Source organism: Eupeodes corollae, chromosome 2, assembly GCF_945859685.1.
Source record: "Eupeodes corollae chromosome 2, idEupCoro1.1, whole genome shotgun sequence".
Classification (NCBI taxonomy): Eukaryota; Metazoa; Arthropoda; class Insecta; order Diptera; family Syrphidae; genus Eupeodes; species Eupeodes corollae.
The window spans coordinates 154,563,850-154,635,938 of record NC_079148.1 but is presented as its reverse complement, the minus strand read 5'-3'; the positions used below and the strand labels follow the sequence as shown (position 1 = coordinate 154,635,938).

The 72,089-nt window shown below is 33.4% G+C and overlaps 3 protein-coding genes across 7 annotated transcripts in view; all 3 read right to left on the bottom strand.

The window, feature by feature from the left end:
- LOC129944538 (uncharacterized) overlaps positions 1–589 on the bottom strand; it is an 18,269-nt gene extending 17,680 nt beyond the window's left edge. The window contains exon 1 of one of the 3 annotated variants that reach the window (XM_056054037.1): positions 365–589. The gene's annotated coding sequence lies outside the window, so the exon portion shown is untranslated. The remainder of the gene's footprint in view (positions 1–364) is intronic. The other 2 variants (XM_056054039.1, XM_056054041.1) reach the window with 2 other exon arrangements.
- Positions 590–8,201: 7,612 nt separating this feature from the next.
- LOC129947481 (uncharacterized) lies at positions 8,202–17,193 on the bottom strand. 3 transcript variants are annotated; one of them, XM_056058057.1, is made up of 6 exons: positions 17,077–17,177; positions 12,854–13,042; positions 12,233–12,405; positions 11,800–12,160; positions 11,419–11,728; positions 8,203–9,886 (listed from the first exon to the last, which is right to left on the bottom strand). In XM_056058057.1, exons 3-6 carry the CDS (start codon positions 12,357–12,359, stop codon positions 8,633–8,635), a joined length of 2,052 nt encoding a protein of 683 aa, XP_055914032.1. In that variant the 5' UTR covers positions 12,360–12,405; positions 12,854–13,042; positions 17,077–17,177; the 3' UTR covers positions 8,203–8,632. The 3 variants fall into 3 exon arrangements, with proteins under 3 accessions (XP_055914033.1, XP_055914032.1, XP_055914031.1); XM_056058056.1 differs by lacking the exon at positions 12,854–13,042 and having other exon boundaries at positions 17,077–17,193; XM_056058058.1 differs by lacking the exons at positions 12,854–13,042; positions 17,077–17,177 and having other exon boundaries at positions 8,202–9,886; positions 12,233–12,361.
- An 8,510-nt stretch (positions 17,194–25,703) lies between these two features.
- LOC129948080 (titin) lies at positions 25,704–66,180 on the bottom strand. Its single transcript, XM_056058901.1, has 7 exons — positions 65,737–66,180; positions 48,452–48,629; positions 47,519–47,650; positions 27,398–32,083; positions 27,127–27,311; positions 26,498–27,062; positions 25,704–26,424 (listed from the first exon to the last, which is right to left on the bottom strand). The coding sequence occupies exons 1-7, from the start codon at positions 65,788–65,790 to the stop codon at positions 26,348–26,350; spliced, it is 5,877 nt and encodes a 1,958-aa protein (XP_055914876.1). The 5' UTR covers positions 65,791–66,180; the 3' UTR covers positions 25,704–26,347.
- Between the last annotated feature and the right edge of the window lie 5,909 nt (positions 66,181–72,089).

Below are 72,089 nucleotides of genomic sequence, written 5' to 3'. Positions count from 1 at the left end.
AACTTTTGACACCCCACTAAAGCACATTAATCTTAAAGGAAAAGGTATTTCGAAAAACGTATCTGGATAAATATAGATATGTCATGAAGGGAGGTTTATCAATTTCCGCGAAAACTACTTGAAGAGTTATTTACACTTTTTCCAAACACCTTGAAAGATACACAAAACCGTAATTTGACCAATGAAGGCTATAACACCTTATCTACTGGTTATTTCAACAAAATATCTTATCACCTTAATCAAACTTAAAAGTATGTGCTCTCATCAAAATACTATTTTTATATACAAATTTACATATACAGTGTGCGAAATAATATAGGTACAGTAAATACATCATCCATTATATAAAATCATTTTTGCGTACACTTTATTTTTTTTTGCAATAAGTCTCCTTACTCATTCACTTTATATCATTTTTGAATCAGCCATATTGTTCTGCTTTCATCCTTTTTATCACACTATTGATAAGTTATTAATTTTTCTTTAAAATATTTATGGGAAGTGTTTTTTTATTATTTGAAAAATATTAATACAAACAATTATTTTCGTTTTTTTCTTTTTTGTTTTTTGGTTTATCAAATCGCACTTCCTTTCCTATCCGAATGTGTTTATAATCTGAAATTCTGTCTGCTCCTTAAAGGACACTCAAATTTGAGTAGTTCAGTGAGTGAAGAGTATGATAAAACTTTGCAAATAAGAGATGTCCTTTGCCCTTCATGTTTACAGTTATACTTCATACGGGTATAGCACAAGCAAAAGGAAGAGAAAGGACGAAGGACTCTCTGAGTCATATTTTGTCAGTACTTCGATTACAAACCAGGGATGTCTTATAGTGCATTATCTAAAGATGAGCAAAGGACTTGCATTTTATAACGCATAAACTAGTGTCAAGCTCAAATTGATAGTTGATAAATAATATTAAAATCGGTCTTTTAATTCTTCAATAATAAAAATATAAAACAACTTTTTATTTTATTTTAAATTATTTATCACTTTTAGCTGTCAAGACTTTCATCAGTTGGTTTGTAGAATATTAAACTTTGACATTTATAAATTCAAATATTTATATAAGACTTGCAATGGGGTTATATTTTATTTATCACTGTTCGACAAAATTACGCAAATTTGTCTGTCACGGAAAAAAAATAACAATAATTTTATTAAGAAATAATTTGTCCTTAATTTAAATTCTATTAAAAATTTGTCTATCACATTTGGTTCTTGAAACATTGCCTTTTAAAAATAAAAATACGTTTTGGAGTTAATTTTTAGTCGCAATTGCGAATCCAAAAATGGATTTTAACTAATATTACCAGTTTTCAACATTATTTTTATATTTTCTAACATATTTTAAAAACTTTATGTGTATAAAATTCTTAAGACGACGAATTCGTTAAAAGAACTAAACTGTTTTCCCATTTCTGTTGAAAACCGTTTTAGCAGAAGGTTTAGCGTTATATTGAGATTTTTGTAAGATTACTGAAATCTAACAACTTACAAAAATTTTCTCGAAAATATTGTTAAATACTTTGACTATTTAATATCGAAAAATGGAATTATAGATTTGGAAAACTATCATACAATTTATTGACAAAAACTTTATTTACATATGTTTTTTCGTCTTTCATTAACTTAGCAAAAAAAGCTAACTAAAACCAATAAAATGGACTATTTTGAAGAAAAAGTGGTAAAAAAACATTTGGAAATTGAGTTTCTAGAAAAAAGTTCATTTAACAATTGCAGCTTTGACATAAAATAAAAACTTCAAGAAGGGGGTTTGTTCGTAGACTACTACATTAACATGTGCTATTGAAACGAGATTGAAGCTCGTCTCGATTCTTTATATAAATGAATCGAATTGAAATAAGATTGATTTATTCGGTTCCGGACGGGGATCGAAATCTATTCAAAATTTCTGAAGAAAAACCCGTGTGGAAAAGTTGGTTTCACAGATAATCCATTATGGTCTGTTTTTTTGCATGTTTATGTACAAAAAATATAGTTTTGTTTTAATCAAATTAAAAAATATTGCACATGGAGTAGGTAGCATATTCTTATAGGTATGGTGCTGAACTATTCAGTTCTTCATTGTTTAACACGAGTCACAATTTGCATTTTAGAAAGTGCTGTAAAACTTAATTAATTTTAAATTTTCTTGTGCCTTGGAAACACCAAAAAGATTAATTTACTTAATCGAAACTGAGATAAACCTTTGATAGAAACGTAATTACTTACTTATCGTATCTATTGTTTTTTCTTACAAAATAAGCCCAGTTATTCCATTTTCATTAACAAAACTAAATAATATCAACAGTAACAGATTGATTTGTTTTCGCCAATGGAAAACACACATGACTCCAAATGCACAACTAGGAACACAGCCCTCTAGATACAAATGCAATATCAATCGTACCAACATTTGAGAACGAAATCACATAATGTGCATTCAAGATTCGTATAAATGTCAAAAACCCATCCCTAGTAAGATTCTACTCTAACTTTTATCGCTAGTATTCAAACTACGGATATTGTTTTTGTTATTCGTGTAAAATCCTTCTATACTATGGATAGATTTTCCAACAAAACACGGGTATTGCGTTAATGCTTACATTAAAAAAAAACAAACACTTAAAGGTTTTTCCGGGCCATAACATTTAAGTCTGCGAGAGGAAATAAATCAAAAATTTTAAATTTTTGAACTTAGTTTATTTTATTGAACTTTTTCCACGAAAACACTTTTTATTTATGAATCGTGGTACAGAAATTTTAAGTTGGACAAGAAATAACTATTACTCAAACATTTTTTAGGGATATTTTGATTCATTGCCAACGGCAACATTTATTTATAGTATTCATGATTAGTAGACTTACAAAGACTTCTTTCTTTCCTCCCTTGCAACGGTTAAACTGATCAATTCAATTCAATACAATTCAATTTTGTGTTTTATTGAACCCCATACTATTTACCATTGGCTGGAAATAATACATTATCCTTGTTTGAAGTAGGTACATTGAAATTTAGATTGTTGGCGCCTTAAGGACGACACGGATATGTAAGGGGGAATAATTAAAAGCCTGTTTGACTTTTCCTTTAAGTTGTTTATTTCCAGCTATCCCGTAGGGAAGTATACAGATATGAAAGATCTACCCTACGTGAGTGTACAAATTGCAACGAATATTCCCATTTCCACCCCTTAGACGGAAGTCTTACGATAATCTGCCCTTTTTTCATTGAGAAACGTACATTGAGAAAAAGTACGTTATTGCAATGTTTAGTTCCTCGGTTTATTATTGTAACGATAAGGATGATTTATTTTTGGAAAAAACACTCAAAATGTAGTAAAACACCATATGCCTTATGAACTAACATCCATATGGACGACACGAGTGAAAATACAAACCCTTATACATATTTCTGTTTTTTGATTCTGCGTATTGGGACGAGGACGAAAACATGCGAAATCCTCTCTCACAAAAATAATGTGTGTGTGTGTATTTTTTTAGATTGCATTGCAGTTGGTGGTGCAATTTAAAAATTTCTAGCGCTTTGGTTGTTGTTGTCACGCTACGCCGCATATGTTTCCGTGTTTTTTTTTGAGGGATGTATCTACATTTAAAATGTATCTATAAACATATACATATGAATGTATGTAGATATCCATATATTACAAAAATCGAATAAAAGGGTATGTTTGTCTGTATGTTTGTAGGTATAGCATTTTTATTAATCGCGAAAGGACTCTTGTAATAATAAATTGAGGTCATGGCCTTGTGGGCGGACAAATGAAAATTAAATATTTATAACGGACAATCCTTAATAGTGTATCTCGTTGTATGACAACTAAACCTAAAATTAAAAGCATGCGAAGCATACATAGATATTAAATATGGCCTTTAATTATTAATTTTTAATTGACATTTTTATCAAGAGCTTCTATTTATGAGCTAATAAATGACATACCTAATATGTAGGTAAATAGCAGTAAAATTCTCAAAGGGGCGAAAGGCAAAGGCTTTTGTAGCATTACTTCAACCAAAATGTTTCGAATTGGTGAAACAAATTTTAAGTGAAACAGGTAAATATTATTTTTTTAAGAGCTTGAGAATTTTAAATATAAATACACGACAGAGATGGTCTTGGAATTAATTTATATTATTACACTCTAGTATATAATTTCATAGCATTTATTTTAAAAAATATGATTTCCGGTTTATTTCTTACGTGATTACGAGTTACATAGTTCATTTGATCAGTCCTAGTTTTAACACCATTTTCCAATATAGGTCTGGACGTATGGCAATGGCATCATTGGTGTCTTGAAAATGTTCAAGTTTCTGGTTTGCCAACATAAATCAATGACGTAACATAGATGTACGAATAATAATCGTGAGGCGTTAAGCCCTAGAGGCCATAAACGTGGGCCCAGTTTATAGGAATAAGATTGTCACCATATTGATTTTGTTATGGCTAAGGGCGTTGTATGACAAGTTGTGCCATTTTAATGAAACCAAATGTCGTCATTATTTGACGAAAAAATATAGCATTTGAACTTTTTAAAAAGAATCACGAAAGTATTGAACTTTAGTTAAGATATTTAAATTGCCAAACAAATTTAATAGATACACTCAATCAATTTTTGTATCGATCACATATGTTTACTATAGAATTTAATATAAGAAGTAATAGTAAAAGCTTTTTGAATTTTATTAACTCTTAACGTTAATCAAACGGTTATCCAAGCTGTATGAAGTACTTACATACATCAACGAGTGACTTGAATGATATTTGGAATCTTTTTGCTGTCTACTTTCAGTCTGTTTATTCGCCAAACTCACCTTGCAATCTCGAATTGCCACAGATCCCAGTATCTCTTAATATTGGTTCATTAATATTACAGGTGTCAGATGTTATGACAGCCCTGCTTGACTTAGATACAACCAAAACAGAAGTTCCTGATGGGATTCCACCCATTTTATTATTTAAATGTGCATCTTCCTTAGCCAGGCCTTTGACGACCATCTTTAATTTGTCTCTTTCTCAGGGTGAGTTCCTAGAGTGTTGGAAATTTTCCTACATAACACCTGTATTTAAGTCGGGATCTATACAGGATGTTACAAATTATACATCAATCTGTAAAATTTCAGCTAAGTCTTTAATAACCTTTCAAATTGTTAAAATTCATGATAATTTTTCGGAACGGATCTTAGTGCCATCTGGTGTCCCTCAGGGTAGCCATTTGGGACTACTATTATTCCTATTATTTATCATTGATATTACTGACATATTCAAAAATTCATCATGTCTCCTATTTGCGGATGATCTTAAACTGTATCGCACCACTAAACCCATTCAAGATTGTATTTTTTTTTGAATGATGATTTAAATAGATTGGTTGATTGGTGTGACAAACATTTTCTACACTTGAATGTCTAAGTATCAAGTTATGTCCTGTTTCCGTATCAGTTCACCTATATACTTCAAATACACTATTAATGGTTCAGAACTAGAACGGGAGGTTCAGAAAAAAGATCTAGGAGTTGTACTAGATACAAAACTTCCCTTCTTACCGCACATAGATTACATAATCGAAAAATCGAATCAAATGCTAGGGTTCATTAAGGGAAACGCTAAAGAATTTAACGACCCATACACGCTTAAGTCCCTTTTTATTTCTTTGGTTAGATCAGTGCGAAGTGATCCGCTTATACACAGGCAGGCTGAACGTTGTACTCTATTTAACTTATCCCTGTTTATACCTTTCTCTAAGGCAGTCCACCATACTGCCACACCGTACGTTAAAATCGGTCTGATTACCGATGTGTATAGCCAATGCGTGATTCTGGGTTGTCAACCCCATTTATTACCAATAGCTTTTTTGCAAGAAAAGAGAGCTACAGTAGCTTTTTTGACTCTTTCCTGTACGTTGCGTTTCCAATTTAGTTTTTTGTCTAAGACAAGACCTAGGTATTTAGCCTCGTCTGAGAATTGTAATTGGATTCCTTTAATGTAAGGAGGGTTGACTAATGGAATTTTGTATCTCCTCGAAAATAAGACCAGATCGGTTTTGTGTGGGTTAACACCCAGTCCACACCGATCAGCCCAAAGTATTAGTCTGTCCAAGGCATTTTGTAAGAGTTCTTTTAGGGTGTTAAGATGCTTTCCTGAAACTGCTATAGCAACGTCGTCTGCATAGGCTATCACTCTGAAACCTTCCGCATCCAGACTAGTTAGGATTTTATTCACCACTAGGTTCCAGAGGAGAGGGGATAGAACACCACCTTGCGGTGTCCCTCTACTAACGAATCGTCTGCTAGAAGAGTTGCCCAGTTTTGAGTTAATTATTCTGCTAGTAAGCATTAAATGAATTAACTCCCGAAGCGAACTCTCTACATTTAGAGATGTCAGTGCAGAAGTGATTGCAAATGTGTCCACGTTGTTAAAGGCACCTTCGATGTCAACGAAAGCAACCATAGTGAACTCTTTATGATGGAGGGAATATTCGATGGTGCATTCTTAAGAGTGTAACGCTGTTTCCATCGACAGAAGTCTTGTATCGATACGTGCCCTTAAATGGATATCAATCAATCTTTCCAGGGTCTTAAGAAGGAATGATGATAGACTTATAGGTCGGTTGACTTGGGAGCATTTACCTGCTTTAGGTATAAAAACAACTTTAACTTCTCTCCATGCCGAGGGAACATGGACCAGGTAAAGACAGCTGGTAAAAATTGCCTTAAGGATTGGTGCAATTATATCAGAAGCATTTTGTAATTCTGCTGGTATTATTCCATCTGGTCCTGCACCCTTAAATGGTTTGAAGCTGTTGAGAGCCCATTGTAGCTTATCCTTTGTGATCAGACCTTGTGGATATGTTGTATTTAAACTTAAACGTGTAAAACTGTTGCAAGTTTCGGTAAGAGAACTACCAGGAAAGTGAGTGTTCAATAGTAAGTTCAGCGATTCATTACTTGAATTTGTCCAGGAGCCGTCTGTATTTTTCAAGCAGCATGGCATAGCTGTATTAGTTGAAAGAATTTTCCGTAACCTAGAGGCTTCAGAAGTTTCTTCTATCATGCCACAGAAGGATCGCCAAGAATATCGCTTCGATTTCCTTAGTGCCTTCTTGTAGATTCTTAGGGATTCTTTGTAGGAGTCCCAATGAGAGGCTAGTCTTGCAGCTTTGGCTCGGTTGAAAAGTTCAGGGACTTAGTCTTACACTATATTAATTGTCCTCCATTACTTTCTTTAATATGTATATGCGTTCTTAGAAGTAATTCTCGTAATACCATTTTGTTTCATGAGCGTTTTCATAGAACGAACTATGGTCGCAATGAACCAATATCTCGTTGCATCAGGGAAGATAATTTAGTTTGCATCATATTAGACTTTTTTGGTAGTTGCAATAGAGATACTTTTAAGCTATATGTATCTAACTTATTAAATCTGCATTAATTAAAATAATTACATTTTGTAATTATTTATATGTAATATAAAATGAATATTTTATTTTATTACAAGTTTAATTGTTAAGAACTAGTGTATTAGTCTCTGATTGATGAAATAAATAAATAAATAGATTAATTTTTGAAAACCGAAAATCAGCCAGCCAATCAGTCTGTTTTAATGGTAGTTGTGTTGATTCCTTAACGTCTTCGAGATTGTCTATGTTCCCAAAACTTCAATTTTACTTATTAAAAACAAATTAAGTGGTACAAAAGCTCGTATAGAAACCAGGGCCTAGTGACTTACAACTCTGAACTATTCCTTGTGTGCGAGTAATATCAGGGATGGAGATGACCTAAAGTTTGTATTTCGAATCAATAGTGCAATTTTGAGAAAGCACTTTTTTGATAAGAATTACTCTCAATTCCTCCTGTAGGGCGAGGACAGACAGACAGACACACACACGAAATCAGAGGACCCACCTTTGTCGACTTCTCTACGAACGTTATATCGTTATAAACTTTGAAAACTGAAGTCGCACAATCTATGCAAAATTAAAAGACAAGTCGTATTTGACGAAAGCACTAAAAAAAATATATCCAGATACAGAGAAGCAAAGATTGCTACCAAATTAAAGCCAAGATAAAACATCAGTCTCTAATTTAGTTGAGGTATGTATAAGCACGATGAAAAACTGTTTGACAATGACATTTAGTCATAATATAAACATTTTGTAGAAGTTAATAATTTTATTATATTTGAAAGTTGATAACTTTTATAAACTACTCTAAACTCACATTAAACAATCTACCTACTATGCATGCATAGACACACGTCATTTTGTATTTTAAAAACAAACATAAATATTTATTTTATTAAGATTTGTTTATCGAAATACTTTAAAGTAGACGATGTGCAGACAAAAGACGATACAGTACACGACGCTTATAAGAAACTCAAATAATGCACTGTGTACATTAATTTTTTATAAATTATTTGGCTTTTATTCTAAGATCGGATAAGTTTCCATACAAAAAAAATTATTATTATTATCTTTTAAATTTTAGATCTAAAGAACCGTACAACACGAAAAATATAAATTCTGTGTATAAACGTTTCAAACAGTTTATCCAACTGGGATTTCCTTCTTAGCGTTAAGAACTATCATAACTTTAAGATACTTTTAATTCATTTATTTGTATTACTAATAGTTTTATTTGGCTCAGACTTTTTATCACAGATACAATACTTTTTAGCATCTCCATCTTCTATGCACTCGGAGGTCTCTTTGTAGGCATCCAAACGACTTACACTATCAATAATTTCATAGGTTTTCAAAGTTTTCGAATACGAAACACTAGCTTCAAATTTTCCCTGCGGCACAGTAAATCGTACGCGGTAGTGGTCCAAAGCAGGACCCTCGCTATTCGACAATGAATTATCAAAATCATATCTCTTTCTGGCAATATCAACGGATTTCAGTTTTAGCTTTGTGCAGCGTGGGAAGAACTTTCCTTCCATTAAATACGTGTTCAAATTATCGAGAACAGCACTAATGGCACCCAAAACAATTTTATCGTTTTTATTCACATCCTCGAATGGAATACAAGTACACCAATGTTCATCAATGGCTATGTCTTGACATGCACGTTCAGCCGGAACCGGATAGAAGAGACTTTGGCAATTTGGACAGTCTTCGGCTTGCGGAAGTTTTCCAGTTCTTCCTGTTAGTTCGAGAATATGCTTTAGAGTCATGTGAAGATCGTAGGCATTTGTTAAGCGGTGTTTGTTTGCTTCCAAGGCCTTGGCAAAGTGTGGATATTTAGCTCGGAACCAGTAGGGAAGCCAGATGAAAATAAATGGCAGCCGTTCCTCAAGAAATCCCTGCCTTAGACTTCTCAATGGACCAAATCTCATTCCATGATCGCTAAGTAGGACCACAATCGATTCATCGAGTATACCATTCTCCTTCAATTCATCGATATATTTTTTAACTCGAGTGTCCATGCTGGATGGGTCACTAAATGAATTATGGCTAAAAGTGTTTGTCCAAAACAATCCAAAGTATGGCTCACTCTTGTATCTAGTTGCGAGGTCGATAGCCAAATCAAAGATATACTCAGCTGAATGACGTTGTCCCACGCAAAATGACATTCCCGACTGTTTCTTTGTGCGAAGGGTCTTTTCTATGGCCAACATAAAAGGTCGCAAGTAGTAGTCTACAGGGCTCTTACTGAAGCCTATTTTGTTAAAATTGAAAGTGCTCATCCAAGTTTCATCCTCAGCGTAACTGGTTACATATCCGTTGTCTCGAAATAAATTCCATATCATGGTGCAATTGCTTAAGCCATTTATTGTTTTTGGCTTACACTTGGAATTAGCATTCGGTTGATTGTAGCCAGTGAGAAATGCCATCAAATTGGGGTAGGTGTTATCGTCAACCTGGTGATAAAGTCAAAAATATATGTAATTAAAATGTTTGAGTGGTTTAAGCAACTTAAATATTTAAGCAAATGATAAACAATCTAATTCAATTCTTTGGAATTTGATAGCCTGTCAGAAATGGAAAATTTGCTTTTACTGATATCAAGAACGTTCTCAACTCAAGCAAATCAAAGACAAGTTTTTAAACGTTAAATAAATTGCCCTATGTGTTTTATCTTCAGGACAATAAAATTAAAAGGTTTCTAATAACGTATTTAATTTTCTGTATATCCTTGTCACTAGGCGCATTCACAAAGCTAGTGGCTACGTAGTCAAAATTCAACTAGCTTTGTGAATGCAAAATTGCACTACAAAGCTAGTGAATCCGGAACTGTCATATAAATGACAAATACAAATATATAAAATAAGAAACATTTGTATTTTCAGAACTTTGAATAGTTTTTTTTGTTTTTAAATTCAATAAAACCCAATAGAAAATATGATATGATTGATTTTTATTTGTATTTAAATTCCTAAAGATTCATTTTATTTTGAATTCTTGTGTCTTTAACGAACAGCTGATTATGAAACGTCAATATCAGTGTGCACTTACTTTGTAGCCGAAATGTTTACACTACGTCGGAGGGGAAATTTCAACTACTTTTGTTGTTAGATTTAGCCAATCAGAATCCCTTGACTACGTAGCCACTAGCTTTGTGAATGCGACCACTGTCACTTTCATCTTTTGACAGTTGACAAATAAAAAACGACGTCATCACTAATTCCGATTTCCTTTTAAAATTGTTTTTTTTTCCCGTGGGGCATGAAACACGCGTCGTTGTGAAACACAACTGTTAGACAAATTTGTGAAAAATCGGAACCGTGTGCGTCGCTCATATACACCTGCGAATTTTGCTGTTGTACCCCATAGTGTTGACGAAACTCTAGGGTTGTTGATTTCTCGTCGTCAGTTACGTTGAATGGATTGCTTTACCGATTTATGAGTATTGATATTTTGTGTTCGCAATTAGTTATTGATGTGGACAACGTCTACGTTTCGAACAAGCAACGAAACAATTGCAATTCTGTAAGCAAACTTTAATCACCGCGTTATTTCTTAAGGAAGTGATCTATCTTAATTGAGAACGGATGGTATATTTCATGGAAAGGATAGAATGACGCTACTGTAGCCAAGACAGACATTTGGCTGATATCTTTTTCTACTGTAAGATTGTACAACTTAAGTTCTATGTCTTTAAATGATAAATTTCTTAGGTTAACCTTTTGATCTACCCCCAAAATTTCTTAAGAAAACTGGCTTCATAACACTAATAAACTAAAGCATAGAAATATCCAAAACTCCTGAAATCGAATTACTTTAACTTGAGCTAAAATCTTAGTTCGAAATTACAATATGATTTATCTTTTTTCGAAAAATTGTTGCACTCAAGTGCCAATTTCCATTGGTCATCTAGATCTCTTCTTATTTGTTTTCATACTCTATTAAAAAAAACTAAGAGATTGAAAATAATTTTAGAAACAAATTGTACCTTGTTGTAACCTTTTAGTTCAAACCATCCGTCTTTTATTAGTCGATCCGTGGTTTCTGGCATCACTCTTCGTAGATTAAATTTCGACATACTATCGATTCCCAACATTAGCACACTCGCAGGTCGATTAGGAAAACTTCCATTTTGATAAGTCTCTAGCCTTTGCCTCACGTCTTGCTTTTCACGTACCAAATAGAATGCGTCTTGCTGAATATTTTTCTTCTTTTTATCATCCTTACACGTAATAATTAAGCCCTCGACGTCATCAGGTATCACATCGCCACTTTCAAAAGCTACACAGTCTTTTAGCCTTGAGAAAAGATAAATAGTAAACCATTTTAGAGGATTTTTTAAAAATGTGTGTTCCGGATATATTCGTACTTGAAATCTTTGTCAACACGATTACCAGAACCAGATCGTAAAATCGATTGATAACAGCAATTTATGCTCCCACGTATATTCTTATCAATTAATTTAAATTTTGCAGTTTCGTCTATGTGAATGATATAAGATCGAAGATTCATGTCGTATTGCATTTTCGTCAAGGGTAATTCCTCAGAACATGATGAATATTTCTTCTTATGGAATATCTTCATGGCATCCCGGGTAAAAGGATCGATATCCGGAATGCGGCAATGTTTGTTCCATACCAAATATCCAGCAGGAGGTAAGGTCGCATCTTCTGTTGGAGTTGATGAATTTGTCCGCACGTCGAGAATACTTCGATTTACTGTCTGAATTTCTATCAATGAGAATTGTACGTTCATAATGACAATTAATTTGATTTAAACAAATTGTTTTATTTATTCATTACCTTCTTTCAGGTATAAAGATGACTGAAATATGGAAACACTGTTGTTGAGGACCAGAACCACGCATCCGAGAACTGTTATTATTTTCAAATAATGCAGAACTGTATGATTTGATTGTTTCGACATCATTTCTTCAAAATAATAGTGCTACATATGTTCAGTTTATAGATTTGAACTTATAAAATAATTTAGCATAAGAGAATTTTTCACAACTGATAGATGTACACTTTGAAATAAATATGAATGAAACATTAAATTTATTATCAAAATAGCTTACTTCTTTCTTCTTCTTTTTTAATTTCAAACTTTTTTATCAATAATTTATTTTATCTTATCAGCAGACATGCATATAAATATTTATAACTTTTTCTAAGTAATATGTTTACTAAACAATTAAGTGGGATCGCATATTTAGCAAAGAAAAAAGAACTTGAAATGTATTTCCTTTAAAATGGGTAGTTTTTTGAAAGAGCAAATATTTATATTAGAAGTATTTTGGGCAATTAACTTTAAGACGTTTATTTCTTCAAAACGGTTGCAATCATTTAAACTTTCAATCACATATATTGCAAAGAGTAAACAATACCTATCTGCTGATATTATAAGCCGTGGGGTAAACTTACATTTTTAAGAACTCGGTTTCCAAAATCAAGGGATTATTAAATTAAATTAGGCAGATATAAAAGTTCTGATTAAAAAAAAAACACTTCTGCTGCACGTTTCACATTTCAATTTTCACATTATCTTTTTGTAAAGTTCAAGTTCAAGTTCCGTTAAAATATTTTAAAAAGAAATGTGTATTGTAATCAAAACTGTAACGATTTCGAACGGCGAATAACTATTTTACTGAAGCATTTAATTTTTAGCAAGAATTAGAACTACACAATGTTCGATAAAATAGAAACCTAATCTAACTCAACTGATTTGAAGTTAAGAGTTAGCGGCTATTGATATCAGAATTTTTGTAATCGTAAATTGTTGTTGTATCTTTGACACTTCGTGGTATTTCGTATCTTATCATCAAAAATTGTGTGTGATGGATTAAGAATTATCTAATTCAATTAAGGAAAATATCTATTTAATTTAAATAATAAACAATATCTACAAATGAAATATAATATATTTTGTGTAGAAGAATTTTACCGTTCAAAGTTGTTTTCGTTTTAACGCAACGTTCGGATAAAATAGACTCTTTTTGAATTTTATTAAAAATAATAAATAGTAAGTCTTATGTATCTACAGAACTTATTACCTACAACGTACTATAATACAGTACAGATATTAAACTTATAACCACCCTATATTTTTTTAAGATAATTTTCTTTGAAGTTTAAGTTTTCGCTTTGAATAGCCCGTAATTGGTGCAACTGTCACTTTTGAAATTGTCATTTTGTGACATTTGACAAGTAAAAACTGCACTATTACTAAAAAAGACACGATACATTGGCTGCGTTTAGTCTCAATCAGATAGGGTATTAGCATACCTTTTTGTAAGTGTTTTAAGTGTAAAATAACTGTTGATAAAAAACAGCTAAGATGTCGAAAAAATTAATGCAAAGGTATCAAAGAATTTCTGGGGTATGTATGTATCTGACAGAACAACTAATTCAATACATGGTTGAATTTCAAGGAATTTGAACATTGATTTCAGCTTTTTGTATTTGTTGGTAAACAAAAAGATACAAAATGTTAGTTGAAGCTGTATTTAAGGATGATCTGTACATAATAGGCGATGAAGGAGCTATTTGCCTCCGAATTTAAGAAGGTAATTATGATCTAGTAACTTCTGCTCATTCGGAAATGAGATCGAAATTCTTCCAAACTATATCTAGGAATTGTCACTTCATAATAGTCCTCATTTCTGTTAGGATAGTTTTCTGTTAGACGTATATCGTTTAAAACCGGAGATTTCAAAAGCAAATTATTAATTGTATAGAATTCCAATTGAGTTAAGAGGAAATTTAACATACATATGTAGATTACAGATTAAGGTTATCTCTTATTTATTAAATTGTTACGCACCTATCAATTCATCATAGTCCGACGAATCAGTTGAAATATCCATTAAATATTTTATCTTACAACAATTTTGACTTCGGAGCTTAAATGTTCCTCTGCTTTTTGTGAACAGCTGAAAATTGTTTTTATTTTTTGACAGCTATCTCAATACAGCTATCCAACTCGTTCAACAAAGTTTCTAAATATTCACCTATCCAAGATACCCTATCCAACATGAGATTGAAGACAGCCATTGAATTTGCAAAAATTCACAATTCGCAGTTATGACCAAAAACATTACTGATTGTTATTTTTATCAAAGAGATGATCACAGTCAGCCACCGAGATCTTGTGATTTAATACCTAAAGACTTTTTTAACTCCACAATTAATTCAATCCATTCAAGACCTTAAAGATGAAAATAAGTCACGATTGTATTTAAGAATTTTATTGATTTTTGAATTTGTTTCTTTTTGATTAGAAATGCAAATTTTGTACTGAATCAGAAATCACTAAATGTACAATTATTTTCCCTTAAAATGTATACTTCTATTTTTCAGACGGAAGTTCCAACTGATTTTATTTCAATTTCACACGATTCCAATGACAGATTTTTTTCAGATGGTATTAATTTTTTTCAATGACAGAAATGTTCAATGATCGCTATTAAGGTCCTTTAAAAAATATTACATTAATTGCTTTTTATCATTGAACATTTTGTGTTGAGGCCAGAAAGTGGTATAGAGAGTTAAACTTGATATGTTTGGTGGTAAAATGAAACTGTTGATTTCATTAGTAGTTTTTATTTTACCAACAAAATATTTTATTTAACCTAGAACTCTTCTTTTAGTTGTAATTTAAAATTATACATTGAACAGCTGACTTTACAATTAGAAACGAAACTGTTCCATTTTCTTTGTATTCCAACACCTGTCAGTTTTACTTTACAATGATTAACTCTAACCTAAAATGCTTGTTTCGAATCGGGAAATTTGTGTCAAATATCAGAGCAGCTATAACCAACCTTTCAAGAAATTTCAATGATTGGATTCAATGATGAAAACCAAAGATACTAATAACTAATCAGATTTGCAATTGAATCGTCAGTTGTGAGAAAGGCGTAGACGCATCTTCTAAGTCGAAAAAAAAACAAAGAAATTATTTTGGTTGTCGAAGTTATAGGGGGTGAAAAATTTCATAAGTTTATTCTCAAAACTTATGGAATTTCGTGAACATTTTTGAGTTGTAGATTTCTTCAAGATTTTCTCGGAATCATTTCTTGTAATTGAAAACTAATTATTTTTAATTCAACTTTGACAAGTCACTAGGAAAAGGTTTTGGAATTTCCCAAGTTCTGTTAATAAAATGTAAGATTTTACCTCTTTTAAGACGAAGTTGCGTTATTTATACCTGTTAGCTATTAGAAGTATGATAAAACCCTTCTTTTGGATGCCTTTTTTTAGAGAAATGTTTGTTTTTACCAAAAAGGAAATATTTGGCAAACAGGAAGTCATAAAGATATTGGGGAAATAAGGAAAGCAGACGAACACTATGAAAGAAAATAAAAAAGGTATGTTTTTTCAAACTTTCAAATCCACATGATCTTCATTTTATCTATAGGTTTGCATCTCAAAAAATTAAAATATAGACGCTATTCAGTTTTTTTGCGTTTTCCCAACACTTGCAAAATCGACTTATTCTGTTCTAGCAACTGACGATTCAATTACATTTATTGAAGTTTTTGTTTTTTGACATTATTCAAAAACATTTCTGTAAAATTGTTGGCATTACTTACGTTACCCGGGATGTAGTCTGAAACGTATTTGTCAAGAGCATAAAAGCTTCAATTAACAAAGGCGAGCAACAAAATTTCCTTAGTGTACATAATAGATTATTATTTTCTTTTTTTAATTTTAAGTCACTCGAAGTTCGACACGCTGCCGGCCGCCGACACATTTATCCGCCCTTGACTCACTCGTACAAAAATCTACTATAAGAATGATAACATCCGGATAGAATGGTTGACATTTCCTTTTATATATTTTGATTTTAAATGCGAGTTATTAAATGATTATTATGTGAACAAAATTGGAAGTTATTGTTATGTTGTTATAAATTTTAACAAAAGTTTAAAAAGTTGATAAAATCTTCCTGTTTCGGGGTTCTTGAATGTGTGACTGAGTGCGTACTTTTGGAATTATTTATTTTTTCACCATACCACGAATATTTATAAATATTTCGTTTTTGAATACATTTAATTTTACATAAAAGTGCAATGAAAGTTTTTAATAAATTAAAAAAAGGAGTTTTAAGCTTCACAAATTAAATTATATAAATACAACATTTGTTTTTTTTTTTTAAATAAAATTAATAAAGTCGCCTTAAGAAAGTGGGAAAAGCATTTATTTGGTTTTTTGTTTATGAAAAATCAGATTTGATATAATTTTCAAAAAAAAACGTTGGCCTTATTTTATAAATCCGTTGTGAAATTTTCAATTTTCTTGAAGACAACAGGTACAAAGAAGTGTCATCTAAATTGTTAGAGTGGTTACTAAGCTATTAGTTCTAGATGAGCCAAAACAAAACATTTGAATATTCAACTTGATCAACTAGAGTTATAGCAAAATACACTTTTTCGAAACTGTTTTTTTTTTATTTCTAGTTTTTTTTCAATCCAACTTACACCTCATCTAAAGAAGAAAGGAAAGTAAAATTTGGTTACAATGACTCAAAATAAAACTCTGTTCTTCACTTTTATTTGCAATTTTGAACACCTAAAGCAATCTTCAAACACCTTAAGTCGATGAATAGTTTTTATTTAACAAAATTACATCGTTTTCTATGTTACCGAAAGACCAAACTATTAACACTTAATCCAGGTTAAGCTTTGAGATACGAAGGTTCCATCTTGTATGTTTAGTTAAAAACCCGACTGTTCACGACTGTGACTGAAATACTAGTGTGATGATAGATAAGGCATAAAAGTAATGCCTAATCGTTCTCTGAAAAATATCCAAACATAATGTGTGGACAATTAAATAATTAAATTAGTTTATAGATTAAACAATCGTCTCGTCGTCGTTATTTTTGCTTTGACTTGTTTTACAGATCTTATTATTATTATAATATTCTTGTCAATTTGTTTAAATATTTGCTTTCTGTTTTATTTGTAAGTTTTTTGTTTTGTTGTGAATTCTAATTGATTAATTAATAAAACAAATATAAATTAAGTCCTTGTTGAAATTAAACACTTGTGCAAAATGTTTATCTTATGTCCATTTTTGGAAAAAAAATATTTTATTTTGTAAGCAGTATGACATTTTTAAAAAAGTGGCAATAATGCCTCACGCAGATAATTCCCTATTGATATCCGTAAGATTTAAAGCAATATTTGTTTGTTATTTTTATTCATTTTTATTTTATTTTTTTGTTATTTCGTACGTCCGTACGTCTGTACGTTTGTACATCCGTACGTTCGCAACGTTTTTTCGTCGTCCATAGCTCAAGAACCAGTAGAGATATCGATTTCAAATAAATTTTGTTATACAGATAATAGTGCAGAAAGATGCAAAACGGGCTCTCAAGAAAAGAAAATTGCGTTTGTGGTTTTTTTTCCATAGCAGTTTAAAAAAAGGTGAATATTTTGATTAACTCTAAATAAATTGAATTAAATTTTATATAATATATTGTAATGTGATACCAAGGTAGAAATGGCGATTTCAAGGCAACCTAGCATGAGATCCAATTAGCGCTGTAGTGCGCCGTTTTGATACCAAACAAATACATGTTTTGAAAAATCCAATTAACTGTTTTTTCATAAATAAAAAAACTGAAACAAATTGTCACCTCTAAAATTTTACCAAAAAAAATGATATTGTCTCCAAAACAATGTTGTGCAACGAAAAATAACGTTTTTAAAATGTGGTAAAATTTTGAGAAAAATCTAATTGACAGTTTTTTTTACAAAAAATAAAACTTTAATAAAAGTTACCATAAATTGATTTTCGACTCAAATAACTGTTCAAAGATTTGAGACATTGGCTTAGAACTGATTTTATTTTTTTAAAAATATTGTTGTCAAAACTGAGTAGATTTTTTTTGAAAAATCGAATTGAAAGTTTTTTTTTACTAAAAATAAAAACCTTAAGAAGTCATTTCTAAAAGTTCGTAAAAATTGATTTTCGACTAAAATGTCTTTTCAAAAATTAAAAATATTTTTTTCAAACTTATTTTATCTCACATAAATATTGTTTTCGTTTTTGTCCGTTTTTTTCAAAAAAAATAAAATCTACAAAAAACAGTACGAACATTTGGTAAAAATGATGTTCGGTTCTCGATATCACATGAACAATAGAAGGTATTGACGTCAAATTAATTTCCTTCATCCAATTTGTATTTGTTTATATAAGAAAGAAAAACTTTTAAGAAATGCTACCAAAATTGGTTAACGACTAAAAAATCTCGTTAACAAAAATAGGTTTTGAAACCAAACTATTTCATTATATGCAAAATATTGTTATTAATTTTAAAATTTTTAAGTATAATGCAATTGACACATTTCTTAGCAAAACACGAAAACCTACAAACCTTTTAAGCAAGACAGGATTGGAAGTTACCAGTGTAGGTCGCATCCCCGCCTCTTTTTTGGTATGACGTCACAATGTATAGTATAACAATTTAACTGAAGTCGATATTGTCGGTTAGTGGAATATTCAACCGAATGTTTTAATATTTTGTTTAAATTGTTTTAGGAAATAATATTTATGACTGGGGTCGCACGAATGTGCACCTATATGCGTCAATTGAAGCGGGCTTGTCTGTATAGACATGAGCTTTCACATAGCCCTACAAAAATTAGTCTAAAAGTGTTAAATCGCACATCTCACAGTAGCGCTCACCATTCATAGTTATGTTATGTTACCAGGCCATAAACCGCACTTGCAATGCTTCTGGCTGATATTCACTCCAAAATCGACAATTCTGCTTATTTACGTACCCATTGACTTAAAAGTGTGTTCCTCGCTGAACACAATTTTTCAGAAGAAGTGCGCGATGAACTTCCTTAACAGAGCACGCATTTCGATAATAAAATTCAATGATTTGCAAGCGTTGTTCGTTTGAGAGACGATTCATGGTTAAGTTATGGAAAAAACTAAAGATATTTGACAGTGAAATAAAACAAGAAACGTGTGTCAGCTGTTTAAACCAATGTTGCCAAAAAAATAATAGCTAAAAAACCACCCTTTATTATTTTTAGAGAATATAAAAGGTTGTTTAGAAAAAACAATATCCATTTTCGGGACCATTTGCGAACAGTGCGTTCATTAATAAGAAAGAAAAAGCCAAGTTAAGAAATACGTTTTTCTATGGAGGCTAATGTTATTTTTGGTCTCACAAAATTTTGAAAGAAACCATTTACTTTAATCTGCTTAGAACCTCAATTTCCTATTTTCAACTCAATATACCCGATGGTTTTTTTTGACTTCTCTACCATCGTAATGGTAGATTTTAATACTTGGCATCGCAAGTTTAAACACACACCGTACTTTTTTTTTGAAGGGTCTTTCCTGAATAGTCTAACTTTACAAAAAATTACAAAATTTAACTAAATCCTGTTCGCGTAGGTACTCAAAAATTTCATAGCTATTCTTAAAAGAGAGCGCTCATGAGAGAGTAAAATATTTCATCAACCTACGAATTTTAGAGCAAGAAATTTCCTTAAAAATTCTTTTCCCAAAGAACAGCAACAAGATTGCAATTTCCAAGTGCAGAAAGCAAGCGAACGGACGTATCCATGTTATCATGACTATATTTAAAGTCGGTATCTCTTTCGGTTACTGAGATATACTCCACGGTTTCTAGAGCCCTTAAATCGTCGATAACAAATTAAACTGGTTACAATAACAACAAATAAAAAATATGTACTACCATTTCTAAAGTTTATTGGAATTTAAATGACATTTCCTTTAAAAAAGGAAAAACGTTATTTTTAAAACTTAAATGATTACTCCGAAAAAAAAATTAACAGAAAACATAACAATGAACAATATCTTATTTACAAGTTTTAAGTAATGATCCTGTTTAAATAACTCAATGGATCATCAATTTTTTTTTGTTTACAAATTTCTAATATTGTCTGAAAAACTTTTGGTAAAGGCGTCTTAACAAAATGTTTATTACATTTAAAGTTTATTTTATTTTGTTCATAAAAATATTATAATAATAAAACTAGTTATATATCTATTCCATCTAGAAGAGTAGATTCAAAATACTCAATACTTTCCCAAAGCCATTAAACCATCAGCTCATGAGGCTAAGGTCTTCTTAACCTCCGAGCATTATCTCGAACATTTCAGAAGGTCTTCATCGTGTTATTTAACCACTTCTGTAACCATTTCAATTTGCTGTTCTCGATGTATGTATGGTGATGCTGTTTCTTATATACTTAGGGGCATTTATTAGAGAAAGAACTTTCGTAATATTTAGATAGCTTCAGCTTTTCCGACCCCATCACTAGATGCTTAAGGATATGTCTCCCGCAGAAGCGAACTCAGAACTCATGTAAATGTATTTGAATGTATTAGTGAAAGATCGTTACTCTCTTCATTATCAAATTCAAAATTTGAATTTCCAATTACTCTATATTTGCCTCTTGATCTTTTTTGTCTCTCAGAGCGAGGGATATATTTCCGCACAAGCAGCCAATCAAAGAAATAAGAAATAGAACAACGTTGCATGATAAACCGGTTTTTTTTTTGTTGTATGGCTAGTTAGGTAGATTTGTTGTTGTCTTTTGCATATGGTTCGAATTTTATAAAGCAAGTGGGTATTTTGCTATCGAAGGAGATGTTTTTTTCTTGAATTTCTTTTTTTGGTCGACATTTTCTAATTATTGAAAATACCTATTTTATTTTAATATTTTTTTACTTCCCATTGGAAATTATTGTAATGGGTCCAATTTGTCAAATTGAAAATTTTGACATTTCTCGAGGTTTCAAGGTCCCTAGAGTCAAAATAAAAGGTTTTTAGAAACATGGTTGTGCGTGCGTGTGTACGTACGTTCGTACGTCCGAACTTTCGCGACGTTTTTTTCGTCGTCCATAGCTCAAGAACCAGAAGAGATATCGACTTCAAATAAATTTTGTTATACAGATAATAAGGCAGAAAGCTGCAGAAAGGGCTCTCAAGAAAATTGCGTAGGTGTTTTTTTTACCATAGCAGTTTAAAAAAAAGGTGAACATTTTGGATAACCCTAAATATCTTACGAACCAAGAACGCTAGAGACTTGAATTAAATTTTATATAATATATTGTAACGTGATAGCAACCAAGTTTTTTTTTTTGAAAAAAATTCATTTAACGGTTTTTTTATAAATCAAAAAACTGAAAAAAAATGTTTCACCTACCAGATTTTACGACTAAAATATGATTTCATCTCCAAAACAATTTTGTGCAACGAAAAATAATGTTTTTCAAATCTGATAAAATTTTGAGAAAAATCGAATTGACAGTTTTTTTATAAAAAATAAAAACCTAAACAAAAATTAATAAAAGTTGGTAAAAATTGACTTTCGACTCAAATATCTTTTCAAAGCTTTGATATATTGGCTTTAATTTACTTTTATCTTTCAAAAAATATTGTTGTCAACATTTAATAAAATTTTGAGAAAAATCGAATTGACAGTTTGTTTACAAAAAATTAAAAACCGAAAAAAATTAACAAAAATTGGTAAAAATTGAATATCGATTCAAATATCTTTTCAAAAAGTTGAAATTTAGGCATCAAACTTTTTTTATCTTATAAGAAATATTGTTATCAACAATGTTGAGAAAATTGAATTGACAGTTTTTTTTTATACAAAATAAAAATCTAAAAAACTTTACTCAAAGTTGGTAAAAATTGAATATCGATTCAAAACTCTTTTCATTTCATTTTTATATAAAAATCCAACAGTCCGTTTTTTCATAAAAAATAAAATCTACAAAAAATAGTACGCAAATTTGGTCAAAATTGATACGAGTACATATAGACAAACTTTTAAGCAAGACAAATTGACAGACGGGATGGGAAGTTATCAGTTTTGTAGATTTTATTTTTATGAAAAAACGGACTGATGGATTTTTATATAAAAATCACTAAATATCGAAAACAATATTTTCTGTGAAATAAAAAAAGGTTTGAAGCCAATATTTTTAATTTTTGAAAAGCTATTTGAGTCGAAAGTAAATGTTTACCAAGTTTTAGTATTGTTTTTTTTTTTTTTTTTGAGTTTTATTTTTTGTAAAAAAAAACTGTCAATGAGATTTTCTTCACATTTCTATCAAATGTTGAAAACAATATTTCATATAAGATAAAATTAGTTTGAATCCAATATTTCAAATTTTTGAAAAGATATTTGAGGTGAAAATCAATTTTTACCAACTTTTGTTAAATTTTTTTTAGGTTTTTAATTTTTTGTACAAAAACTGTCAATTTGATTTTGTTCAAAATTTGACTGAATGTTCAAAATAATATTTCTTATAAGATAAAATTAGTTTGAAGCCTAAATTTCAACTTTTTGAAAAGATATTTGAATCGATATTCAATTTTTACCAACTTTGAGTAAAGTTTTTTTAGATTTTTATTTTGTATAAAAAAAACTGTCAATTCGATTTTTCTCAAAATTGTATCAAATTTCAAAAACATTATTTTTCGTTGCACAAAATTGTTTTGGAGATGAAATCATATTTTAGTCGTAAAATTTGGTAGGTGACACATTTTTTTTTCAGTTTTTTGATTTATAAAAAAACCGTTAAATGGATTTTTTTCAAAAAATATACTTGGTTGCTATCACGTTACAATATATTATATAAAATTTAATTCAAGTCTCTAGCGTTTTTGGTTCGTAAGATATTTAGGTTAGCCCTTTCTGCATCTTTCTGCCTTATTATCTGTATAGCAAAATTTATTTGAAGTCGATATCTCTTCTGGTTCTTGAGCTATGGACGACGAAAAAACGTAGCGAACGTACGGACGTACGGACGTATGAACGGACGTACGGACGTATGAACGTACGTACACACGCACGCACAGACATCTTTCTAAAAATCTTTTATTTCGACTCTAGGGACCTTGAAACGTCGAAAAATGTCAAAATTTTCAATTTGACAAATCGGACCCATTATAATAACTTCGTATGGGAAGTTAAAAAAATGCAATACCCAGGAGTGATGGTACACAAAAAAATCAAGAAAACAAAATATATGACAGCGAATTCACGATACCTACAATACCTCTTTACCCTTCTTTATACCTACACTACAATGTGCAACCACAAAACTTGCCGAAAGTTGAACCAAAAATCAAATTCTGCGTATACGATTGACTACGTAACACCCAAATCACGAGTCCATGACCTTACATCATACCACATACTAGAAAAAAAAATATTTCTAAGAAAAGTCTTTTTTTTTGTTGTATTTTCTGTTATTGTATACCGCAAGCAAAACAAAGAATACAAAAACTAAATGAGCCATGAGACCAACAACAAAAAAAAAATCTGAGAGAGGATGGGCGGGCGAAATTCTTTTGCAAAGAATTCTCTTCTTGAGCGCTGAGATGCAGTGGCATTCTTGGGAACTGAAAACTTCATTGTGTGCGTTTACAAAGAAATTTGTTGTTAAAAAATGCAAAATAGACCTCTTTTATAAAAATTAAATTAAATAAACAGTAGACGCAAGAACTTTTTACTTTTTTAAATAGAATAAACAAAATGCCAAAAAAAAATAAAAAAAATAGTTTGCAATTATATAAACTCCCAATCCCTCACAATTGCACCACAAATGTTGTTATATTGAAATGCATTTTTAATTATGTTCCGACAAATATTTTTTTTTTTCAAAATCGATAGTAAGAGTAATATATATGGTCCTTTTTTTTAAAAAAAAAATTAAAACTAAAAAAATAAAAATCAGCTCGCCCCATGAATTCGCAAAAAATATTGGAAAAAAAAGAATGCATTTTGGATTTTTTGTCTAAAAAAGTTACTATAACTATTTTTTAAAAAAAAAATTTGAAAGCAAATATCTGAACATATATTTAGAATTTGAAAAAAAGTTAAATTGACTTAGCTAGCTGTTATACTTTGGAAGTTTTATCAAATATTGCACCTATGCCACAACGCAAATTTGCACTATTTTTCATAGTTTTCTACAATTTTTCTTGGAATAAATAAATAAATTAAAAAAAAAAGAAAATCGATACTATTTATAAAAATTTATTGTTTTTTGGAAAAAAATATAAAAAAAATAAAAAATTATATTTTACACACTGCCCCATTGATTTTCGCAAGTAACTACCTGAATTTAATGATTTTTTAGTGGTTCTAGTGCTGTTAAGGAACAAACAATTTTTTTTAATTTTTTATTCCTATATACATATTTAGCCCAATATATTTTTAATCAAAACCCGTTTATTTCATTTAAATATTTAAAAAAATGTGAACGCTACAAAGCTAAGCGCAAAGCACCAATCAATTTTTTTGCATGCGACATGCCCTTAACAAAACGAGTTCTCCTATTCACTAGATGCTGCTCCTTATCCTATTTACTATAACATGATATTAAAAGAGATAAAGAGCGTATATATATTACAATATAAAGGACACAATATTGGTCATAGGACATTTCTTTACGGTACGCCGAGTTCTTTTTTTCAATAATTTTGGTGATACATTTTCTTAAGATTCGGTTAGTAAAATAAGAATTCAATACTTCGGAGAACTGCCTGGAAAGGTCCCTATGGAGTTCGACTTTTGCAGTCCAAAGTCCCAAACCTTGTCAAAGGCTTCAGCAACATCTAAGAATATAGCCAAGCATACTTGTTTCTTGCAATGCCTTATCCACTACATCTGTAATTCGATGTACATACTTGGTCTATCGTCTAAAAATGCAAACTAATGATTCGAAACTAGTCTTATTTTTTCTATTGTTTTGTAGAGACTTTTCAATGGTTAAAAGCGATATTGGGCATTAAAATGTTACTTCTGTTAGTGGCTTAGCTTACTTAGGTATAACAATGACTTCTTCTGTAGTTCTCCAATAATAAACGCTATTCGTGAAATATTCTCTATTAATTATAATTGTGTATTATCGAACAATTATCTTGAGTATTTGAAGAAATTCCAGGTCCACTATAGCGTATAAGTACTTTTTATTTAATTTAGTTTAGCCGACGGATGGTAAGTCGCATTTTTGACATTAAAAGACTTTAATGAGATTGAAAAATTCTTTCTTCATCTTTGATGAGTTTGATCTTTCATCTTAACTAAAACATATCCAGTTATTTAAAAAACAACATTAAAGAAACAAAAAATAGCAACACTTTGATTAAAATAATTAATTTTATTTACTCCATTTCATACATAAATTCAATTGTTTGTGATTTATTTCTTTTGTCTAACAATTTATAACTTCTATTCTATTTTATTTTATTCTTTATTTTGTTTTTTTTTGTGTTTATTTTTATATTTGATGAAAAAAGAAAATTTTAAAATTTCATTACATTAGGAGTAGAAGAACATTTCAACGTGTACCTATATACATACATAGAATTTTTAATGGAAAATTAAAATAAAAAGAAAACAAAAAATTATTTAGATAGATATTAAATAATATAAAATAACATTTAAAAAATGTCTTAAGAATTAATGAAAAGAGCCACAATACAAAAATTTAAATAAGTTAAATAAAATTACATTCAATTGCAATTGTCTGCATCACTAGATCAAAGGACAAAAAACGAGAATCAACTTCGAAGTTAAACTCGTATTGTTTTTATTTTGTTTAAATATTTGTTTTTGTTTACCAAAAATACGTTTACTTTAAAATAATTAAATATGAGAATAAATTATTCATTTCAATTTGAATATAAAATTAAAATGTCCTTTGCTAGCAAGGCGTCAATTGACAATTTGAGTCTAAAATTTTACTTATAGAATTAACACAACACAAAACTTAAATTTGTAACGAAATGTAACAAACAAAACAACCGCCTAGATGGAGCTCGTGTGCTGGTTAATGTTGTTTTTATGTTGTTTGTGTGTTTAATGACGTTGACTTGTGTTAGAGGAAAGTTTCTAATCATTTCCACAATGGCATGGAGGGTTGCTGCGCTAGAATCTCGGCAGGGGTACTGGCATGAGCTGGGGCGGGACAACCTTTGTAAATTTCAAATAAAAAAGACGTTAGTCTGAAAAAACAAGTCTGATATTTCAATATGCATTAACTTACGACAAACAGAACAGGTCTCTTCATCTGTTCCATCACCGCAGCCGTCACGACCTGAACAAACAATGGCTGTCGATCTGCATCGCCCGTTGCTGCACCTGTGCGGGCAATAGGCATTGATTCCGCTGCGGCTGTTCTTAGCGCTAGCACCATCATCAACCACAGCAGCGGTGAGCAACCTGAGGAAGATATTTGGCACAGATCGTGATCCGCAGAGATGTGGCGGCTCGTCACTGCCATCCTTGCACGAGATAATTGCATTGCAGTACTCATATTCGGGCAGGCATTCGCCACTGTTGCAGCGGAACGTGTGCGGTGGGCATTGGCCACCTTCGGTCCTTAAGGAGTCGCATTCGATTTCGTCCTCTCCGTGTGGGCATTGTTTTTTGCCATCACAAAGTGCGGCACGACTTATGCACCGTCCACTGTGCTCACAGCGGAATGATTCTGTCGGGCATGTTTGGTTAAGTCGTGCATTAAAAGTGCATTCCTCGTCGGAGGCATCTGTGCAGTCTGGGCGGCCGTCGCATACGAAGAACCACGAAATACAAACTCCACTCGAGCGGCACTGTTTGGAAATTGAAATCATTTATTTATAATTTGACAAATAGCTGCTTGAGGAGAGGACTTACCTGGAATGTTCCTGCACTGCAACCAGTACGTTCGGCACTGCACTTGGCTGCTGTTTTAGAGGCACAATCGCATATTCCTTGGTCCGAACAGACGGTATTTGGGTCAGCCAGTTGGCACTGTTTGTCGTTGTTACAACTCAAACCTAAAGAAACCGGACCATTTCCAAGTTCTACACGCTTGCGAACTGAAAAATAAAATAACAATAAAATCAACGATAAACCAAAACTGATATTAATTTCTTGCTTAAACAATTAAAAAAATCCAACTCACCTGGCTTCGAAGTTATCAAAGAATCAATGTTCATCGAAGATGAAGTTGTGGAGAAATCTTCGTCCATTGTCATAAAAGGTTTCAAAGTTGTGGCTACTGGAGCAGCTGGCTCCATTAAAGTTACCCGACTAGCCAAGCCAAGCATTGTTTGGGTTGTAATCTCCAAAATATCAGGTACTTCAGTTGTAACGCTTTCTTCGCTGCTGCTCTCCGAGGCAAAACCTGGGGTTGTTTCAACGACCAAATTATCGGACATCAGTTCTTCATGGTCGCTTGGAGATACAAACGACAGATCGAAAGGAAGCTCTTCAGGTGCGATCTCTTCGTCTTCCTGTTTATCACTTTGCGGACCCGATGTTGTGAGTTTGTTATCTGATTGCTCTTCAGCCTTTGTACTCAGAAGCAAGTCGGACAGCACAGATGGATAGTATGAACCTGTAGCTGGGGTCTGCTCACTGTGCACGGTTTCTTCAGCTTTAAGATCATCGATTGAACTCGATGGTTGTGGAGTTCCTCCAGAACCTTCTTCGTCGTTTTCTAATAATCCGCTCAAAATGCTTAAAACTGATTCGTTTTCATTGAAGTCTGAGGCGTCTCCTGAAGCTTTCAAATCATTATCAATGCTTTCCTCAGAGGCGATTGGAGATGACTGTAGTTCAAGGATAGGACTATTAGTGGTGACGGCAGCTTCTTCAGCCAAATTGTCTTCGTTATCATTGTCAACCTCTGTATGTTCATTGATCAAGTGATGATCTTCAAATTGTTCAAACTTTTCAATTTCACTGAACTCGGGTTCAACATCAGCCACAGGTGTGGCCAATGTTTCACTCTCTGCAGCTGCCAAAGGCACGTATTCAGTTGTGTCAGGTTCACTTTCATTGGCATTCGCTCCAGTTTGCGTTTCGTTTGCTTCTTCAATGGTGTCCGTTGGTGTTTTGTCATTAACATTAGCATGAACATTTTCCATCGCTTCTTGTGTTTCTTCCAATTCGAAAGTTGGGTGGACAAGTGGTTCGTGATCAGAATTTTGCTCAGATTCCGAGCGTACAGTTGTCGCTTCATCGTTTTCTAATATACCATCGTTGTCTTCTTTGATCTTTTTTACTTCAGTATCGATCTCTTTCACCTCATTGATTGGATGGACACCAAGTGTATTATCACTTTCAGTTTTCTCAATTGACTCGCTTATAGTGTTTTCATTGCTGGAAATTGGATTCTCATCTAGTGCCAAAGTTTCGTCACCTGAGTTGGTCTCTACTGTCTCTGTGGGTATTTTGCTTGGCAATGTTTCAACGGAGCTAACTAGGTTATTGTCATTTGCGTCATTTGAAGGTTCGGCGCCTTCGATAATGTTTTCTAAGTCATGTACTTGTTGGATAGTTTCGTTTGAACTTTCATTTTCCAACACTGTCTCTTTTGTATCTTCATCTTTCTCGGGTGCGATTGGAGTTTCTTCGGATTCGAGTAATTGATTTTCATGAGATATAGCTTCATCGGAACTAATCCCTTGAGGGACACCTATTGAAGCCGTGAGATCTGGTTTTGATTCTATTTCATGCTCATCAAGTTTTGAAATTTCAGCATTTACAAAAGATTCTGTTGCATGTTCAGCTTCCTGTGTTTCTTGATTATATTGAGGAATTTCACTTTCTGCTTCACTCGCTTCGGCTGAATTTTGGACATTGTTCTGAAGTACTTCTTGTGACCCCCCTTGTAAGAGGTCTTGCAAGGTTATTGGGACTATCTCTTTTTCCACAACTTCTTGATCAGAGTCTTTGTTAAAAACTTCCTCTGTAACAACTTCAGCTGGAAGTGCTTCTAAAGGTTCGTTTTGTAAAATACTTTCTGTCGATTGATCAATTTGCTGTGTTTGATCTTGAACTTCATCCGAAGATATTTGGATTACTTTTTCGGACAATGATTCGGGTAACGATTCTGTTTCAACAGCTTCAGTGTTAATTTCGGGTATTTCACCTTCAATAATTGGATTTATTTGTACTTTTGAATCTGATTCTTTTTCATTCGATTGTGGCTTAGATTCTTCTTTTTCTTCAGATGCTACTGATGGATTTTCTGGCAAGTAAATTAAATCATCTAGAGCAGCTAGTTGTATTGTTTCTTCTTGAAGAGTTTGAAGACCCTCATCTTCATTCTCGAGCACTGGTTTCTCAGTTAAACTCTGCATTTCTTCTTTGTTCTGTTCTTCTGCATCTTTTTCAGCAAGAGCTTGAGCGGCTTCCTGAAGCAATTCTTCTATTGTTTCTTGAACAGCCGTAGGAGGATGTGCTACTTCTTGTTGATCTTCAATTGCTATTTGTTGGTCCTGCTCCTGTGTAGACGCATGCGTCTGTTCATGAGCTTCAGCTAAATCTACACCTTCGCTTATATCTGAATTACTTTGCTCTTGGTCAACTGTGTTCACTTTATTATCCTCTTCAGAAACAGTTTGGGAATCTTCTTCAATTATTTCAAAAATGTCGTCTTTCTTAATTTCTTCGCTGATAGGTTGCTCTGTGGGTGTATTTTCTGGATCTTCGTTTTCGTGTGGTTTATCAGTAATTTCTTCTTCAGTAATTTTTTCTTCTTCAGTTAATTGCTCTGGGATTGGTTTTTGAGGAACTTGCTCTTGGATATTTTCTTCGTGGACAGTTTCTTCAGCCACATTTGCTTCTTCATTTGATTGCTCTACAATTGATTCATGTGGAACAATTTCTTGAATACTTTCAGTTATTGCAGCTACTTCTGCTTCTATTTCTTCAACTGATTTTTCTGAACTAGCCACCTGTGGTACTTGTTCATCCAAATTTTCTTCCTGAACAGCTTCTTTTTGATCTTCATCAATTGATTGTTCTGAGTTTGGTTCTTGAGGAGCTTCTTCTTGAATATGTTCTTCAATTTTGTCTTGAACAACTTCTTCGTCTAGAGCCGGTAAGCCTAGACTTTCTTGACCTGTTTGGTGAATGTCAACAACTGAAACCTTTTCACCTTCCTCATTATTTGTTTCGATATCTTCGCTCTCCTTTTCGACATTGGAAGAAATTTCTAATTCATCTTCGACATGTTCTTGGGAACTTGTTAGAGTTGAATCTAGATTAGCTTCTGTATGTGCTTCTACTTCTTCATCAACAATTGTACCTTCTTCTTGGCCATGTACATCTGAACTGGGTCTATAGTGTGATTCTTCCATTTGTCCTCCTGTGCTTGCAGTCTGTTCTTCAAGAGTGTTTTTATCCTTTTCATCAGAGTTAAACTCTGAATGTTCTTGCTCCAAATCATAATTCATTTCGATTGGCTGCTTAAGGTGGTTCTGAACAATATTGTTATCGCTTTCTTCTTGAGATTCTAAGTTTAATGGTTCTGAAATCTCTTGATTTGTTTGAGACACATGTTCTTCTACAAGTTCGCTTTCTGGCAAAGGTGAAGAAAGATTTTCTCCATGTGGTAACTCCTGCTCTACAGACTCTTCAATGGGTTTCGATGTTTGAATATTATCTAATTCAGCTACCTGTTCAGTTTGTGTTTCTTCCTCTTTATATTGTTCTGGTAAATTGATGTTTTCCTCGGTTTTTTCTTGACTCGATGACAATTCCTCGGATTGATTAATATTATCCTGTAGTTCGGTTTTTTCTGGGCTATCTTCATGCTCTTCAACTTCTTCCGAGATGTGTTGCAATGGTCCAATTGTACTTGTCGCGTCCAAGCCTTGTTCAGGTGCATTACTGATTTCCAAATTTTCCTCTGGCTTCTCTTCGGAAACTACAGAATTAACGTCTTCTTCATTTTGTTGAATGGCTTCAGTTTTTTGTTCGACTTCAGCTGAAATTTCTGTTGCTGTTTCTTGTTCAGGTTGTAACTCATCTGCTGGTTTTCCTTCTTCTACTTCAGAGTGTTGATGTTCGTTTGATTCTTGTTCAATATTGGCCAAAGTAACTGTTTCTTCGGGCTGAATTTCAGGTTTTTGGGCGGTTTGTACATCTTCGTTAGGTTTTTGTTCTAACTCAGTATCCTCATGAACTAAAATATCACTTTCCAATTTTGTAATCTCATTTGTTTCTTCATGTGGCGTTATTACAACTTCATCCGCTGAAACAACAGGCACGTGTGGATTTTCTTCAACCTGCTCTGTATCTTCTTCATTGATACTTGTTGGTTCTTCGATGTCAATTTTATAAGGATAATCATCACTCGTAATAGCTTGCTGTGCAACTTCTGCTTCCATTCCTGGTGTTGAACTTGTTGTGAAATAAGTATTTAGGATATCTAATGCTTCAGTATCAGCTGTTAAATCCTCACCACCTGCCTGTTCACTTGAAGAACTTACAGAAAATTCAGGCAGTTTTGTAAATTCAACTTGATTCTCTGTAGACGAAGGTTGGTTGATGATTTCGTCATTGTTGACCAACAATGGTTTGCCTTGCGTCGACAACTCATAGTGAGATATCAGATCGATAGGTCTGAAGACAGTTGGAGGTGGAGTTATCAATGGTGCATAGGTTGTAGTTCGACTTAATACAACATCGGCTTCAACGGAACTATCATCTGCAATACACATGCCTCCATATTGTTTAGCAGGTGAGGTACATTGACAACGTCCAAACAAATTGGGAATCAAAAAATCACAATGGCTTCTTTTGTCATTCATTTGGCAATGGGCGTGGCTGTAGCAAACAGCTCCTGGATGAGCAGCTAGAAATGAAAAAAGAAAATACGTTAATTTCAATTTAAAAGAATCAAAAGAAATGTGAAATGGAAGAAATATCAAATGTGGTCAAAATGACGGTAATTGTTCTCCGATTCTTCAGCAATAATAAGATCGTGAAATACCTCATTGAATTGCGCACTTCATATTAAAAAGAAGCACAGTTTGCAGATAGAATTGTTTCGAAGTTTGAAGAGTATCAAATTACATTCATGTAAATACATCTCACTCCACTGAACGTGTAATAACCGCTTAAGACACTTATCATCTATTTGTAACTGAACATGATTTTCTTCGACAGTGGTCAACCAGCAGTCAAAGTATAAGACTTTTATGATCAAAATAATGCTCTGAAAAGCTACATTTTAATATTAACAAGACATTTGTGCAATCAAACGAATAAAATATCGAATTTCTTCATCAACGATTAATCTTCTTTCTTTTTATACCGGCCTTGTCCCTTACTCAAATTCAAAACCTAGCAAACAAAAAGGAGTCTTTAGCTAATGAAGCTTTCTGGCTACATATTTTCAACTTCATACTAACTCTAAAAATAGCAGCATACCTGTCAAAAATAAAAGAAGAAAAACGTAAAGAAGACTCTTGGCGAAATAGGTAATAAAGTAAAATCTCTTGCGGTTACGTCGCGTCAGGCGTCTTATTATAGAAACAAAAAGCCGAAAGAAGAAGAAACGCAAAATAAAACGTCTCACATTCCACTTCTGAATAGTTTAGGCCTTGCATAGACCAAGACCAATACCAAGAGTAAGCCCAAGACCTGCTTGTGGCTATGGCATCTCTGATATGTGTGCTGTAATGTGCACCTGTGCGAAGTTTTTTTTTCCTGACCCACATTCGTTTGGATGGAGATGATGGTGCTCCCAAAGCTATACTCCTTAGTTTACTAAGTTCACTTCATTGCACTTGATGTCTTCAATAGCAGTGTGTTTTACCGAGCTCTGCGCTGCGGGAAGGAATCTACAAAATATCTAAGAAAAATTCCCATAAGGTACTATGCCCGTGCGCCATTGCCATCGTCATCCACATCATCTTGTCCCCTATTCCCCTGTGTGAGGCTGTGCGCTGTTCACTTGTATGGAATCTTTAAAAGAAAAGATTTAAGACGCTTGATCAACCTAAACATTCGTCTATTGAGAAGACTCCCCAGACTCAATGCGTACTTATAAGTCAAGTTATAGTCGGTGTACAAGATCAGCAGAAGAAAAAAACTTACACCGTGTACCGTTTCAAAGTTTTCGATATATTCGAGAAGCCAGCAGCAACAAGTGAAGCATGAGAGACTGCCTAACGTAAAAAAAGAAATAAAATCAGGCCAGACAATCTGACGTGCACGCTGAAGCGCACCATTGACGCGAGACGGGATTCCTTCCGACTTGGTAGCCTAGTCGATCAATCGTCGTCGTCGCTAGTCGGTCGGTCGTGTATCAGATCGTTCACTCCACCTTATTCAATCAAGGCGCATAGGCGATGATCATATTCCCATGGTAACTATGGTTACAGAGTGCACGTCAGTGGAATGGCAATATCGATAGTGATGGCAGCGGGCTGGATCCAGAAACAGAATCCCAAACAGAGCTTGCTATATAGCTAAGACTGATTGACGATTTTCAATTTAATGAGAATAGTTCTTGTGAATCTCAATTGGAAAGCGATGCGTCTCCATCGTCCGCGTCGATCGTTCGGTGAAGATCGGTAATGGGATGTGATCGATCCGACAATATGATGATTGGTGCTTTGGTGGGAGAAAGGGAGAACGCATGTGCACTACACACAAGACACAACACAATTTCCTAATTGACGTCCAATAATTACTTAGTGACGACGACGATGGACCCGACGGTGGCGAGGCGACGCGACGCACGGACAGAGTCTGGTTTTCCAATGGGATAATCCAACAATGGAGGCATAGCACGCAAGTGGTCCCCAAATATAGTCAATGGGGTCGCGCTTTTCCAAGCGGACAAGAACGGAACGACTGAAGCTGCAACTGCACCATCGAACGGTTGAAATCAAAGCCAATCAACGACTTAAAATTGCTGATTTCGGATTTCGGGTTGCGGGTTGGAAGATAGGATACAAAATTGTGGTGTGGTTATACTTTATAGTAGGTATAGATCCTCAGACACATGCATCAGCATCAGCAACAGCGTGTCCCGTTGTTATCCCGGAATTGAACACTTACCGCTGTAATATGGACTTTTATACTACGCGAGTGGGCCTGAGTCTGGGCCTGGTCTTGGGCTTGGGCACATGGCGCACGGCACAATCGTCCGCGTCAAGAGAACAAAGAGCACCTTGTTGAAGTCAGGTTAATCATGTGTAGTTTTCCTGGACATGTGCACTTTTCAAGCGCGCAATTTAGCCAAAGACTGCACGATAAATTATACCACACCACCGTGAAAATATCGTAAGATTTATCCCACAAAACATATTGTAGTACTTTCACAGAAGACAGAAGGTTCATGGTTAGCGTTTCGCCCAGCTCTAAAAAGCTACTTTCACAAAATTCATCATTATGTTATGCCATTATGAGGATGAGCACACTTTGGCAAATCTCCAACAACGCAACAAAACGCCTTGCCTTGCCTTAAGGAACATCTTTATTGGATGATCATGGTGATGATGATGCTGATCTAAGTGAATATGGATAGTCTATTCGTATGATGATGGTATCCCTTAAATGGCATGGAGTTTTGTATTTACAAATAATCAGTCCGTGCTTGGGAACTTCCATTAAACTGCCGTTAAGGATTTAACCAACAAAGAATTATTGCAATCAATCTTGATGAAACTATGGGAAAATATTACTGATTGTGATGTGAGATAGTGGTGAGTTGATATAGTAGTGTTGTTATGACCTGAGACCTGAAGAACAACGAGCTTTGATTGTAGCTATGAAAAAATTATTGTGATTATATAGGTCTTGAAAAAGCCATTTTTTTTATTAATTTATTAATTTTTGGAAGAAATGTATATAGAAGAAAAAAACAATATTATCATTACTGAAAAGAGGTGCACTGGGGTAATTCAACCGATGGAAATAAAGCCTGTGTACGGGGATTCAAGTATATTAACTGATCTGACACTCTTGGTTAAATTTGATTCAAAATAAAGTCTAAGTTTTAGAACTTATTTTTGTTTGTATTTCTAGATAAATGAAAATGGTTACACTAATTTTATTAAAATTGTTGGAAGTGATACCAAACTTTACAAGAAAAAATTCCACCTGTTGTGAAATAGAGCAACTAATTTTTGGATTACAAAAATAGGCCCAAGCTTTAAGCATTATTTCGCTTTGTTGTTGCGACAAAAATAAATAAATGATCTTATTTGGATCACGGAGAAAATAAATGGCATCTAATAAAAGAAAATTGGTTTTGACTGACATTTAAAGTGAAGCAACAATTATCAAATTGCCAAACTATTTTTACGCCAAAAACAAGTGAAATTTATTCAAAGTTTATTTTCGAAACGTATTTTTGCTTACACTCAGGATTTTAAAATTATAAATCATTCTCAATAATCCTTCTTCACTAATTGTTACATTATTTTAACAGAATTCATTAGGTATGTTTGATAACTTGAGCTTATTTAAATAGATTGTTTAGTAAACGGTGATTTTTTAAGAGCTTGAGAACTTTTTTTAAAAAAAAAAACGCATAAAATTTGCAAAATCTCATCGATTCTTTATTTGAAACGTTAGATTGGTCCATGACATTTACTTTTTAAAGATAATTTCATTTAAATGTTGACCGCGGCTGCGTATTAGGTGGTCCATTTGGAAAGTCCAATTTTGGGTAACTTTTTCGAGCATTTCGGCCGGAATAGCCCGAATTTCTTCGGAAATGTTATCTTCCAAACCTGGAATAGTTGCTGGCTTATTTGTGTAGACTTTAGACTTGACGTAGCCCCACAAAAAATAGTCTAAAGGCTTCAAATCGCATGATCTTGGTGGCCAACTTACCGGTCCATTCCTTGAGATGAATTGTTCCCCGAAGTTTTCCCTCAAAATGGCCATAGAATCGCGAGCTGTGCGGCATGTAGGGCCATCTTGTTGAAACCAAATGTCAACCAAGTTCAGTTCTTCCATTTTTGGCAACAAAAAGTTTGTTAGCATTGAACGATAGCGATCGCCATTCACCGTAACGTTGCGTCCAACAGCATCTTTGAAAAAATACGGTCCAATGATTCCACCAGCGTACAAACCACACCAAACAGTGCATTTTTCGGGATGCATGGGCAGTTCTTGAACGGCTTTTGGTTGCTCTTCACTCCAAATGCGGCAATTTTGCTTATTTACGTAGACATTCGAACCGAACACTGATTTTGGTAATAAAATTCAATGATTTGCAAGCGTTGCTCGTTAGTAAGTCTATTCATGATGAAATGTCAAAGTATACTGAGCATCTTTCTCTTTAACACCATGTCTGAAATCCCGCGTGATCTGTCAAATACTAATGCATGAAAATCCTAACCTCAAAAAAATCACCCTTTATAAGAAAGAAAAAAAAACACCTTCCTCAATTCTTCTTCTTGAAATTATATCTTACTATGTTGAAATCATATATCTTACAATGTTGAAGTCAGTTTTTTCTTTAAGGTTAGAGTAAAGAACTGAGTTTTTAGAAATAGATCTGAATTAAAAACTTTTTTTTTTATTTTTTAATAAATAATGTGCTTTAAATGCAATTGTATGAACTATTTTATAACTTTTGAAATTTATTTTTTTTATTTTTATTTTTTTTAACAATAATATCTTTATTTTTTTTAACAATAACTTTTGAAAACTGTTTGCTTGATTTTGACATAAGCTTAAGCTCGGCTCACACTTCTATCATTGGATCATTAGATCTAGTGCTTTTCTATTTACGGTTTCTGCACCAAAAATTATAATACAGTGGTGGTCCAGTATAAGGAATGCCGATATAACGAATGACAGTAAACAAAAATTACTGTAAATGTTTTAATATCTACTAACATATATGTCTATGATAATATTGGAATATACATACGCAATTTCTCATTACAGAAGTGTTTTTTTTTAAAACTTGAGCTCCATTTTTGCTATTTTACGTTTTTTTGGCGTCTAGAATATTTAACATGGTTTCTTAACTTCATGTCGTATGTTGAATAACAATGTTCTGCAAGATTTTATAGCGCAAACGTCTCACAATGGAAGCAAAAATTAAAATCATTGAGGAATATAAAAGAGAAGTTTAGCTTTCGGACATTTCGAAGGAGTTTGGAATTCCAAACTCTAGCATATGCACTATCAAGAAAAATGAAAGCAAGGTTCTCAAAAATCTGAGAAATACAAACAGTGGATCTTTTCGTCGACGATCATTAAAAAAGGGTGAATATCCAAAAATGGAAATCACATTGTACAAACGGTTTATTGCCCAGTCCTGTTCCTAATAATAGTAACATTTTAAAGGCCAAGGCATTGCAGTTTCAAAAAACAAAAACCACGGTGAATTCACAGCAAGCAGTGGTTGGCTAACAAAATTTGGAATTCGACTTCTTAAAGAATCTGGTGAAAAGCTTTCATCGAGGGAAGACCTTGTCGAACCATTTAAAAAGAAATTGGCTGAAATAATTAAAGAAAATAAGCTCACCTAGAATGCAATGCTACCAAACAATACATATGTTCACACTGGAGAAACTCGTGCCCCTGGTAGAAAAATGTCTAAAGAACGTCTTACTTTTCTCGCGTTCTCAAATGTTACAGTTTTTAAAAAAATTAAGCCCCTCATCATTGGCAAATCAAAATAGCTAAGGTCTTTTAAAAATAAACCTCTACCCGTTAACATCACCTACTCAAAATCTGTATGATTAATTGCAACTCTCTTTAAATTTGGTTTCACAGGTTTGAAGTTACTAAACTCCGTGTTTTTTTTAGGTTGAAGAATTTTTAAGAGACCAGAAACTTCCTATAAATGCTTTATTAACTAATAAAAGAAACTGATGAAGGCACAGTTTGGGTGGTGTATATGATACCAAATATTACACCCTTTATCCAGCCCATGGATCAAAATGCCATACGCATGACTATAAGCTCTTTTATGGACAAAGCTTGCTTAGTAAAATTGTGAGTTCCGGAAAGGGCATAATCAATGCTCTAAAAGATCTTAATCTTTACGATTCTGTAGCTGTATTACTTATTGCCTTGTATTGGAAAAAAGTATCCGCGGTTGTGCTTCACAAGTGCTGGAAGAACATGTTATCTCCAAGTTCAGATGAGGAATTCGATGAGGAGGATGATATTCCTCTATCAGCTCTCCGTAGTCAAGACTTATAACGTCTTACGTCTCGTTGTAGCAAATACGGTGGCTATTATGAAATATATTTTTTCCCAGACTGAATTCACTACATATGATTTGGAGTCATGGAATAAGTAATCTTTGAACCCAAAGTTATTTATAGCAACAATGTTGAAGAAATCAAAATTGCGGATTATATTAGTGATGAAAATGCTAGCTCAGAAACTGAGAGTCATCGCGAAGCTGTCCGAAATTTTGACAATGGGCAGAACAAAATGGAATTGAAAACTCTAAAGTCTTAGTTCTAAGAAGTTTCCAGACAGAGGCATTCAATAATAACATTCAACGCCCAAAAAAACAAATGCATATTAACGATTTTTTTTGTATGAGAACAAAAATTTGTATGTACTATTTATGTACATAATTTGAACAAAACTAATAAAAGTATATTCCTTAAATGTAAACGAAGTTATATATGTTTTTTTTATTCTATTGAGTGAAGTACTTCTGTAATTACTTTTTTATGAAGTTTGAAATAAATTAATGAAAAATACAAATGTACTTTCTATTAACCTAAAGATTTGTATGAAAAAAATGTTTCTATATAACGAATTTTCGATATAACGAATTGACTCTGGACATTATATCATTCGTTATACTGGGCCACCACTGTAATGCAATATCAGAAAAATGAGAAACATTTGCAGTTCCAAAAAAATTCAATGCATCCCTGAGTTGTATGGGATAGATCTGTTGGGTAAGTATATCCTTAAGATAAAATTCTTCCACAACATTTTGTCTGTGTGAACCAACTAGAATCTTTGGCAATTGAAGAACGAAATATCTTAACAAAAAATTATTATAGTCGGTAATATCTGCAAGCCATAATTATCAAGAATCTTTCTAATGGTTCTTTTATATATGATAATAATAATTGCAATCAATAAACTAGAAAAAATTAATAGTTGTGGAAAGATTTATCGTTCATATTTTCATTACTTTGGAATCAACAGGATCTAATATCTTCAAAGGAGACCTACAGGCAGTATTGAAGATTAAATTTGTACCTTAAGGGGCATTTTTGAAGAAATTAGAAACGGTATTTTTGTGAATTTTAAATTGATGAAATGCACATTAAATGATTCATAACAATACCCATCTCATGAATTGCTTGAAGCAAAACATAAAATAATAAAAATCTTATAATATCCTTCCAAAAGATATTCCCGCCCATTTTCTTCTAGCATATTATATCCAATCCATTATGCATTTTTGTGCAACACATAAAACATTCCAAGTGTGCTGATTTCTCTCTCTCCTTAAAATGCATTTAAAGCTGTTAACAACACCAAATTCCTGTATACAAAATTGTTAAACAAATTTTATGATCTTTCAGCTTTGCAACAAGCCATAAAAATTATAAAAAAAGAGAAAGAAATTATAGAAAACTATGAAAACTGAAAACAGAAAACAGAAAACAATCTTTTCCACAACTTTTCTTCAATGAATCCATAATAATAAATGTGGAGGATACTTTTACAAGTTTTGTGTGCAGCTCCTCCTAAATGGGAACTCATCTGTAGGTACTCACAATAGATCGAATTCCGTTATAAATTTATGTTTCTAACGACCAAACGGACGCAATGGATTTACGGTCGTACCGACAACGGCGTACGGTCATACGGATGTATGGACGGACTATCGACCAACTTATTGGTGGTTATAGGCTGAGCTCTGAATAGGCTTGGAATTCCATGTAGGCGAAATGACGACCACGATAAATCAATTCGCTTGCGGCCCTCTTGGCCGCCTTGAAAAACTCTGTTGATGCTGAATAGCTTAATTGTAAATATGCTCACAATATATAGATAGCTTAGCTATAACTGTCCAAAGGAGTTCGGTATATATACGAATGTTATCTTTTATATGGCTCTTAATGCTGCATTAGTGTCCAATTATACGAAGAACTTACTCCACACCTATAGAATTGCCAGGTGATTATTATTTTAAAACTGTACATAAGAATTTCAATCACCATACTATGTATGTACCTTTCCATCTAGACTACATAGATACCATTAGATTGTTTTTTTTTTTTGTTGATGGCGTTATTGTATCTTTCCAACCAAACCCATCATTAGCGAATACTAAAGAACAAGCTCTAAGTACAGACCATCATCACATCACATCAGCAAGTCTTTCGCAATGCAACTTCTTTCCTCTCATTAATTATTAATTCGGAAAAGACGAAATTAAAGCCTTTATCCATGGAGATGGAGACTAACATCCGTATCCATAGTTTAAACCAGAGCAGATGCCTTCCTAAGATATGTATGGTACCTTCTTATTTTTCTTTCCATATGAAATGATCTTCGCAACAGAGACTTTAGCACAGTGGGGCAGATGAAGATCTTAAGTAAATTAACATAAACCTACAAAAGCAACATTTAATACATACAATTATAACTGCACTTAATGATGTTTAGAAATTTGGATCTTTTAAAATATGTTTTTGAATAAATAGAAAACGTATGCGGAACCAATGGCGATAATAAAACGCAAGTATAAGCTTTCTGAAATTGAACGCAGCCATAATCGTAAATGTCAAACAATCAACTAATATTATAAAACACTTTAAATGACAGCTGAGTTTGGCATGTGTCAAATGCCAGGTTATCGTGTAAACAAACTAAAGGTTACTAAGTGATTAGTGAAACAACTTAAGTATTCTTAAAGTAAACAAATATAATAAAATATTGATTAAATTCACTAACAAATAACTTACATACCTTCAAAATTGAAACTTAAACTTCAAAAGACTTAGGTATAGATGTAGTTGACTTTTTAAGCTGCCCCACAGTGTACCAACCAGACGACGTGATGCAAAAAAACGTGCAGCAACTTATGAGCATAAAAGTGTATCTGAAATCCCTCACTATATAGTTTTATAGATTCTAACTTCTAAATTTCACAACTAGAGCATTGCATATAGAGTGTCTTATTTATTTGAAGTATACGGCATAACAATTCTGGATACTATGAAAAGAACTTGCTGGAAAAATCTCATAAAACCTGTGCTTCCCCAGCTATCCCCTATTCTGATCTTCTCTAATTACGATCAGGTCTATATTGCTAGCCTTATATATTTGGAAGCATCAGTGAAACAGTAATGTGATGTGAAGGAAGTATGGACGCGTGCTTTAACTGCAAATATTTTGAAAACGAAATTCAAAACCATTTTTGACTTCAACTATGCATAGAAGTATCTATCTACTTAGACAAGTTGCACAAGATGGTTTCTCTGAAGTAAAATCTCCAAATGGTTCATGGTTGATGACTTAGAATTAGAATCGCAAAAGGTTTGTCGACCTATGGCGTGATTTGCCTGTGCAATTATATATCACATGGGCTTGAGCACAGTACTGGGCAGGGCATAGCATCTACGGATGAAATGAGCTCACGAATTTCAATTTAAAGAATTTGCAAATCAGTTCCTATATAGTTTTTGCCAATTGCACTTAAATCAAGATTTAGATAAAAGAATCTCACTATATGGAAACAATAGACGAAACAAAAATAAACTTTCTTTCTGAAGCGAGAATAATAATTAAAGGGACAAGATCAGTGACTGGAGAAATCGCAGTTCTTCTATATTTCATAATTGGTCACAAGTTCTTCTAGGAACTGTGTGCGACTGACTGCCTAACTTATTTTAAGTAGAGCTTTCAATTTCAAACTTTTATAATGTGATCTCAAAATGAACCTCTTTATTAAATAAAGGTTAACCTAAATGTTTATAAGTTCTTGTTATTTCTGATTTAACATTTTTAATGAGATGCTAATTTCCCCAATTATGGATACATTCGAATGTGGGATTAAGTTCACTTTCGTTTGAGGAATTTTTGGCTGTTCTTCTTATTTTACATCTTCTACTCGTATTTTAGATGAAAAATGACACATTTTGTGACTACCGAAATTTCTCGAAATGATAATTAGAAGAAGTTTATATAGATTAATTAAATTTCGTGTATAAAATTTATCATATGTTTAACTAGAAAAGCTCATAAATCATATAAAACAATAATAAATGTTTGATTTGTTTTTGATTTATAGTTTATAGAAGACAAATATTTTCGGTAGAAGAAGATAAAGCCCTGCAGCAAAAAGCAATAATTAACAGTGTATTATCTTCAAAGCAGGTAAAAGATAATTTTGAGATGTTACAAAAATGTGACTGATCCCAGCACAAATACTCTGTCACTGTCGACTTTAAGAATACCTACGAACTTTAAGAAGTTATTTGCAATCGAAGATGGTTGGACATCGATTGTGTACCGTTTTCATATTACTTGGTTCAAATTTGGTCACAAGATAAGAACGGGTTGGAAGATCGTATTGAAGAAAAAAAGATCCAAACCTACTCCAAGTGTCGCCTCATCATTTATCTATGTGTATAACCCGATCAACATAAATATCTTCACTTTCAAATGAATATGTAAATAAATACACGCTTGTAAAGATAAAAACCTACCTTTAGCCATAGGTACAACATGCATCCATCTTTAAGTAGACCAAAGTCGCTTCGATCAATAGAGTACCGCCTCGTCGTGGGTCTGTCGATCGACAACTACGATGAAGACGACCAAGACCAAGTCAACGACGACGACGACGACCGACGATGGACTATGTTGGTGATTCATCTGCCTTAGGTGACGGGTATAAGAGGCTGGAGCACTTTGGCGCCATTAGCTTATCTGATCCAATGTTATGGCATGAATCTTAACACGCCTGATGAATGCACTGCTTTGCCGATACAAGAATCTATAGTATCCAGGATGAATGTACATTTGTATATATGACTGCAGAAAAAATGCGCTCATCTTTATTACCCCGTAAGCAAAACATTTATAGGAACGTAGGTAGGAAGCCGGAGGCCAGTTTTAGAATCTTAGGAACTTTTAATGAACATTCCGTACCATAATAATAGATCAAGTCCAAGTTGGCATACAAACTGGCACAACAATATCTTGCTTTACTTTTTTAAATTCCAAACAAACATTCCTACCTTCACATACTTCGTATTCGTACCTATAACAAACAAATGGAGAGTTAAATGCTATAGGTGCAATAATGTGACTCATTCTCCCATCATCAGAGTCAAAGTCGCACAGCCTGAGCCAGAGTCACAGCTAGAGCTGCAAAGGAATTACCATTCCAAGCACATCTTGTCGTTGACACACTTTCATTTCATCCAGTTCTTGTGCCGATAGTGGTTTCAAAAAAAAGCAAATAAAAACAGCGAGGGAAAAAAATAACGAAAGCAGAAATATCGCAGAATAATCAAATTCTACACGAAGCAACTCTCATAAAACTAAACAAAAAAATAAATAAATATTATACATCGCATCGCTCAACTCAATCACACCACATTGGCTCATTTCCGGGAAAACATGCTCGGAATGCCAACTCTGTTTATACGATACGACTACAAGTAGGTATACACCAAATGGGAGTCATAAAATCTGAAGCTGAACTAAACCAAGACCAAGAACGTGGCACAGCCTCATTATAACCCCTGGTGAGAAAACCACGAAGCATAATTTGCAGAAACGTCATCGTTTCAGGTTTTGCCCATATGTACAAGGTGCATTGGGCTGTGGCGCAGCCGGCGGCGGCGCATAGATAAAAACAATTCGGACGGAATCTTATCTACATTTGTGAGGAGCTTAACAATCTAGCAACGCCAGCGTCTATTTTAGCAAGTCCTTAAATTGCTACGACGAGTTTATTATCAACTGAAAAATAAATTTTAAGGCAATTAAAATAGGAATCAGTCAATCACAACATCAACATCCTGTAGAGAGGAAGGGCATGGATAGTTTTATTTCGCAGAAGTTTAATTAAGAAGTATGTTGGTGTAAGAAGTCTTAGATCTATTCAAGAGCTTGTATAAAAACGTAAAGTAATCTAAAAAAAGTTGTTTTTCAAAGGAAGGAGCTTAGCAAAAAATGTCTTACTGATTTTAAAATTTGTTTTCTTGTTTAAAATTTGTGAAGAACTTTAAACAGAATCCAAAGATGAAAGCTATTGGATTGATGGTTTCTATCTTAAAACGCTATGTCAATATTTCAAACTTCACATTCCACAGAGGTTTGTATCTCTTAAATGAACTCGATGATGAGAAAGCAACTGTCATCTGTCAAATTTGTACACAAAAAAAAAAAACAGTGCAATCAAATTCTTTGTCGAACAACTTGAAGTTCTTTGTCAATAATAATTTGGATGTCACTTTCAATCTTTATTGTCTTACGTAGGTTGGAAACTTTACCCACTTACCAACGTAGTTAACATTCTTCTGAGGTTGTTTTAAGAACTGAATCAAAAGAATCCAACGTATCAATGACACATTGCGAAAAGCGACACGAGCGGTGTTTATAAGAAACAAAAAACTGACGACATTTTTTTAAGATCACACTTCGATAGCAAGTGTAAAACAACAACTTTATATTACAAAATAACTTTCATTAGTCGACAAGGCGCAAGCAATTCAATTAAGAAGCTGAATGCTTCGTGCAGCCTACTACCATTTTTTTTGTAATACCCGTCCACACTCAATCCTACATAAATCCATACCTATATGAATATACATGTAGTCTCTCAGTCTGATCTGTTCGGTCAGTCATCTAAAGCGTTGTCCAGTCCAGTTCAGTTCAGCAATATGCGTTTGTATGTCCAACAACAATGCCAGTGATTGCGCGCCATCTACTATCCGCTGAGAATCCAAAAACCCAGACTAGACAAACTGGACGCGAATGTGATCGGATTGTTGTTGGCATTTTGTTCTTTGTGGCATTGCGTGTGGTGACAGTAATCGCATTTGTACGATTTGTCAACGATTAATCACCACCGCACAACCGGGCCTAACAATGTTTTGTTAACTGGAATTATCTGTTTCGCGGTTGAATTGAGAATACAATAAGAAGTATGGTCATTTGTTTAATAATTGAATTTTAATTGATTGACATTACATGACGAAGTAATTATGCCACACTCGACTTCTATAGCGTTGCTTTATTGGTTGAATGTTGATAGGAAATGTTGTTATGTCTTGACAACTCTTGACAATGTTAACACAAAACATGCTAATTAGTGTTCAGTGTAAGTATAGGAACATTATACTTTTTTTAGAATCTTGGAGACTTGTTGAGTACCTTCATGTAATGACTACTGAAACCCCTACATGTGTATGTAGTACGTACTCATGTATTAATTGTTTTTTTGTTGGGAATAGAGCAGTAAAAGTATATTTGCTTAGTTTTTCAAATCTTCTGATAAAAACATTTTCATTTTATCTTGATTTCGACGATTATAACACTTGTAAGCATTCTTTACCGTTGCCAATAGAACATGATTAAAAATTTTTTTATCTGTCATTCTATTGTTATTGACAAGTAGTCAAGTGATTAGAGGCCACTTACTTACTATTATTAAACATTCAATCTTGAAACTAGAAAAGTGTTCGAATATACATATATAATGGCTTAAACACAAACACGCTTCAGCTTCATCTGCCTTACGATGGGCCTGCTTCGAGGTTGCTTTGAATGACATTTCTAAAATGACGTTTCAACACTTCTGTCATTAGCATCTGTTATTTTTTCTCAAAAGTGTGTTTATATTTTTCGTGCAGTAAGAAATATGAATTTTGAAAAAAAAAATATATCCGCTATAAATTTATAGCGGAAGTAGCTCAACAGCCTATAATAACCAATGGGAATCCCTTTAAATCCCTTGGAGTCACATTACGTTTTTTTCCTTATGAATGTCAAAGGTAAAAGCTTCATTTTGATAGCATGCATTAAATTAATATGGCTGAGCTCATAAACGTCAAGCGAAGCCGAAGCTGAAGCGTGTTCGTGTTTCTGCCATAATTTACTGTGTTTTTTTCAGATAAAGCATTATTCACATGAGCACGACCAACGTCCAACGAATGAACGAATATTCGTCGTTTTGACATTTCTTTAACATGAGAGTTTTTAATTCGTCGCGAATGAAGTTTGACTTTGGCCACCGAAACCAAAACAATAATGATATGAGTGTGGATAATGTAGAACACGAATAAAGTTTGACAGTTCTTCAACTAAATTTTCTCGCGACGAATAAATTTGTTTTCTTAAATTTATTAATATATGATATTGAAAAGTAAAAGTATGCATCATAAATCAAATAGAAACTATCTTGGTATCGTTTTGTTTAGAATTTGTGTGGAAATATGTCTTCAAACGTATACAAACTCACGTTTTGTAATTCGTTCGTTGTTCGCGCTTATGTGAATGCTGCTTTAGAAATGCTCTGATCAAATGGAAATCACTCAAAGAAATTTCTTCGAGAAAAAAAGTTTAATGTCAGAAAAAATACCGGTGGAATTTAATCGGAAATTTTGTCAACGACCTGTCTAAAAATGTTGTTCAATGATAAAAACCATACGTAGCTTATAACCTTTAATAATACGTAACAAAACCGTTCCTCTAAAGGCGTTACATTTCCTTATAACACCTGTCATTTTTTCTTTCAATCATCAACTATAACCTAAAATGGCTTCCTGGATTGGTTTACATCACAAAATATTTAGTGCAATTGAAATTTCGTTGAAGTAAAAGATTCAAAACTTAAAAATACTGCCCTGTATATTTTGTTGTCAAGAACTCCCGCTTTTTATAGCAACTTTTATCTGAATGAACTTTATAGTGAAGTGTAAACCTTAAACCTACTACAGCACAATATTTACTACATTGACACCATTTTTTCTCACTAAGTACATCAACCTACAACATTACTCTTTTTATTGATTTCTTATTAACTTAACCGTGCAACGGCTTAAGTTATGTCAACATTTTCAATTCTCATCTCATCATATCTTAAAGCGCAACTTTGTTGTCACATCCATTGGACATAGATAAAATAGAAAGATAGATAGATCTGAAAAGTATATATTTACACAAATGATTGATGATCATCGCTTAAAAAAAAAAAAAAAAAAAAGGGGCGAGGACGTGTGCGATGTTAATAAAATAAGCATGCGCACCGCAGGCGCAGCGCATTGCAACGCAACCAAATGTTAATAGAAATTGAATCACTTACGTCCAAGACATGTATGCTTCCGGAACTGCAAGAATCCTTCCACACAACGACAAGCTCCATCCAAGCAACTGCTGTTGGCCACTTTCATCGTGCACTGATCGGCCAAAGTGCAGTCCCCTCCAAGTAGTTGCGCTATAAGTAAAAAAAGAAAAGAATTCATTGTGTAAGCAGACATTTAGACATATTCTTGAAAGTCACAGGGCTCCACTATGTTTGTCTAACAATATACAATAATGTGGATGGACAAATATTGAACGAAATGGACGGATGAATGGTATCTGCTGGCTTATAGCTGGGTGTGCGGAGCGGATGATGGTGCACATAAGAACATTCCGAGGAATGCATTTCCAGTTACGGCAAGATCAGTATGGCAAACATCGATTTACCGATGGCCTGGTTACCGGGCATCCAACTCGAAAAATTTCGGGAAACAGACACCCGACTCCAACAACTGCACAACCACCGAACCGATCGCACCATCATAGGAGGACACGCCCATCGCCTTCACCAGTCTAATTACCACTGCAAACATATATGTCCGCCATAAAGGCGGATGCTAGAGATGGACATAGAGCTATAGAGCTGGTATAATTCAAATGTGGGATCCCAACTTATCGTCGTGGTTATCGTTATACACATAAATATTACGACATTTTACGAGAGTGCACGAAGGTGCCACTTGGAGCATTTATTGTATGGCAAAACGAGGACACCAACTCATGCCATGCCATAAACTTTATCAATAAACGGAAAACCTCACAATAACATCACAAGACGGACAAACGGAATAGCCGGACAACCTAGAATTATAACGTTCTACTCCGCTGCATCCACTCCACAATTCTACATCCATTCCAAAGCTATTGTATTATTTTCTTATGCGGCATAGTGGAATTAAAAATAAGAAGACTAAAATGCTCTTTTTTAACTTACATGACAAACAAGTCGTTACGTTGTACTGGACAAAATATGGCGCGCACTCACAATATCCATTCATCGAACACGTACTGCCTTTTATGAAATCTGTGCAGTCCATGTCATGTTGGCATTTAGATCCCAAGCTGCTCGCTAGACACTGTTCGAGTAGGGCGACAAATATGACGAACAGGATCTGGAAATACAAATAAAATTAATGCACACATGTACTGAAATAAAAATACTTATATTAAAGTGAGGTATAAAAACACTTTTATTAAAGTGAGGTATTATTAAATTTGCAGCGATATTTATTTGATTTATTATTGATGAGAATTATGACTTAAGGTGGTAAGAATCATCTTCTGACCACGAAGCAACCCACTTATTATGATTCATAATTAGAATACTGATGAGAGACAAAGCATATTTATTATGGGCAATGTTCCTGTTGGTAATGGACATGATGAAATTTCTTTCTTTAAACGCCTGGACTGATATTTATAAAATGTTGTCTGTGTCAAAGTACTGTTTACTTACACAATTATTGCAATTCATAACAGTTTTAAGCTGTCAAAATTTTGAATTGACTTTCAAAGTTATCAACAAATTGTCTTACTTATTATTTGAAAAGTTTAAAAATGTTAAACGTTTGAAAGGAATAATGGCTGAATCACAAACACGCTACAGCTTCGGTTTCGCCTGACGTTTACGAGTTCAGCCATAGGAATTCAATGCATGCTATTACAATGAAGCTTCGACCTCACGTTTCGTTTGACAATCGTAAGGAAAAGAACGTAATGTGGCTCCAAACGGAAGCTCTAGTTCGATTATCTGAACATTTGCTTTGTCTGACAGCTCATCAGCTGTAAAAAAATGCCAACAAACAAAATATTTGCTCTTTGGAGGGATGAAATAATAGAAATGTCATTCAAAGCAACCTCGAAGCAGGCCTAACGTAACGCAGACGAAGCCGAAGCTTCCAATGGGCGCTCGAGATATCAAATCGGAGCGTAACGTTGAGCGCAACGCAAACTTTACCGGAGAATTAAGTTGCATTCGACTTATTTGTTACCTTGTTTCGAGGAAAATTCGTATGTTTGCAATTATTTGCATTCTAACACAATATTCCGGAATGCGTTTAGATATTTTAAGATTAAAATTCCAAACAGATTTTCGGGAGCATATGTACTTGGAAGCGGAAATGCTCTGAATCGTATAAAATCGGGGAAATTTATGCTTCAAACGGATACACCGCATTTTATAATCATATTTCTTAAAATCTCGCTTTTTAAAATTCCGTATCGCATACGATTTTTTAATAATCTCAGTTTTTACTATCCCGCTTTTGCAATTAACACTAATTATTGTTTTATTAAAAAAACATTAAACAAATAGTGTAAAATAGTTTTAGTTTTAAAGCGCATTTTTTGGAAAATATAAAAATATGACATCTGTCAAAAATAGTTGATTTGAATGTTTTCAATAATTCGTAAGCTAAAATTGTACGCATTCACAAAGCTAGTGGCTACGTAGTCAGGGGATTCTGATTGGCTAAATCTAACTACAATGGTAGTTGAAATTTCCCCTCCGACGTAGTGTCAAAAATTCGGCTACAAAGTTAGTGGAGAATGATTTTAACGTTTCAGAATCAGCTGCTCGGTAAAGACACACGAATTCAAAGCTAAATCAATCGTTAAGTATTTATGTAAATACAAATACAAATCATTAAAAACACAAAAGATAAGTAAAAGTTATCAAATCAAAAATGTTTCTTATTTTATATATTTGCATGTGTCAATAATATGACAGTTCCAGATTGACGACCTTTTTAATGTAGTTTTGCATTCACAAAGCTAGTTAAATTTTGACTACGGAGCCACTAGCTCTGTGAATGCGACCATTGTTTTGTTTTAAATTAAGAAAGACGAAGATTCCAAATTATTTGAAGACTAGGCATTCGATGAGTTGGATGATGGAGAATTTTATAAATAATTACTTTTATCACTATATAAGTGATGATTGTGGAGAAATATGCTTCAAGCTGATATTGGTAAAAGTTCCTAATGGAGCAAGAGGTTGCACCTATAAATATGTACAATTTCAGTCCAGTCTATAGTTGGAAATTGATGGTTCCGTTTGAGTTTGTTTGCTTTGTTTAATTCCACCAACTGTCACTATTTAGGCATGTTCGGATACACGTTTTTTAATGAAAGGAAATTAGCAACTAGTAAGCAAAACGAAAAGAAAGGTAAATATTAATCTCTTAACGCAAGTTGTTTGAAATTTTGGACCACTGTATTTAAGCAGACGGAATGTTAAAACTCTTTTTTCCGGACAATTGAAAAGCGTAATTACTAAAAAAAAGTTGAAAAACCTTGTTTAGATAGTTTTTATCCAATGGGAAAACAAATCGTATAGCAAAAGATGAATTTATTAATTTATAAGCATTGAGAGAATTGTTTATCTTTAAATTTGAACAAGAAAAAATAAATAAAGGTCAGGTCCTACTTAACCTCTTTTTTACATGAAAATTTTATGAAGTCATAATCCCGAACTTCAGATCGTTTAGATTTTGCTTTTTTTTTTAATAAGCACACACTCAAGGAGAAATTACAACCCTTATTATGCAGAGGCACAGAGTGAGCACTAGGAAGAGGAGAGAGGGTTTAAAAGGAGATGCACATTGGTTTTGAATTCCTGAATATTGCAATGACTAGGAAAGACAGAGTGTGGTAAGGCATTCTACATTCCCGTAGTACGGCTAAAGAACGAATCTCTGTATTTGACAGTACGGACTAAGTTGGGCTCGAGGGTATACTGATGAGCATTCCTAGAAGCGCGAGTATTACGGTTGAACTGTTTAAGGGGAGGAATGCAAGTGGCTTTAAAATCTAAGCTTTTTTTATTTAAAAAAAAACTAATTTGTATCTTTTTTTTGGATTGCGATAATCTTCTATGGTACAACGCTCAACCTGTGTTGCTGCAGTCAATAAATGTAAAATGTAACGGCTACAAAGTCAGTTAACATTATGTATATACAAATCTAAACCTTAATTGAAAAATAAATTTCAATCCAATTTGTTTTTTGGAACAGGAACAAAGAGATTCACATGAGATAAGGTAGGTATATCTTTAAATAGCAAGTACCAAGAGATGCCATTAACTTTAATTTAAATAGCTTACTACACATATACTAAAAGACAATCCAATTAAAAATTTTAAATTTGTGTTAATTGAGTGGAACGAATTAATTCAAGCGACAATGACAAGACTTTTTCCAACAACCGACACGACGACGACGATGAGCAACAATCTATACCTCTATCCAAAGGTGGTATAATCTACAAAATTGCAAGTTGAATAAACCATCATCATTAATTTCACCTGCAAACAGTTGCAGCATTGCTTCAGCAGCAGAACAAGCTGCAAGATACAAGCTGGAAGCAGTAGAACAAAAAGGGAATGGCTGTGGTATTATAGAGAACTAGGAAGGCTTTATGTTCTAAATAGTAGTATAAATAGTACATTGTTGATGTTGTCTTTATAGGGTGTAGTGTAAGGTTTGCCTGGTTTAGCTTCGGCTTCAGATTCAGCTTCTTCCTTCCCTTATCTGATCCTTATCGTAACTCACGAAACAATTTCGCTTCATTTCTCCATTCTCTTCACCGTTGCCAACACCCCTCACCTCCGCCGCGCCCACCCCGTCGTCTGCCTGTTGCATCCACCTAGATAAAAGGCGCACAAAATAGAAAAGGAAAGATAGATAGGCATCTTTAAATATGAAGTTTAGAACTTGTGACTGGGTTTGGGGAATGCCAAGCCAATGCTATAGTGCCACCGATTGCCAGAATGTCTTGCCTTGCCTTACCTTGCTTTTTCCTACGAATGCTGCCAATGCACTCTCTGTCATCTAAAGTGAACCTCTAAATCTTCCACCAAGAGTAAACAATAGGAAGAGATAGATCATGTTACATTCACACTTAAGGTGCACACGGTGTGGTTTATAGTCCTCTACCGCTCCGCCTATAGCATCCAAGAACCTCACTTATGTCTACATCATCAGCATCACCCACCTGTATAGCTCTGCTCTACGCTGCTGTACATACTGCATGCTGCTATCTCACGGAATCGTATTCATTGCCCTACATGGCATATAGATGGGGATGAAATTGCTGCAAACTGATTTACCGTAAAAATATTCCCATGGTTAAGCTATTGGCTTGGCGTTTGGCAGTTGGCATCTATATTGAGATGTGGTCTTGAAAGTTGCAATGAAGGTTTTGTTTCATTTAGCTCGCTTGATTTGTCAAAGGCAGGGATTATGTTTCAAAGCCAATTGTGTTGTGCTTTTGTGCAATTGGTGATGTGAGACCATTGCTCTCGTGAAAGTTGTTTAGGATGTATTTTTCTTATAACTGTCGAACTCCTATTTTGAATTTTTTGGAAGTGAAATAAAATTTCACATTGTGAAAACTAGGTGGCAGGTTAGTGATGCCGAACGAAATAAATATTAAGGCTTCGTCTGCACTTAGAATGAATGTATATGATGGTTTGTTTTTAACACATTCATTTTTTTAGAAATACATTTAACTAGATTTTGAAGAAAATAAATAGTGAACAAAGAATGGAAACCAGGCACAAAAAGTTTGAATGTTGAGTATTTTTGAATTTTAAATCAATGCAGATAATTGCTTCTATGTTATTCCTCTTATCTTAAACCTCAATTAAAATGATCAATTAAAATTGGTGAGAATGTTGCGATTCTATCTCTAACCTAACCCCCTCTCTTTACCGACTAGTCCTAAATACTTGGGTACATTAAAATAATCATCAGGATGGAATCTCTCTATACAACTATGGCTATATAATACTGCACAAATGTGTCAACTATCAAAAAGAGTGGAGACTTTTAAACACATGCGTGTGCCATTGAATACGAGTATATCCAAGTAAAAAGGAGAAGTTAAATTCTAAAAATGAAGACCCAAGAAGACAACGCGACATACCTTGGCCATTCCTTTTGACATGGGCAACAGGTAAGGTAGTCACTTTTATTTAATAGCCATTGAGTATGCTGACAATTTCCCAAGGATATTGACTATTTAGTTGTTATTGCATCTTCTTCTATACCTTATACTATGACCACTACCACCCCGCTGTCCAAACTCCCAAAGAAACCAGGAACATTGACCAAGACCAAGAGTGGCACAAAGAACTGTTATATTGCTGCCGCATTCTTTGCGTATTTGCTTTTTGAATCATCTCTGAAAATGGACACCAGCACCATCAGGAATATCATTTGGCTTGGCTTGGCATCGGCATGCTGAAGCTGATGGCCTCATGCTTGCTCAGCCTTAGCCTCCATGCTGCACGCTGGGTGCTACTTCTATACTCTGGTGGCCAATTGCAGTAGTCACATGACAGCATGCTAAATATGAATTTGGCATCTATTGAATCTTGAATGGCAAAAATGCAACCAAAACGAACATAAACGCTTTCCGCTTTTTCTATATTTTTTTTCATCTGTCCTATGTCCTATCACGAAAATTCGTGCGTTCCTACTGACAATGTGGCAGGTTTAGCTGGAGAGACAACGCGGACAATCTTCTTCTACTTCTGGCTTCTTCTGGATTCACCACACATATTCTCGAGCAAGGCCACCGCAGTCATGTGTGGCATCTCCAATGAATTATAATGCATGACTTTTTAAGTGTGTCTCCAATAAATCAATAAAAACAAAATCAATTTTGTTTTTATTTTTGGTTTCTTAAAAAAAGGAAGCAAAAGCAATTAACTCATAAAATTTAAATAAATAATGCTTAATTGGATGTCTTCGTGCATAAAATATTAAAAACCAAAAACAAATCTGATTTGTTGGCGCGCTGCGGGGCTATGCGACTCTATGGATTGGCACGCACAGCACATGGTATATATTCGAAACAAAAGTGCCGTTGGAGGCAATGACATTGAACACCAATTAATTAGGAACTCAACATGATTTTTGCACGTCACATGCTGCACGTCATTAATTGAAATTTAAGCTTCAACGCGATGATAATATGCGGAACGGACGAATTAAAGTGGTCGTTCATATGTCATAATATATGAATTAATGACATAATAAATTTGTATTGACAGTTCAAGAAATTGAACTCAGGTTTTTTTTTAGGTTTGATGATAAAATTGAGAGACGTAAAACGTTTTTCTTATTTTTAGTTTAGAGCAGAGCCTGAACTGTCAAACAAAAAATCTGAAAGTTCAGAGCTACAAATAATGTGCTTTTCTTTTTATTTGTCTGAACGTGTTCGAACATTTTGAGAGCAAAACTTAGAACAAAATAATTGAGCAGAACGTGTTCAATGGTGAACACAAGTATTTCACAGGAGAAACAACCTCAATAAAATGGCTCAAGATTAATTCTAATTGTTTTGGAGAAAATGACAAATAAATTGTCAAAAATAGGTGTCTGCTAAAGCTTATTATACGAAAAAGAATTTTCAAAGTTGTGAAACGTCATAAGGGCATTTTTTTCTTGTAAGTACTGAGCACTGAGCAAAGCCTGATCAAATTTAGCAGAGTTTGTTCAGAGCTCTCTGATTTATTAATGAAACACATTGGAGAACTAAACTTTGAAAAGTATTTGAATTCCTTATCAGTCTGTTTCATTCCATACGAAAAAGACGTGAAGTCTTCAACGATAAGCCTTTTACTCAATTAGTTCTGTCATGTTTATTCAGAACTCATAGAGCGTTAGTTAAGAAAAAGAAACACATCCAAGCGCTTTGATATGTCTGAGCTAAAAAACAAACAGATCTTTTTTTGACATCTGTTAACCTAAAAAAGAAAATTCTTACTACCCTCTTCATGTTCTCGGAGAAGATTTCTCTTAACTTGTCAACCGACGGGGTAATTAAAGTCGAGAACAATCCTTTTTTAAAATACTTAAATACATTTCTTTTTTTTTTTGAAGAAGTAGTTAAAAACCTTTTGTCCTTTTTATAAACTACACTACGCGTGTTGTTAATTAAGATACATTTACATGCCGCAAAAATTTGACCAAAGACAAGAATAATTTGTGATGTTACTTCAGCTTAAGTAATTCTAAAAAATGTACAGTCAGTCATCAATCCATGAATTTAGTATTAGATTCTTAGCGGACGTTTCTAAGAAGGTAAGAAGGTATTATTCATGGTCGGTTTATTTTTGAGTTTTATGTGTACTTTAAAATGATTGAAAGATTTTCGAAAAATCTTGTTTTACGTTTATAATGAATGTTCTAATGCAAACTAAATAATCATCAACAATTTTTCTTTCTGGAGATAATTAAATTACAGCTTAAAAAAGACCCTTAACACATCATTATCTAAAGTTGCATTCCGTGCAAGTTAAGATCCAACATACTTCAACACTTTGATAACCTTTCTTCTTATTTCATTTTGTTCCATAATACTACTTTTGAGTAACTGTATATGTGATCGTTCCGTCAAAAACAAAACCAAAGTAAAACAAAGCCATGCGTTGATCTTGAATTGGATTGCATGTCTTGCGTTTGCGTTTGAGTTGCAATGTTGTGTGCTTATAAAAACGAAAAAAAAATAATAATCACTTCCTCGCATTAAATCATTTTTTGATTACACAGTATCCGCCGTCGACGTCGTTGTCGTCGCATATAAAAATGAAAATAAAAATGGTATATTCTGAGAACAGTTCGCACTTTAATGCGTTCGTTGTCCCGAAACATTGCACCAGATTCTTCTCCTTATATACATTCTATATACATCATCCAATCGACATTAATTGCAGACCTCCGTTGGGCTGGTTAATCCGACCGTCTGACCGACTGACTGACGACCGACCGACGCACCACGACACGGCACGATAATCCTTCGAGGGGATTATTTATGAATAGCCCTATAACGCAACGCAACCCAACCTTCTGTCTTTGGAAGACACGTCTCATCCATATTGTGAAGACGTTCACTGCTGTTTATACAATGGATCTTTTTTGTCCGTACGCAAAAATAAAATAAAATCACCTGTAAGTTTTCAAGAGATTCTCTAAGGGCGGTGAAGATCAATGGGATATCATCCTTTGCTTCAATGTTTGGTGCTTCAACAATATCAAGCATTTTTCCACATCCATGTGTGGAATGTTTCACCTGTTTCGCTTGGATTGTGTAAAAATCAATTCAATACAAAACAATTTTAAGTGGTGATACGAAGCCATCCTGCAAAATCTGATGGAATCGATGCAAAATGCATCATGATAGACATTTTTAATTTTATGAAGCACAATTTTATAAGTGACGTTATCTGTTTTTTGGTCGAAATGCATGTTTATTTAAAATCGTATAGCAGAATTAATTTTCTTTAGAATTGTGGATAAAGAAGCTAAAAGTTTTAAGTGGCAAAGTTACAAAATTTTGATATCGCATCACAGAGAAGGGCTTTTAAAAGGATTGATCATTAAATCAGTTACGTCACTCAAAATTGAACATCACCATTTTGGACCGTTACTTTAACGGAAATACCCATTTGCATTCCTCCCCATAAAAACAGTTTGACCATAAATTCAAGCTTCTAGAAATGCACATTAATTCAGCCTTGACTTCAACTTCGAGTGTACTGTCAAGTACAGAGATTCGTTCTTTAACCGTACTACGCGAATGTGAAATGATTTACTGCGCTCTGTCTTTTCACGTCATTACAATGTTCAAGAACTCAAAATCAATGTATAACGAAATCTATTCTAAAAAACCCTTTCTTTTTTCTAAATCTCAGACTATGTCTCTGTTGTATTGAATATATCCAAAACCTCTTCAGTGTCAGCTCATTTTAAAAACGGTAACATGTTGTGCTGTACTTTTTATTATTTCCAAAAGTCTTGAGACCTAAAAACACTATCAGAATTCTAAAGCCTAGTGGCATTTGCAAATCTTAAAATATTCAGAAAATTTTCACTGTTTCTACTCGCACGTCCAAACTGAGGAAGAAAGATCTTAAAAGATTGGTAGCTCTCGGAACACAGTTTGTCCAAGCCAACGTTCTTAATGTTAAATTATGCTTTTGATTAGCGCCATTTCAACTAAAACCTGTGGAAATTATAATTAAAAAATTTTATCCACTTTGAACAAGGGGCCTCAAAGCTTAAAAATAATCTTCTTAGGCGTGTTTCTATTTCATTTGTTTAAGAATTATCCACCGCTAATCAAAAAGATCACCTTTTTTCAACGCGCCTTGCAAAATTCTTAAGTGTCTATACCTTTATGAATTACGTTATAGCAAACCGTCTTCAATACAGCCACTTGCTTATTTTCTAACGTGATTCATGGTAACGCACATTCCATGCCATTAAACGTAATCAATACCTTCTATAGCGCTTCTAAAGCGAAGCTAGAAAACGCTATCCTTATAACCAGAAAGATATAATGTACTACATACTCATTCAGTATGGGATAACAGTACAAGCACGCAAAATAAATAGACATTGCAGCGGAATTAAATAATAAACACTCCACAACTTCAACCACCATCATCTCATATAAGGCTGGGGTTTGAAGAAATAAAAAAAAAAAAAAACTGACTACAGGTAATGAAATCTCTTTGCGTATAAAGACGGCGAAGAAGTTTTAACTCCAAAGCCGCGAAAGAAACATCATCACCATCGCCATCGCAATCGCATCGCCACGCCACGCACGAGATAGATGCAAATGCTGTCATTCTGCATCACGCGGCGGCGCAGCGCACTGCCACACTGCACTACCCTGCTTGTTGGTTAAAACTTACGAAGCAAAGTTGACAGTGAATTTCACTGCCACACCAGTTTTACCTTCACCTTGCAGTGTAAACTACAATCCAGTGAAGGCAGATGAAGAGTAGTTGTTGTTCAATGGCGCGCAATTATGGTAGCAACTTGCAATATAAGCGCTTGAACTTCAATAAAAATGTAACAACAAAACTATCCAAAGCACTGTGGGGTTTAAAAGAATCGAATTTGGCGATAGTGACATTTAAAAAGATGGTCCTGATTATTTTTAACTGTTACTATTTTAGTCGATTTCAAATTTTTAAACTGGGTGCAAAAACATAATGGCTGAATCACAAACACGCTTCAGCTTCGGCTTCACCTGACGTTTACGATTTTAGCCATAGGAATTTAATGCATGCCATCACAATGGAGCTTCGACCTCACGTTCCGTTTGACAATCGTAAGGAAAAGAACGTAATGTAACGTAATGTGACTCCAAACGGAAGCTCTAGTTCAATTATCTGAATATTTGCTTTGTCTGACAGCTCAACAGCTGTAAAAAAATGTCAACAAACAAAATATTTGCTCTTTTGGGGGGGATGAAATAATAGAAATGTCATTCAAAGGAATCTCGAAGCAGGCCCACCTTAACGCAGACGAATCCGAAGCTAAAGTGTGTTTGTGATTCAGCCATAAGGATTTGATTAAAGTCAGTGGTTACGAACTGTTTGACAGTTGCAAATTTGTTGACAGTTGCGAATTGAAGATCACAGTTGGAAATTGTTGGTAGTCTATTTTAAAGACAGCTAGTCTAAAAGGCTAAAAGCACTTAGCTAACTCTTTAGGCTCCACTGTTCTTTATTTGAAATATGCAACAAGATTTGATTTGGAGATGCACAGGTGCATAAAACACTTACTAATACTCGTATTAGTCAGAATGTAAACAAGATTTGTATTTCAATAATTGATTTCATTGCTTTAATCGAATATTTATTCAAAAAAGAAAGACAATAAAACTACCATATACATTTTTAAGTGTTAACCTTAAATGGGACAAACCGGCTTAAAGACGCTGTAAAATGGGTTCCTCTGTGTCACAGTCACAGTGCTGTGGTTTGTGTCATCATGATGGGTAATGTGTTGATGATCATAATGAGGACTAGAAGCATGATGGTCGTATTAGAGAAGCATTGTAGGTTGAGTAGAATCACTTAGTATTAGTGGTTAAGTACCTTACAGCGCAAGACCTACTTTCATCACGGACCAATGACATACGACATTTGAGAAATGTTTTAACGAGAATGTGTAATTTTTTGTTGTGATAGTGAAACTCTAATAAAACAAGCTTATTTCACCTATTTATATATGAAGGCTGGTTCAAATTCATTAGCACGAAGAATGAAGTCTTAAGCTCTCGTTTGGATTTGTTTTTAAAGCGAACAGAGAACTTTTATAAGAAAGTTTATTTTTTCAATAATTTAGGTTATTTAATCATGTTTAATTAAGACTCCAATATTTTTTTTAATTTTTGCATAAATATTTGGATTGTTTGAGTGAACTTGTCAGTTTAGACATTTGACACAACACTAAACAAACCAACATGTTTGCTTAACAAGATTATAATTGACGTTTTTTACAATAGTTATTGTCTATGATTTGACAGTTAAGAATTTCTGTCATCCATGAATCATGAATCTTTTAACGAAAAAACAACGCTTCTCAATTGAAAGCATTAAATTTAAAAAGAATAAATCTGTTCACAGAGTTCATAAAAGTCTTTGTATATTTTACGCTGTTTAGTGATAGAATATTTCTAGTTAAATTTGTCTCTTAACACTTAACCAAAATAGCTACTTTAGGTTTGTTCAACTAGAAAAATGTCAATGTAGCTTTAGAGCATTGTAGTGCAGTTCAGATTTATGAAATCTCTCTGAGCGAATTTAAGCAAACATGTCAAGTGTCAGATATAAAAAAGAATTAGGCCTAAGTTACATTAAAGAAATTAATTAAAAATACAATAAAATTATTGTAATAATATTTCTTTTCTAATTTTTTACATTTTTTTTCCTTTACTAAAAGTTAGCTCGAATCTATAGTTAAATAATAAAATTTTAATTAAAAAAACACAACGAGCAGAAAGAATTGAATTTAACTGTTTACAAAAAAAATTGAATATTTAGATCTAAAGAACACTTGTTCAGCTTAATGCACGCAAGTCAGTGCAGGTATTTTCTTAATAAACCCTAAAAACGTCTAATGCAGCTGGTTGAACATAGCTTTTAACTTTTGCAAAAATTGACAAATCCACATGACTTCTGAGTTTTTGACATTTCAAACTAATAGATCCGTTTCCCAGATTTAGGTTTGTTTGCTTTGGGTTTTTTTACGAACTGTAATTGTTTGGACGTGTTCAGATGCAGCGTTTGTATGAAAGAAAATTAGAGTTCAATTAGTAAGGAAAGGCTAGGTACTTAATTGGTAAATATTTAGCAAATTGCTTAGTACCAATAAATAATTTGTTTTAAATTGTGTGCATTTTGGAAAAATTGAAATAGTCCGAATTTTTTCGGACAGAAGTTCAAAAGCAGTTGAAACCAAATATGTATATTTAAATTTTAAAATAATAAATCTACCTCTAAAAATCCGTTCTCATAAATTTAAGGTAATTAAATTAGTATTAACACCCCGTTGAAAGGAATTACCCTCATAAATAACACTTTAAAGCGTAGGCAATGCGTTGAGAGTAAAAGAATATCAAATTCACACCATATCCGTATTATAAAGTGTCTAATTTTGTTTAATGCCCGTGGGAAATTCACCGAATATTTTCGGTTTTTGGCCATTATTTGCGATTATGACTTTTTTGACCTGTAATAATAACTTCAATTCTATAACCGTGGCAGCGGGTGGCAACGGTTTAAGAATCTTAATTTATTCTTTATTTAGCAGTTAGAGTGAAAAAATAAAAAATAGTTTGCCAAAATGATAGGATTGTATCATAAACTTCTTGGATTCATTAACTATTTTAGCTCATAATTATTTGAAAAAGTTTATTGGCCTAGTTTATATTACTTTTGTTTATATGGGTATAATTTCTTTCTTCCTCAATCTTTAACAACTTTAAAAAAAACTGCCTAATAAATGAGTATTGCATTCATAAAGAATTTAAATAAAATTTAGAATTTCTTAACGACTTTTTATTTTCCCATATATTTTATTTGCTAATAATTTAAATTTCACCAACTTTCAACAGCTAATGAATATAAAGTGGCAATTAACAATTAAATAACTATGTGCATAACTTTATAACATAAAAATCAAACTATACCTACAACAATTAATTTGTTTAAGCAAATAAATTTGTGTATGATTTGGAAAAGTTCGCAACTATGTCAGCGCCAATCAACATGATTTTATTTAAATGACAAATAAAAATTAACTATCAATAAATTTGCATATTTATCGAGCAAACATTTATAAACGCATCAAATAAATGAATCAACACATGTAGATCAAAGCGAATATTTTGTTTTAAACCGACTTTTTGTAACATAAAAAAGAAGAAATATTCATAACTATTTTATTAACTTTCTTTAATTCGAATGATAGAAATTATGTATGTAGATGAGTGTCGTGTCTTTTATTTTGATTACTATCGCTTTTTTGCGAACAATAAAAACTTCAATTAAGTGGGAGTTTTTCGGTGGAGAATATTAACGAGTTAAGGTAATATTTTAAGGTTTTTATCTGAACTTTCTTTCACAAGCGAAAGTTACAAAATGGTATACAAATGCTTAATGGACTGATTATAGTAAGTATAGCAACTTTTTTAGTTTTGTTTTGGTAAAAATTGAATAAAATTCAATAAACCATCAAATTTAAATTGATAACAGTGACTTAAATTAATGAGGCCTATCGTGAGTGAATTTTCTTTCAGAACGAAAGTTGAAAACTTTGAATCAAGTTTCGGTTATAGACTCCGACTATCAAATTAATAGACCTAATCGGAATCTTAAATAAACAGATGAGAAGTGTTAGTGTTTTTAAATTTTTAACTTTGGGGAAATATTATGCCAATAGACTTTATAAACGATAAACCTCAAACCCGTTTAGTGTAAATTGACAATTTTGAACGGAGGAATTAATTCTTTTTTAATGTTAAGCTCCTGCAAAGGTAATAATAGAATAAAACTCGAAACGCAGTTCGTTTTTAATCTTTCAAAACTTTTTCAGAAGAATTTGATGTTCTTAAAATATACATACATATGGACATCTTAAAATGTGTCAAAACAAAGGTTTCAGTGCTGGAGTAAAACAAAAAATTAAGGGTATTCACGCAATTATGTGACATTTGGTTTAGTTTACCATTTGACAACTGAACTGTCAAATGATTTAAAACATTTTGGTTAAAATTTCCCAAGGATTTTGGGATTAAAATATCAAAATTATGCTGTTAACCTTAACCAAACGTCATTGTGACTTCAAACGACAAGTATATGCATTTAAGTTTTGTTGAAGAAAATACACAAACACAATTTTTTTTCTAAATGGTTCTAAAATGAACATGTAAATCATTAAAAGCTATTTGTTTATATAATTAAATAAATTCCTTTTTGTTGTTTATTTTTGACATCATAAATTAATTTTTGTGATTATAAACAAACGTTTTTGATTTTTAATGTTTGACGTTTATCGAAAAGCTGATTTAACCTCGCATTTTTAACCAAACACGTTCCACAACTTGTTAACTTACCACGTTACGTGAAAACCATTTCTTTTACTTTTCAATTGTTGTTTATGAGATGTATTTCGATTAAATTGTTTTACTAACGATAGACCTCAAAACCGTTTTGTATAAGATCACAATTTCCAAGGAAAAAATGAGTTTTTTTCTTTATATTGAGTGCTTTTTGAATTAAGTAAAAGAACAAATTAGGGATAGTCGCGAATTTCGAAAACACATGCCCATAGGGCTAAAAGTATGAATTTATTTTGATTTTATAGTAAACTAGCGGCCCGTCCGTCCCGACATAAATAGGTATAGATAAGATATTGAAATTATAAGCATGCTAAATAAAACGACCATGAATCACTAAATTAGAAAAAAAATTTTATCCTCATCTTAAAGCCTCCCTATACACTACGTTGGTTGTGGTATTTATAGGTGGCAACAAAACGTATTGATTTTCAGGAGATCCTACTCTAGAAAGTGCCACATACAATTGTCCGTGGGAAAAGCACTCTTTCCTTAAGCAACTATGTAACTAACTCGAAAAAACATATGAAACAGTTTGTACCTGGAACTTATTTTTTGTTAAGGCAAAGGATATTTTTAAAGGAAACTGTAACATTTTAAAATATATGGGCAAATCAGATGGTATTATTGGGATCCGCGGAAGATGTGCAGGCTGACCGACCGCGGGACCCGTAATGATAGTTTGAACAATCACATTATCTCTTAATTCTTTGATCAATAGTGAACACATATTGGGAGGGATTAAATTTTTTAAAAGCATAACAAGCGTACTTATTTTCAGTTAAGTTTGATTCCTAATACTAAAACTAAGTAGCTCTGAAAAGAACTTTTGAAGTGAAGCATAAAAATGTGTTTAAAAAACTCTAAATATTCAATTTCGCTTGCGTCCTTAAGAAGCCCACTGCGCGAATGAGCCAAACGGCTGCCTAGTTCAAAATGGTACACCCCCTTCTCTCTTACTGCCCCTCCTTCATCGAGTTAGTTACATTGTATGTCTAATTTTGTATCACCTTCGGTTGGTTTTAATAGGAATTTCTAAAGATTTCTATAGTAATCTGGTACTTAATATAGCTTTGTTACTCAGTGATAATGTAGCTTTCCAATGAAAAAAGAATTATTAAAATCGGTCCAGTACATTTTGAATTTATTCGTTACATACAAATCTTTCGTCTTATTTACACTAATAAATGTAGATTAAAATGAAATGAAATAAAATCCGAAATGCAGTTGTGAAATCTTTAAATTCTCAATATCTTTGTCAGAAATTGTAATCAAACAATACTTTTCCGCAATGGAATCTTACGTTGTAATCTCGCTATTAGTTGAGGTATTCGAAATATACTTCTTTAAAAATTAAAAAAAAAAAAACATAAAACTTTGATTTTACCCGAAGGTGTCAATTAAAATCTTGCACAAATGGATTTGGTGTTCATCATGGAACTTTTAGGAAAATATCAGAAAACTATAAATTTTGTGGTTTCACATCAAAACTATTAAGAATCAAAAGGGTTAAAGGTTAGAAGCACAAAATAGTTCTTAACAAATAATTGAATTATGATTTTGCAAGGTATACAAGTCTTCATTTTCTAGACACAATCAAATTATTTTAAGTATCTCACTTAGTTTTTAGAAATTCTAATTAGCTTATGAGCCTTCGTTTGACTCAATATGAAGTTTTGATAAGCCTTGAATGTTTTGATTTTCTTGATTATAAAAATAAGTTTATAATATATATTTTTGATGCTGATAACGAACTCGAATTTAAAAATACATTATTTCTATATTTTTCAATATATTTTAAAAACTGTATGTGGTTATTCAGAAAGCTTTTAACATAGGTGGTTCATGGTTCTTTTGAGAACTATGTAGGACAAGAAAAAAAACTAAGTAATAATAAACTAAGACACTGAAAATAATGAAACGGAATATTGAATATAAGAACTATAGGTCTGGGAAATCATCACTATTTTTGTTTAATTGCAAAAGATTGTATTTCAAATCCGTATATGATAGCTTTTTTTAAGTTGATCTCGGCCATCAAACATTTTAGGAAAAGTATATCTAACTTTGTTAGCCAGTGCTTACTAAAAAAGGAATTGTTTTCAATTCTAAACTTATTAAAAACTTATTGAGAAGACAAATTTAAAATTTTATATTCTAAACAAAAAATATGTTAAGATTTCTTGAGTACATGAGCTGTATTCTCAGAAAAGGAAAAAGGACAGATATTCACTTCATATTCTTACACTTTTGAACCTATAAGAAGAATAACCTAATTTTATAGCGCAAATTGATTTCTTCCTTTGATTTAACAATTTAAATATCATTTCCCCACTTAGCAACAAGCTGCAATATTCAGAATCAAATCAATTCGTTTAAACTAAATGTTGTTGCTTTTTTTTTGCTCAAGAATCTCGCTCAAACTATTTAACATATAAACAAATCTTGATCAAAGCCTTGAACCTTAAATTGACATACTCTTAAAAAAAAGAAGAAATGAAGAAGATTGCACTCTGGTTCTTTTTTAAATAGTCCCTCCTTTTATTATAAAGAACACACATTCTCATTGAAAAGTTCACGGTACGTTTTCACTATATATGAATATGACACACATATTACCGCTAAACTTGTGTCTTACTGGTACAACAACAAAAATATAATAAATTAACCAAACAATTTATTTCAATATACCGCGGTTAACATCGTTAAAAGAACTTTAATCATCTCTTCAACTTAAAACATACAAGACAACAACACAAAGATAAAATAATAAAAAAGTATCCATCAGATACTTACCATCACACGATTAGCCGCAAAGAAGGTCTTCTTGACAAGTCTTATTCTCGTCATATTTTCACACAAAATTTATAGTACTCTCTGTCTTCAAACTCTCGTTGAGCCTTACTTTTTAATAAGTAGAATTAAAACAGAATAAAAAGGAGGTCTTGCAAGTTCAAAAAACCGTCCCAAATAAGACAAAAAAAAAGAAGATTTTTATGAGTTCACACACGGTAAAATCCAAAAGCCAAAAATAAACTAAGACTTATTTAGAATTATGTAGGTAGAACCTGATGCTGATGCTTTTTTATAGCGTTTATAGCGAGACCAACAACTTTAAAGCCGGCTTTTCTTATCGAAGACTATGAAAGTTATAACTTTCTGTCATTCAGTTATGTTGGGTTTTTCAACTTTTTGTTTTAACGGAACACATTTGATATGAACATAAGAAGGTTGTGATTTTTATTTTTGCTGATGGTTTTTGTTCTTTTGAATCAAGAAACACACACCGTTTTTTTTAAAAAGTTATACTTTCCCAAAGATAGTTTTGGGAGGAGTTGTGAAATTTAAAACCGATTTATGGTACACTCGCGACGACACGAAGAATAGGACAGGATAGGACGAGAGGACCAAACGTCCAAGAGACCAACTGAGACTCACAAGTCCAACGAAACCGCTAAAGGTATAAATTCTAGACTCGTTGTGGAAATAGATGCGGCGGCTGCTGCTGCTGGAATTGCATCCAACGGATACACATCAAGAAGTGACACCAGAATGGATCGTGTGTGTACAAATAGCCTCTCAAAAAGGTTCGTTCTTCGTTCCAATAAGAGGAGTTTTCTGCACCGTTATATTATGAAGAATATGGTTTGGTTATGTCGCAAAAGTCTCTTCAAAAAACCAACAACAAGCTAGAAGATGATGATGACAAATGCTTCACTTGTATTACTTTTAAGTTATAACGAACAATTTCAGAACAATCTGTTGGTATTTTTCAATTGATTGATTTTTATTTTGTTGCTTAATTTTGTCACTGATAATTGAAGATGCGATTTTTGTTCAAAAAATGAAGCAGCAGAAACCTGCTCCCTATAGTCGATTGATGAATGAAGTTTAAGTATGTTGGGAACGAGCTGCTCGTGCGATCGAAATGATGGTCAGAAACCAACTGAAGAGGACCAGACCTTCAACGGACTTAAGAACTTACTGAGCTGAAGAATCGAAATAGCATGTTAACATATATACACCTCTCTAATATTGTGCTGGTAAATTGAAGAGACCGTCCCCATACACCATATGAATGTTATGTATGCGCGCACAACTTACTGCTTGCGCCTGGCCCCATCTCCATCTCCAAAGTCAAAGCCAAAGCCAAAGACGAAGCCGCAGTCGTTGCTGCTGCCGCTGCCCCTGCTTTAGCCACTTCTATACAGCCACAGTGCAGAGTTAAGTATAGTAAATATAAGTACCCTTCTTCGCCACCACCTTGCTGCTTTTGTGCGCTTCTGTGGCTCTTCGTTTTCGTCTTCGTGCTTCTGCAGTGGTCTGGTCTGTCTTCAACCGAAATTGAGAGACCTCAAGGCGAAATGGAAAAAGTAATAGAAGAAGTGAATATACAAAATGTAAACGAAGATGACGGCAACGAGAACGAAGAAGAGGTTTGCACTGGCTCTAGCCACAGACGAAGCACAGTGCAAAGCTGCGATCGGGAATTCGGATTGGGATTGGGATTGGAACTCACTCTCGCATTTGGTCACTCCACATCCAAACAGAGTATAGGTACAAAACAGCCCAAAGCAAACATAATATTCAGATAGAAAGAAAGAATTAAGAAAGTCGTTGGTTCTTTCTTTTTTATTTATTTGACTTTAAGTTGTTGGATATTTTTCTTTTTTCTTTATTTTGCTTTGTTTTATGGATTTTTTGTTGCCTCTTCATCTCAATTTTATTTTCGCCGCTTTGCTGATTTTTGTGTGTTTTTTTTTCTTTTTAACCAATTTCCGCCTTCTCCTGGGAGATGTATAAGATGATGTTGCTGCTCTTGGATACATATCCCAGAGGCTGTTCCACTAAGTAGGCATTTTTAAGTAGGTACTGATGGTACATACTTTCATTCTAACTCACTGCTGCTGCTGTTTTGAAATTGGACGTCATTGTAGTTCTTGATCAATTTTTGGGGCGGATCCAATCTACCACCCTAATTAAGATGACCCCATATATAAATATTTTTGTAAACTAATTGTAAAATGTTCCAAAATTTTTAAGTTGAAGAAGGTCTTAATTTTAAATCAGATATGGGATGAGTTTTTTTTTCCATTTTCACAAACATTGCATTTATCTTCTAGTGCAGTCTTGAACAAGTCCAAAAAAGAATCCTTGTTGAGCAATTGGGGATTGTCAATATAATGAGCCTTTTACATGAAAAGTGGAGCATGTCGTTAAGGTAAGTGTTTCTATGCAGAGGAAAATAAGTAAAGTGCCAAATGTAGTTCCTTGAGATACGCCTTTGATTATGAGAATAAGTCCAAAAATACTTAAAACAGATGTTTTACTTATGCTAGAAGAGTCGATGAAAAGCTGTGGAACAGTTAAGTTTGGCCAATATAATGAGCAATTTACATGAATAGTAATGAAAAAAGTAAGGGACCAAGTGTAGATCCTTGAGGTCCTCCTTTCTTTTTTGTCGAAAAGCTTCAATCATTTAATTTGACTATGTGAATAAGTCTAATTATGGTCAAAACAGATGTATAGCTTATGGAAGCAGAATCTACAAAAATTATATTATAATCCATTTACATGAATATCAAAGAATTCAGTTGTTGAAAGAAGTCTTACTTTGCTGAGAGAAAAAAGTAAAGGGCCAGGTGTAGATCCTTAAGGGACTTTCTTTATAATCGTTAAAAAGCCTGAACTATTTTATTTGACTATAAGAATAGATCAAATAATGGTCAAATCAAATATCATTGTATCTTTTTGTGATACAACTATTGATCATAAATGTCAGAAAGTGGTAGTGCAGGCGTGTTTTGGAGGCTTACTTGATTGCAGGAGAGTCTGCAAACGTCCTGCAAAATCAGATATTAACAGATTCTTTTCGCTCAAAAAAGTGTAGATAAGTTCTGAAATATTGTTTGTGGTATCACAAACGCATCTGCAACTTCGTCCAACATTTCAAGGTTTGGAATCTAGAACCAACAAAGAACTTATCCACACAGGAATATCTACCTTTGATCTGAAGCAAATCGTTTTTGGTTATTGCATTCATCCCACCAATAAATAGGTTACTTTCATCAAAAAAATTAAGAAAAAACAAAACAAGAAAAACCTTTGCAAATCAGCGGTGAATAATACAGGCATATATCTACCTGTACTCTATGGTCAAAGATAAGATGTCCGAGTCCAAGTAGAAAGTTTATCACATCGCACTCCACTGAGAGTCGACTTCTTACAGATTTTTTGTTGCATTTGTATCTTTAATTTTTATGCAGCCACAAGATGACCATGAGGAGGAAGATGTTCCTCTTCATTCATCATCGACAGTGTATCTTCTTCTTAAGCACAAGACTTTAAAGTCGATAGTACGAGAAAATGTCATGCGGCACTAACAGAGTACGCAAGTGAGTACACACGGATTTATAAGTTCCATTTCGGTCTGCGGCAAATTGCTGTTGATTAGGATTGTCATGAGACATCACACAACATATTACAACAATTTCGCTAAACATTTACGAATATCTTCACTTTGATTGGAATTGGGATATGTGCGGTTTTGTTTAGCTGTTTTTGGTATTTGATGGGGTGCTTCTTCTAAGTTCTAACCCATGACTGACCGACCGACCATAAAGACTGAGCCTTCTTTTTTCAATATAAGTGGATAAAAGATGCGACCCAATTCTTGTGCCGCGCGCATATAGCTGGAGCTGCCTGCGCGCTGTCAGTCTGAAGGACCATGAATCTCAAATTCAATCTAAGAACAAACACCACAAGTCCAACACTAGGTCAAACACCATATCTCTTCTCTGATGGAGAAGCTTAAAATAACATTGATTGTTTTTATGCTATTTTTCTATTTTGCGGGATGACTGAATGACCCTTGTATATTTGAATAACAGTTTTGCATACTTACGATTGACGTATGTAAAATGTTTATAACTTTGTGAAAAGCATAAAAGTAGGCTTCGTTGTCGTTGATTCAAGTGGACATTTTGTTCGTGTGATTTTTGTGTTGTCTTTAAGTGAAACTTTCTTTTGAGGCACGAAAAAGCAAAGGGATATAAAATACATATACACGACTCTTCATAGGTGGCGAACGCACCTACTTTAAGGCCTTTCAATGAACTTTGAAGTGTCTTTGAGTTTAAAATCTTAAGATTGTTGAGTCATGAAAAAGAATAAGATTTATTACACTATACGAAGGTTTTAACTATCAAATCATAAAAAATTGATTCAGTCAAATTAACTATTCGAAATCTATTTCTTTAGTGTTAGCTGTGTTTTTTGTATCCATGTTCTGATCTGGATCAATTTTTAAAACCAAATCAAACAGTACTTCGGTGTCAGTGATAGCAGCGATTCTTCGCTACGTTTTTTTTCTTGCAATTTTTGTTTTCTTTCAACATTCTTGTGCGCGAGTAATGTTGCCAGGAATGGAGGGGACCTACAATTTAAAGCCGAATCGAAAAGGCTAATATGAGAAAGCACTTTTCCTGACAAATATTGCTCTTATAGAATTTGTCAATTCTTCGCAAAAGGCAGTACCCGTGAATAAAACTTTAGATGACACAGGCAGGGTTTGAACCCAAGACATCTGGCATGACAGTCCAACATACTTTTTTTTTAAATTAATTTTTATTAATTCATTCTTGAACCTATCTTAAAGCTAGACAAAAATTCATAAAACTAGCCTAATTATCCATAACTTACAACTAACTTAATGGTCCTATACGGACACTCTAAGTTAAACTATAACACTTAAAACTAATGCCTTTCGGCCCTTAGATCTATTTAACTTCATTTAAATTTTATTTATTTTTGTATTTATTAGAAAATTAAAAAAACAAAACTAATATCAATGTCCTTTTTTATTTTTACTTACAAACTACTTAAAATAAGGTCCTTAAATAAAATTTAAAACTAACTTAAACTACCTATTCTACCTATAAAACCACAGCAGCAAATCTAACGTTTTTTGTTTTTATATTTTAGTGTATGTTTTTTTTAATATTCTTTTTTTATACCTATTCCATGTTTTTTTTTCTTTTTTTTAAATTTTTTTTTTTTTTATTTTTTTTGTATTTTTTTTTGTGCCACCATGCCTATTCTACTTAAAACTAAACCCTAATACTATTAAACAAGTATGTAAGCCGGCCAAGGCTTAAAACCCTATCCCGACTACCCACTATCAAGTGCCAATTGAAGCCACCAAAACTGGTTCTCCTGCTCGGTCAGTTCGGTCCCGTTCGGACACAGCCCTACTGAACCGAAGGAGCTCTGCTCCGCCTTGTGCCATGACGTCCCGATTGTACAGGTGTCGTCTATCCACGGTTCTTCGTCTGACGTGGTAGATTAACGGGACTGCCAATCTATCCTGTATCAGGCCGCATTTGTCTAAAAAGATGAATGCCTCTGGTGGAATGAAGCCGCTCAAGCGTGCACTTTCAAAATACTCGTGTTCGATATAAGCCGGCACAGGGTCGTAAACACTGCCGCTCGAACACCCGAAACATCTCCATCTGGGACGGGGCAACGTTGAACCACACAAAACAACCATAAACGATCATTGGCCGTATGAGGGCCATGTAGCAAATTACCTTCACTCTGGGGTCAAGCCGACTGCTAAAAAACAGCCGATTTGTCAGAGCGAAGGCGCCTCTGGCCCTGGCCAGAGCAGCATTTATATGTCTGTCGAAATATAAATACTGATCTAACAAGATACCGAGGAATTTCACTACACTTTTGCTCGCTAATGGCTGCCCGTGAAGATCAACGATGACCACCTTGCGCCAATTCTTGCACGTATCCCTCGTGGCCCTAGCCAACGGAGTCCGGAACAGAATTGTCTCCGACTTCTGGCCATTTATTTTCAGTTTCTAGTCGTCGCAATATCGCTGAATCTTGTCGAAATCACGCTGCAAGAGAATTCTAATACAGTCCAACATACTAACCATTACGCCACGGGTAATTCTACAATATAAAACCATTAACCGGTTTTAATAAGTGATGACAATTCGAGGTAGAAAACAATTTTGGTTGCTAATGTGTTGACCTTGATAGACTTTTTTCTTATGACTGGAAGTGACTACATTTGATTGATAATTCGTCAGTGAAAGCTTAAACTAAGTAAACATGACCACAGTTATTGGTATTCTGTT

What these genes read in the sequence shown, in the direction of transcription:
- LOC129947481 (XM_056058056.1), bottom strand. Translation starts at nt 12,359, where the DNA reads ATGATGTCGAAACAATCAAATCATACAGTTCTGCATTATTTGAAAATA. An exon ending in CGTGTTGACAAAGATTTCAA is followed by an intron (nt 11,729 to 11,799) that starts GTACGAATATAT and finishes TCTTTTCTCAAG; the next exon opens with GCTAAAAGACTGTGTAGCTT. An exon ending in AACTAAAAGGTTACAACAAG is followed by an intron (nt 9,887 to 11,418) that starts GTACAATTTGTT and finishes CTTTATCACCAG; the next exon opens with GTTGACGATAACACCTACCC.
- LOC129948080 (XM_056058901.1), bottom strand. Translation starts at nt 65,790, where the DNA reads ATGACGAGAATAAGACTTGTCAAGAAGACCTTCTTTGCGGCTAATCGT. An exon ending in TTTGATAACTTCGAAGCCAG is followed by an intron (nt 27,312 to 27,397) that starts GTGAGTTGGATT and finishes TTTATTTTTCAG; the next exon opens with TTCGCAAGCGTGTAGAACTT. An exon ending in GCAGTGCAGGAACATTCCAG is followed by an intron (nt 27,063 to 27,126) that starts GTAAGTCCTCTC and finishes ATTTCCAAACAG; the next exon opens with TGCCGCTCGAGTGGAGTTTG.